Source organism: Thalia democratica, chromosome 3 (assembly GCF_965202585.1).
Source record: "Thalia democratica chromosome 3, ktThaDemo2.hap1.1, whole genome shotgun sequence".
NCBI classification, from domain to species: Eukaryota; Metazoa; Chordata; class Thaliacea; order Salpida; family Salpidae; genus Thalia; species Thalia democratica.
This window is the reverse complement of record NC_139167.1, coordinates 48753315-48825403: the sequence shown is the minus strand read 5'-3', so window position 1 is coordinate 48825403 and position 72089 is coordinate 48753315. Positions and strand designations below refer to the sequence as shown.

At 25.4% G+C, this 72089-nt stretch overlaps 4 protein-coding genes across 5 annotated transcripts in view; 2 read left to right on the top strand and 2 right to left on the bottom strand.

Annotated features, from left to right (window-relative positions):
• Nucleotides 1–8438, top strand: part of LOC145832343 (meprin A subunit alpha-like) — a 9214-nt gene extending 776 nt beyond the window's left edge. Inside the window, exons 2-13 of the mRNA XM_082939660.1 lie at nt 201–280; nt 612–734; nt 2355–2464; nt 2719–2894; nt 3204–3306; nt 4322–4437; nt 4825–4999; nt 5531–5674; nt 5769–5926; nt 6533–6708; nt 6935–7150; nt 8313–8438. Coding sequence (XP_082795786.1) covers nt 201–280; nt 612–734; nt 2355–2464; nt 2719–2894; nt 3204–3306; nt 4322–4437; nt 4825–4999; nt 5531–5674; nt 5769–5926; nt 6533–6708; nt 6935–7150; nt 8313–8438 — 1703 coding nt within the window. The remainder of the gene's footprint in view (nt 1–200; nt 281–611; nt 735–2354; nt 2465–2718; nt 2895–3203; nt 3307–4321; nt 4438–4824; nt 5000–5530; nt 5675–5768; nt 5927–6532; nt 6709–6934; nt 7151–8312) is intronic.
• An 11568-nt stretch (nt 8439–20006) lies between these two features.
• On the bottom strand, nt 20007–36178 carry LOC145832025 (prestin-like). Of its 2 annotated transcripts, none has more exons than XM_082939393.1 (16): nt 36032–36178; nt 35323–35444; nt 35144–35254; nt 34918–35070; nt 34343–34467; nt 33531–33701; nt 33043–33281; nt 31845–31998; nt 26423–26522; nt 26030–26217; nt 25448–25722; nt 25162–25213; nt 24064–24151; nt 23614–23757; nt 22732–22927; nt 20007–20461 (listed from the first exon to the last, which is right to left on the bottom strand). In XM_082939393.1, exons 1-15 carry the CDS (start codon nt 36172–36174, stop codon nt 22734–22736), a joined length of 2259 nt encoding a protein of 752 aa, XP_082795519.1. In that variant the 5' UTR covers nt 36175–36178; the 3' UTR covers nt 20007–20461; nt 22732–22733. The 2 variants fall into 2 exon arrangements, with proteins under 2 accessions (XP_082795519.1, XP_082795518.1); XM_082939392.1 differs by having other exon boundaries at nt 20008–20461; nt 23614–23760.
• Nucleotides 36179–40580: 4402 nt separating this feature from the next.
• Nucleotides 40581–57338, top strand: LOC145831239 (pendrin-like). Its single transcript, XM_082938395.1, has 16 exons — nt 40581–40740; nt 41353–41501; nt 42444–42565; nt 42621–42731; nt 42897–43013; nt 47403–47482; nt 47542–47712; nt 49288–49538; nt 49663–49813; nt 50958–51057; nt 52294–52481; nt 52596–52870; nt 54410–54449; nt 54723–54762; nt 54840–54983; nt 57031–57338. The coding sequence occupies exons 1-16, from the start codon at nt 40732–40734 to the stop codon at nt 57210–57212; spliced, it is 2130 nt and encodes a 709-aa protein (XP_082794521.1). The 5' UTR covers nt 40581–40731; the 3' UTR covers nt 57213–57338.
• A 1282-nt stretch (nt 57339–58620) lies between these two features.
• LOC145832341 (contactin-3-like) lies at nt 58621–71318 on the bottom strand. Its single transcript, XM_082939659.1, has 19 exons — nt 71195–71318; nt 69572–69667; nt 68161–68391; nt 67887–67989; nt 67427–67608; nt 66915–67208; nt 66376–66529; nt 66108–66232; nt 65274–65458; nt 64120–64213; nt 63618–63935; nt 62602–62672; nt 60613–60750; nt 60403–60514; nt 60190–60299; nt 59862–60015; nt 59513–59676; nt 58898–59068; nt 58621–58659 (listed from the first exon to the last, which is right to left on the bottom strand). Exons 1-19 carry the CDS (start codon nt 71316–71318, stop codon nt 58621–58623), a joined length of 2865 nt encoding a protein of 954 aa, XP_082795785.1.
• Between the last annotated feature and the right edge of the window lie 771 nt (nt 71319–72089).

The window sequence follows — 72089 nt, the reverse complement described above, 5'->3', positions numbered from 1 at the left end:
CTTGAAAGTTATTGTTTTTTTGAAGCTTTCACACTTTAATTTGAAGTGGTCTTAATGAAGTTTAAACTTAATCGAATTTAATTCTATAAATTTGTAAAAAAAATATATATGTTATTAGATATTAACTACGTTGTATCACATCTTTGTGAAAACAGTTTTTGTTTTTTTCGCTGATCAATAACTATACTTTTTAAATTCAGCTGTATTGTCCAAAAAAGCAAATATTGGAAAAGAATTTTTTGATGAAGATATTTTCGAGATTAATGAAAGTAAGAAAACAGTTTTATTATGTGTTTTCAATTTAAAAATTCTAATGATTAAAATTAAAATATAGATTATAAAACATAGGTAGTCATGCTAACTTTCACAATTAATTTACAAGTGTTTTGAACTTTTAAAATTAAGTAAGTTTTTAGGTTCGTCTTTATACTCACATAGCTTTAAAAGTTTCAAAAATAAAATAAATGTATATTTTAACATAATTTGTAGTTTCAGATTTTCGATTAATTAATTGCAATTTTATTTGCATAAGTGTAAAAATATGCTTTAAAAGCTTTTTAATACTATAAATTGAAATGAATTTAGCTTTATTTTTAAATTCTGCAGGAGAGAAACTGAATCTAATTGATGGTGATATCAAAAACGATGCGAAAGAGCGAAACACAATCACAGATGAATCACTGTGGTGGGGTTACACTGTACCCGTGCAATATGCACCATCTTTACCATTACTGGTATGATACTAAGTTTCAATTTTTATGTAAAATGTAAATATTGCATTGAATAGTTTTATTTATGTATCTGAGAGGTCTCAGAAATAGGAGATTGATGTAAAAAAGTTAAATAAAGAGTTTATTCACGAAAGTTTGTTGTTCTAGTTGGCTTATACAGTAGTAAAAAACAACGTAATAATTGACATAATCCCGTATTAGGTATTATAACTCAATAAGAGCTATCCTAATTTTGTTATTTGTCTAGCATAGACTTATCATGTCTTAAATCAAGCCTATTTTAGTTACTTATATCATTATCATGGTCATTATTGTTCTAAACTTTTTGAAGTTAGGAAAATTTAATGATATATACAAGTTTTACATATTTAGTGAAATTAATCTGGTACTAGCAAATACATACAAAATTCATACTTTTATTAATTTCCTAAAGTTAAAGTGGTCATTTTTAGTACATGTAATTTTTTTTTCAGTTTAAAATTTTAAGGAACAAAATTGGTGGTTATGTCCATTAGATATTTTACTTTTAAAAGTTTTAATAATAAAGGCCTGTGAAGAATAGTTTCTTTTTTTAACCATATGAAGCTAGACTAGTATTTAGTTAACTATAAAAAAAATTAGATGTTTAATATAAGTTTCATTGATTGTAAATTATCAAAAAACATATCTAACAAACTTAAACTATCAAAAAACTGTGTGTGCTGTTTAAATACTCAAATAAACCTTGAAATAAAGTTACTTTTGGAACGAAAGTTTAAAATTAAAAACAATATAGATAACGTCCATTTATAAAAAATACAAAACCAAAGCAATGTATAATAAATCTTAAGTTGTTTTTAATTTACGTATTCTTTTCTAAGAAGCCGTTGTAATTATAGGAAGATTAAACTTTTATGCTTTCAATATCGTGTGACTGCGGTTTTTATATCATACTTGTTTTGAGAAAAAATTTGAATTTAAAGAAACCAATTGTACACCAGACCGTTGTTGTATGTTCTTAGTTGTTTGATACCAACACTCTAATCGAGATGTTAGCACACTTAAATCGTGTTATATAACTAAGTTAAATATTTATTTAAACTTTACAATTAATGTAAACATTTAGGGTTTAAAACTCAGTCTTTCCAGTATTGTTTATTTTCACAATTTTTACTTTATATAAAGGTATTGATTTAAAATAAATTTATAGTGAATTTACTATTAGCACTATAAAAGTAGATATGTGATTTTTTGAGTGTGCACCTTTACAATTTAATCTAAAAGTTAGTTTATAAAAAAATTAAAACTATTGTTATAAGGTACCGATGCAGTTTGATCGTTTTATAAAAAAGGTTAAAAAATTTCAGTGTTAAACTCAACATACCATTAAAATAAATAATTTTCTGATTAGTTCTTCAAAACCATAAAATTTATGATGTAAATTTTTGTATGCGTTGTACATCATAAAGATTTTTTTTATTTAAAAAGTTTACAAACTGTAATTTTAAGAAAACTCCAAGTGTAGATTGTAACAATGGCTCTAAAAATTTTTAGTAAAGAGTAAGTATTGATTTTAGTAACTGTGAAACAACAACTATACTCAACTACTGAAAAGCTATAATTTAAGAAACAAAATATTGTTAGGCAAGAGCGGGAATTGACGAAGCTCGATTGGAGTATGAGATGAGATCTTGTGTCAGTTTTCCGGACAGAACCACCGAAGACGACTTTATTTATTACCAACCTCTTAGCGGGTATGTTAATACTATAGATGTTTAAAAGAACTTTTCTGAGTAACTTCATTAAGTCTAAACCGAGGGCTAAATAGTTTGCTTTAAAAAGCGTTTTTACCTTTTTCAAGTTTAAGACACTTAGAATAACTTAAACTTTTGTCTTTTTGCTGTAAAAGTAAAACAAAAGCTCTTAAAAGCTTTTAAAAAATATAATCAACATTCATTTATATGCTTGCGAAACTATCAAAACAAACTGTTGCCGTTTTCATATACAGTTGTTTTTCTTCCGTGGGAAAGATGGGGGGCTTGCAGCAGATTTCCATTGGAAGCGGGTGCGAGAAGCGAGGAACGATCCAGCACGAAATGTTGCACGCACTTGGCGTCTATCACCAGCAGTCGAGGACCGATCGAGACGACTACATCATGGTGATGACACAGAATATGGACGAAGGTTAATAGTGAAACTAACTATATTTTTCAGCTCTAAAACTATAAAAAATACTTTGTATGATTAATGTCTACTTCTTCTTGATTTAAGCTACTTTATGTTACATTTTTTTTGTTTATAAAGGAAAAAGGTTACAAGAAAAAAAAATATTTATGACTATTTGTTTTTGTCAAAAGTTGCCGATCATAAAACGGCAAGGAAATTTTGTTTACAAAATAAAACTCATTTTTTAACTAAGAACCAATCTAAATATTTTCGATATTTTAAGACAAAACTTCTTGCGAAAAACTAATAAATTTTATAAAATTCTAGATAAGGTGCACAATTTTAATACATATGATTATAACAAGATAGACGAAAGAAGAGTACCTTACGACTACAATTCTGTGATGCATTACTCTGATAGTGGTTTCAGGTATGTCTTCTATGTAACTAGTCTCAACTTTTGTTTAATCTGAATGAGTAATTTTACTGTATCGTTTTCTTTCTAGACATTTTTTTTTCGTATTTTGAACAATAGCTTGATAAAACTATTTTACTAGTATAATATTAAGGTCTTTCTATACACCAGTTCCTATGACCGAAACATATGGCGTTAATTTTTTTTATCGTGTTGAATAAACTAATAATAACAAATCATAATTTAAGATATCTTATAGTGCATTTGAAAATGACTGTACTGTTTTTGTATTTATTTTTCGAAAAGCTTACGACGTGTAAAACAATCTGAATAAGAAAATTTACATTTTTTTTGTTAGTATCAAAAGAACACAGCAATAAGCAGTATAGTTGTTTTATGTAAGTTTTATTAGCATGACTATTTTATATTTTAATAAACAATGAACTTTACCGCAAGATCAACAACAACAGCATCCGAGACAATCCTACAGCCGGTTTCGTCCTTATTAGGACTCATTACTCTCGCGACTATTCATGCCTGATGAGTCTTAATAAGGACGAAACCGGTCGTAGGATTGTCTCGGATGCTGTTGTTGTTGATCTTGCGGTAAAGTTCATTGTTTATTATCGATTGCATAAAACATCTCAACTTCGTTGATGATGGCCGAAATAAACACTGGCTATTTTATATTTTATAATGATTTTAACATATTTGCTAAAAATTTCAACTAACAATCGTTCTTTAGTTCTATTCGACTTTAGCTAGTAACGTAATGACATTAGTTATATAAGTAGAAAAAGTTTTAACTACTGTACTTTTAAGATACTTGATTTAATAACTGTACACCTTGTTAATCAAAAGTTCTCTTATTCAACTTAAAGCAGCTTTTGAAAGATTTTTGTTTCTAAGTTTAACCATACTGGTTTATAGTACAACATCTTTAATTCTAAGTTTACTTTTTGTTAATTTTTACTTGTAACTTTCCGTAACCTGATTCGGAACTATAATTTTTAACACTTAAAATAAACAGTAACAATGGAGAAAAGACAATAGTGACCAGAGATCCGAAGTTCCAAGATGTCATAGGACAAAGACGAGATTTTTCAGATGGAGACATTAGTATGCTGAACAAAATGTATCCTTGCAGTATGTTTGGTTGTATAATTAAGTTTTGAGTAAAACTACAAAAGTGATTTTTGAGTTTTATATTAAGAATGTTAGTTTAAGCTAACTGTTACAGTAATGGATGTGTTGAAATTTGTCGTTGTTTTAAAATAATATTTAATTGGGGTAATTTATAGTAAAACAAATAGTATAACGCATTAAAAAGAAAATGAAATTAAGACAAACTTGCAATTATACTTGTAAAATACTTTATAGAAAAAAGTATGTACAAAAAACAGCTATAAACAATAAAAATTAAGTTAAATATATTTTATGTTTATATACAAGATAAAGTTAGTATGTTGGGTTATAGGATTTTTTAATGTTAATTTTTTGTAGCAATGACCCAACTTCAACTTTTTTTCACAGGCGATCCGATAAGAATTTCATATTCTTGTGGATTCGAGGAGGCAAACGCTTGTGGATATGTGCAAGATGACAAAGATGACACAGACTTCGTTTTGAAACACACAAAAGACGTTACTAGCTCCCTTGATATGGCTCCCTCCACCGACGGAACTTTTGGTGTCAAGGGTCAAGGCAAGTAGTTTAAAGAATAAGTTTAATAATACTATTTCAAAAGTTGTAATGTTTCGGTATTTTTCGAGCTGTACACCATAAGTCTCATACAATGCTAGTAGTTATTACTTAAAATATCACGAAAATTAATTACAAAGTTTAAATATTTGTCCATATTTTATTGATACGAATGAAGTTTTATTAGGTTAAATTCTGAGATAAGAAATTGTTTTAAAATTTATTTACTAGTTTTGAATCAAAAAGCTTATTTGTTTCAAGTTTATGAAGACTTAGTTAAAAATACTGCATAATTTTTAAACTTGTGTATGAAATAATATTATTTATAATATAAGGAAAAATGTTATAAGTTTTTACTTTTAATTTTCAAGTTAGACAACTTAAATTAATGCTTTTAGGTGCTAATTAAATGTTAAATTAATTTTTAAATATATAACCTCTTTAGATAAATTTGTTTACTCGTTAGTTAAAAGTTTAAACATTAAGTTTTACAGTTTTACACTAAGTTGATTTAAGTTTTTAATATTTCTATAGGTAGTTACATGTTGTTCAATAGTACATTTGCTGCTGCAAAACAGCAAACTAGAATGAGGAGCATGCGCCTTAAAACAAACACTGACACCCAGTGTTTAGAATTTTCATATTTTATGGATTTAAATGAGCGAAGCTCGGCTATACTAAAGTAAATCTACTTTTAAATGCATTATAAAGTTTTTAAGTATTAAACTTTTGATAACCAAGCCTTAACCTTTACTTTAAGTTTTATGTTTTTTTAGTGTCTACTTGGCCCAAATAGACCACGTGACAGGAGCTGTTATGAGCACAGAGCTTTTGACCAAATTATCAGGTGACATGGGCTCATATTGGAACTTAGAAAGATTCACTTTTAAGTCGAAAGATTCTGTTTACAAGCTAATGTTTGAAGTTGAGTCAGGTAAATGTAAAACGTTTTTACTACATTTAAGTTTTTTCAATAGCTTTGATATATTAAAAATATCAATTTGAAATAACACTAGCTACTTAAAAAAAAATTACTCTATTTTTTGAAATTTTAAAGAACATCTTTAAACTAATAGTAGGTTTAGATTCTTTTATAATATATAAAGTCTTTTAATGGCTATACTTTATAGTTTTAGTGTTGAATAGATTTATAATAGTTAGTACTTTTTACTAGTTTTGTGTACTTAACTTTATATGTAATTAAGGTTTATTTATTATGACTACTACTAATACTATATAAGTTCAATTTTTTTAAGTATCCACTGACAAAAATAGCAAGAAATGTGTTTGCCTTATTGCATTAAGTATTTCTTTCGTTTATACTGTTTAAAAATCAACTTGACTTTAAATGTTTGAATCGTTAATAAAAAGTTATCATGTCAAATTGAAATTCAAAAGTACCTACATAAGAAATGTTCCTAAGTTTATACTCTAAATCAAATTTAAGCTTATAAGTTTTTAGTATTCTTTTACGAGAGTTTTTGAAAACGGATTTCATAATTTTTTTTTTTTCATATACTTCAACTTAAAAGTATTACAGGTGGATATACAGACGATGTTATTGCAGTTGACAACATACAAATTCAGGACAAGCCTTGCGAAACTAATTACTTTAAAATACAAGATTTTAGCAATTTACTTTCCAAAACTGCTGTTGGAGAAAAAGTGTATGGACCGATTCTGTACGACGATGAAGGATATGCATTTAGAGTTTTCGTAAGTTTTTCAGCAATAATTTTTCTTCAAGTTTTAATTACAGAAGCTTATACTACTACTTATTATTTTAAGCTTATTGAAATATTCATCGTAAAATATTATCTTTGTTAAAGTATTTATGATAAACATAATTAGCTAATTAGTTTTGAAAAAAAAAAATTAGTTCTTAAAAAATTCTACAAAAGTCAACTGTATAACTAGACATTTATGGCACTTTATTTTTTAGTTTTATCCAAATGGAAAAGACGAGGATTATAAAGACTATATGGCAATGTACTTTGCACAAGTAACTGGCGAAAACGATGCTTCGTTAACATGGCCGTACAGTGATCGTGTCATAAAGATTTCCCTCATCGATCAAGGACCGGAAAAAGTGAGGAGCATGAGTCAGTTTTCACAGTACATCACCACTGATGAAGATATTTGGGACAAACCTACCTCTGTAAGTGCTTATTTTAAGATATGTATGCACTATATTCCACCGCACGATAATCGCTAAAATCCATGTGACATTTTATGACCTGTTTCGTCGTCAATAGAACTCTTGAAACAAACATAGTCACGAAGACGACATACTGTTGTATAACATGAATGTGTTTAACTATTTTCGCTCTAAAGCATTCGTTTGTGGGTACAGTCAAAAATAAGACTTGCATTTGAAAACTTGTACTGTAAATATTTTATAACTTTTCATTTACCTCACTGTATTCAGAAGTTACTATTAATTGACTAAAACATTTTATTTTCTTATAATGAGTAAGTTTTAATCCTTTAAGTATTTAGAATATTTATCTAAAAATAACTGATCATTAATTAATTTTAATAAACCGTGTTTACAATATTCACAGTTTCAGTTGTCTGAAATTAAATTGTTGCGTTTGAGTAGTTTTTTTATAAATTAACAATTATACATAATAAATAATATAATAGTTTACTTTAAAATATATATCTTTAAATAATTATTACTTTTAAATTTTTCAAGATCTGTTTTGGGTAGTTTTAATAGATATTTATCTGCTGGAAAAGTAGTTAAACTTATTATATTTCATTGGGTTTACTTAGTTTAGTAAGTAATAAGAGTTTTCATTATTATTATTTTCATATTTTTTATTGTACAATATTGGGCTCCGGCATCAAAACCTAAGTCACTTTAACAAAACACACAAGAAGAAAACTATAAACTAAGTTTTAAAATCTATATTCAACATTTTAATGTAAAAAAACATTAAAAAATAAAATAAAGATAAACTTTAAAGAACTAAATAATAAGTTTAAATTTATTTGTTTAATATATTTAGCGATAACTTAGTACATACAAAAAAGAAATAGTAAACGCACATTCATAAGTAAGTACAACCAAATAAATGAACTTCTAGAAGCACTGTTTTTAAGACATAACATATTTGTACAAAGTTAATAAGTAAAATAATAGTCTTTTAGGGGGGAGGCGTAAAGCAAAAAAAAAATTATTAATAGAAAAGTAGAGAACTACTTATGTAAGTAAAAATTGCGTAAAATAATATGATTTCAAATATTTAACGTATAATAAATCAAACGAGTAAATTGATACAAAATTTTGGAAACTAATTTTCAATATTTTTTAGGAAACAGGCACTGGGTGGGGATGGTCCAAATTCATGCCCCTGAGTGACATACTCAACACCAGAGACTTTGTTAAAAACGATGCTGTGATAATTTCGATCAACGTTAGAAGTATGTCATTGGTTTAAAAGTGCTTTTAAAGTTTAATATGATAGAAAACTAACTAAACTGTATGTTTCTATTTAATTGTAAAATTTAAAAGTTTAAGTAAGTTATTTTTGTCTATTACGGATAACACAGTTTTGTTTTTAGAAAAATAATATTTTTTTACAACAATATTAAAGGTTGTATGTATAAAATTTAAAAAGCTTTTTAAATAACAATAAGTTTAGTTTGTTTACCAGGTGTTTTTTATAGTGACATTTTTCTATTTTTGTAAATTTAAAAAATTAGCTTGTTTAAAAACTAGAGTTTCAATATCTAACATCAGAAATATAATAAATCAACTTTTCAAAAACAAACTTTAACAAGTAAAGTGAATACTTCAATTGGTCTCACAACAGTCTTCCTTTTTTTAAATTATAAATCTTTTAAGAGTTTTACAAACAAAAAGAGCTAATTTACTAAAAATCTCAACAAAACTTCAATTTTATTATAGTTTATTATTTAGTTCTGATTTAGTTAATTGACCAACAAAATTTCATACCAGACATGCAAGGCGAGGGAGCTTCAAGCAAAGATTACTTTATGCCGAAAAAATCACGTGATGCTATTGCCTCGTCGAATCACCACGGCAACAATCACGAAACTAACCAACCAGAAACTGGCAATGACAACACTCAACCAATAGTAAACGTTGAAATAAACATGGTTCAGCCGAACGTGACATCGGAAGAAGCAACAGGCGACACTTCCAACACCATGTCGGTAGGTGGCGCCATCGGGCTAGCTGTGGCAAGCGTGTTCGTTACCATGGTTATCATGGTGGTCGTCATTATGTCGATCAACGACTCCCACAAGAAGGCCATCAAAGAAGTTGTGGAGCTTGCCCGAATGAAAAGTTCATCGTGAGTTAATACTTGTAAAACAGCTAAAATAAATTTTTACAGTCTTTTTCTGTTGGAAATAAAGCAATTTTGTCGAAAATACTACTTATCAAAGAAAATGTATAATTTACTAAGTTTATAACATTCATGTAATCGCTAGTTTGCTAATACATTTTTTAAACTAATAAAAGATGTTTATAAAAGTTACTTTTTAGGGTATCAAAAGAAGGAAACAATAACCTGAGTTATGTGCAACAAAAAGTTTGAACAACAACATTATGAATGTTTTCATGCATTTTATTTTTAAATTGTTACCTTTTTTTTCGCTTAATTATGTGTATTGTTTAAAAAATCCTTTCGAGTAATTAACATCTTAGCAAGTTAAACGCTTGAATTTATTTAAAAATAGCTTTAACAAAACGAAGCCAAATTGTTGTTCTGCTTTTTTTATAAAATAAAAAAACAGCTAAACACATCTAAGTAAGAGTAGTGTAGAATGATACATTAACAAACTTTGGTTCGAAAGTTTAAATAAAAAGCGTAAATACATTTGATAAAAAAGTTCAGGGTTCGTTCATTTCTAGTCTGCGTTTAATAAGCATTTAGATTATTTACCATTTGATCAATTCCCATCCGATAAATTTTTATTTGAATTACTTCTCATCTGATCAAGTTCTTACAATTAAAATCGAACCTGACCGATCAATTCGCACCCAAATAAATTATTATCTGTTTAATACTAAACCAGTTTATTTCAATAAAGCCACTTCTTTTCTCATTACAAATTAAAAATCAATTCGGATATAAGTAACTACTAAATTAATTCAAGATAAACTTATATATTTTCCTACTCTCGGGTAAAAAAAGGTTTTAATAAGGTATCGATTTTTTTATATTATCGTACAATACATTTTAGTATAATACTTATCTATGTCTACTAGATTAGACAAATTAAAATACAATTAATTTGTTTAACACGCTTATAAGATGAAATTCAAATAAGAATTTGTTTTAATTAGTTTATATCTTGGTTTCCAAAGTTAATTTTCATAATCTAAAGTTTCGCCTTATTTCAAAAATAATCGCCCTTTACTAGTTAATTACCTATTTACACTTTCACCTTATATTAAATTATAACCTTTTGATAGCTAAAATTGTATAAAGGACAAATATCGCCCACTTTGTGAATTTCTAGTTTAGATTATATTTAAAAAAACAACCTAAAGTTTTACAGCGTTTATAAAACTGGTGAAACTAAGGAATTTTTTAATCTTAACTTAATATTTAGAAAATAATGATGCTAATTTTCTACTTAAAATAAAATGTTTTTTGTTTCTATTCTAATATTTTTAAAGGTTATAAGATTTAATAAGAAAATATTGGATAGAAATGAAATTGGATTAGAACTGATTTGATATGTATTGAATATTTAGGAAACAATTTTGATGGAAAATTATCAGATGTAAACTGATTTAGAAAGCAATTGATCAATTTCGAATGTTCAACTTGTAATTTATGTGGAGGCAGTTTATGGTGTTTTATTAATTTATACTTAAATTAAAGATTATATCTATTTTACTGGCATGCAGCAAATAAGATAACTTAATGTTTAAAATAAAAAACACAAGATAAACGTTTTTGGCACAGTAGTATTTACGTTTTAATTTTTGTTTATCTTTTATTACCATTTTTGCTTTTGATCAATTTTAACTTTATGGTACTTGTTTTTGCCAGTTTATAAATAAACTTTATAATGGTTTCAAAGGCTAGCGAAACCTTTTTCTGTTGCTGATTTTTTTCTAAAAAATATTTGATTTTACGATGAAGTAGCTATAAATAACTCGCTTTTTTATTCTATGTTAGTGTTACTAATAAAAAATATACTTTTTCAACTTTAAAAGGAAATTTGGTCAGGTGCTCGTAATAAAAAATTTTTAAAAACTTACGAGAAACTTTTGGAAATTTTCTTTTTAAAAGAGATAGAGTTAAAAAACAATTCCAAATTAAATCGTTTATAATTAATCTTCAATAGTCAAAAATAGAGTGTTAAGGCTTTTTAACTTAAATTGCGGTCTAATTTTGCCTTTTACTTTTAAGTAAAATATTGTTACAAACTTATCAGACTTGTGGTTCTAGTCAGACTAACCAATGTTTTTTATGTAATTTGTTATTTTTATTTACTACTTCAAACATAGTGTATTTTTAAGCTGCTTTAGCAACTTTCTTACGTAAACCTTTCGCAACTTGTACATGTGTCATTTTAAATACTTTGGTAAGAAAAACTTTAGTTTAAAAGCATAATTATTGTTTATTGAACGACAAAAAATACGCTCAATGGTTTGGTCAAAGGACCTGGTGTACAAAAAACCTTTCGGTTATCAAGTCATAAACCAGAACAGTTTAACGTCATGCCCAGGACATAATACAAGTTTTAAGATGGTAATTACTTAAAAGTTCACAAACGAATCTTTTTCATATCTTTTTCATTATAAAACGTCGTTAATAACTAACATACCAAACACTATCTTAAAAATATTACTAATTAAAAAAAAAGTTTTTACTTAGCATGTATTACAGTCAAGGAACTAGATTTAACTGTCTAGATTTTCTAATTCAAAAACTTATTTTTAATTTTCATATCATAAATTCATTATATAACTTTATTAAAATTTAATCAACTATTGTCACTTTAGCTGACATTGTTTCTCCAAATAGGATCTTCAGAGCCTTTTAAGTGACAGTAAAGTAACTCTTAGCACATAAGTATATATAAGATTTAACTGTCTAGATTTTCTAATTCAAAAGACTTATTTTTAATTTTCATACATAAATTCATTATAAGACTTTATTAAAACTTAATCAACAATTGTGACTTTGATTGTAAGATTACAACGATTATAAGATCAAGTAATGAGAAAGAAATTAATAAGTCATTGTAATAATGTACATAAGTAAAAATAAGGGAAGTTAGTTTATTGTAAAATAAAAACTAATCAAAAACACTCGTCAAAATTAAATAAAGTAAAATTTAAGCTATATATATACTGTTAATGATAAATATAATAATAAATAAAAACTTATGATGGTATAATTAAAAAAAAGTTAGAACAATAAATAAAAGTTAGAAATAACTAGATCTGAAATCGGAGCAAATGGAAGTTAAATCTTTTCTATATTAAGTGCTTAATCCATGTCCGCTTCGGCAATAGCCATACTTTCTAGATTGCAAATATCTGCCTTCCTGGGTTAAAAAAGTTAGTTTTAAATAGCATTTGCCATTTAGTTTCGGAGAATTCGATATTATTTGATATAGTGAGTTTAGCCAAGGCAATTGTTTGTAATTTTTTAAGGATGATGTACTTGTGTTGTTGCCATCTTGTTTTAATAGAAGTTCCCGTTGAACCGATGTATTCCTTATCTCTGATTGTGTCTTTTTATTACCTTTTAAGAGGCATTCACCATTTAATGGGCAATTCATCTTGTTTCTGCAACTGGACGTTCTGTTCTTTTTGCTTGCATTCTTTGAAATCTTTTTACTGTGTGAGTTGATGATGTTTTTCATACTAGATTCAGCTGTACGAGATTTTGAATGTACTCATGTTAAAAATCTTGTGAAATTTATTGTTTTCGGGAAAATGTGGACGGACAAGATTCAAAAAAAATTTCCTATATCCAAAAAACAATAAATTTCACAATTTTTTTAACAGGAATACAATCAAATTCTCGTACAGTTGTTTGCCTAATAGTAAAAACATCATCATCATCTTTTAACTCTATTTAACGATTACTATTTAAAAATGAGATTATTGTCACACTTTATTTATTATAGTAAACGAAGTTAGGTAAATTTCAATAATTTTGCATGCTACATTTTTTTATTTAAAATAAACAACATATTTTCTATAAAAATTCATTTGTTTTAATTTTGCTTTTAGTATATACACATAAAGTTTAAGTGGTATATAATATTTAAAGTCAAATTTTTAGTTTAAATTTATTTTATTATCTGAGTTATTTTCCATATAATCAATGAATTTAAATTTATCAGACGAGAAACGTTTACGGACCGAAAACAGCTAGATTCTGTACTAAAGAAACTTGTTAATTTTGTAAAAAACAGAAAAGATTCAAGACTTATTTATAAAAATATAAAAAATTTTAAGCAATTCTTTGTTAAGCCCACAGAAAAAAATTGTCGTCCATCTTTTTAAGTCTTTTGTTAAAACATCAGTTATGTAAACGCGGATAAAGTATTTTAAGTATGTTATTTAATCATTATACTTATATATAACTACTAAAACTAATGTTAAAAATATTTAAAATATAAAAGTAAACAAATTAATTTATATAAAATTTCTTATTTTTATTTTTTTGGCATTTAACAATAAGTTGTTAAAAGTTATAAGACTAGTTCCTAGTTTTCGTTACAAAAGTACTATTTTAAAATTAAATATTTTTTGCTGATAACAAAAATAATTGCATGTTAAAGTTGTTCTTTTTTCAATAAGCTTGAACTTTTATTTTTAAAATGAAATACTTACCTCTTAACTAAGTCTACATAAATTTAGAAAATTGTATTTAACGATTTTGTTTTCATAAAAATTATATTTTCGCTTATTCAACTTTAAACTAAGTTTAAATATTCTATTTAAAATACATTTAAGTTTTCGATGAGCTTTTCAAGGTAAACTTAAAATCCGTATTATAAAAAATATTCTTTAAATGATATTTGCAAAAGTTAGTTTAGTTTTTAGCATTATAGTTACTATGCGAATTTTCATAAAATAATGAGAAACACTTTTGTTTAATTGTTTTACTTTATAAAATAAAACATTTGTAAAATTTAAAAAAACTAAATTTAACATAATCACTTATTAATAACTCTGATGTAAAATTTACTACGTCAAATTTTTTATCACAAACTGAGGGCTTTAAAAGTTTTAAGTCTTAATTTAGACTAAAAAATCGTTATGCTAATATGATAAAATTAAGTGATAAGCATAAAAAAGTTTCCAAGATGCGTAAAAATTGAAACATGGAAGTTTAAACAGCCTAAAAGTTTATTGAAACAAAACTTTTTTTTTAATAACTGTTTTTTTTCAATTTTTTTTATAAAATATTTGCTTAATTTCTAAGCTTTTTAACTTAATTAGTCTTTTTTAGATTTTACATTTTGTATAACTTATATTTTAAACTTATGTTCTACAATCTGGAATAAATATGAATTTAGTATAAAAACTTACTTCATGGTTTTTTTTTGTATTTTCCATCAACAAATATTTTAATTTAAAGAGTTCCGCTATAAAAAAATGTTTCACTCTATTAGAAATCTTCATTTACAATTTAATTTTTGTTTTACTAACTTGGTTGAAATAAGTGTATTATTTACTTTTTACAAAAAAAAATTGAATGTAATAGAGAAAACTTTAATAGTTTGTTTTTATACATTTTTTTGAACATAGATCAACTATAAAAAATTAAAGCTGTTTATCAAGTAAGTAAATAAAACAGTACATTTTTCATATATACATTTACCGCGCAATTGATCGACTACCTCGTATTTGTTTTTGTGGTTATATTTATTTTTATTAAGTATATAGACTGTGCTAGTGGTTTTTATTGATAAAAAGTTGAATACAGGCTAAATAGCTTTTTGGAATTAACAAAATATCTGCAGTACAGTATTATTTTTACAGTAATAAATTAACGAGGTTAATCTTAAAGTTTGTACATTAGTATTGGTAAAATCAAAAAATAAAAGTGAAAAATTCTCGAGATTTAAAGTCTAAGCATTCATGAAATGAGGCAGTGCTTAAAATTCGTTAAAAAACGTTTTTATCATAATAACTGTATCATCCGACAACAAGCTCTCTGTAGACTCCTATCATAACTGTTTAAATTTTAATCAAAAACCAATGTTTAAATATAAATTAAAGAAGTTAACGTAAAGGTTTGGTCATATACTCCGATCGTAAGACCACAAACTTTCGGTAAACTAAGACCTGGTTTTCGTTCTCATTAAAACTTATTATTTAGTCCGACCGAAAAACCTTAAGTCGTCAATCTAAAAACTGTTTATGTTATTTTACCATGAAGTTACTGTTTGCCAGGAAGATAAGTAACGTCAGCTTCTTCCCATTGCCGTGCAACGTTTAATACATTATATACTAGGCAAGGCAGATGGTACGCTCGTTTTGAAGAAGATCAAAAAAACATCAGCGAAAATCTAACAGAGCCTAAGCCTGGACTTTTGTATGCCGTGAGACAATCACAAGTTAACATAAAGGTCTAATCTTTGGTCATCAGACCACAACTTTCGGTAGACCCGGGTTTCGTGGTAAAACATGATAAACTGTTAGTAGATTGACTTCTTCAGGTTTTTCGGTTGCAACTGACTGATGAGTTTTAACACGAAAAAACCGGTCTTAGTATACCGAAAGCTTGTGGTGTGATGATCGAAGTGGTATGATCATATTTTTATATTAACTCGTGGTTGTCTCGCGGCATATGTAAGTCAAGGATTAGACTCTGTTAGACTTTTGCCGATGTTTTCTTTGGTATATTCAATAACTATTAAAGAACAAAAGATAAAGCTTAGTATGTAGATCAAGGATAATAATAGGAAAAAATAAAAGCTTTAAAACTACTGTTCTGGAGAACTAGTCGTTTATACATCTTGATAAACGTAATAGGTATAACAATTAAAGAATATTTTGTTTGCTTTATTTAAACAGATCATTAATACTTATTTTAAGTGAGTAGAATATGTTTTCAAGAAGTGTATTGAAACCATAAGAATCAACTCAGTGATGTACCATAAAAATAAAATTATGTTTGTACACAGTGCTTCATAGCTACTTTCAACGCATTTATATGTAAATATGGTTAGATTAAGTGGTGTGTTTTTCTTTAAGAGTTAAAAATTAGTTTTATATAAAAAAATACGTTTAGAACTCTAGCTTTCAAAACAAAACTCTAAAACAATTTTAAGAAGTATAAAAATGTATAAGTAGCTTTGGTTGATATTTAAAGCTGTAAATAAAGTGTTGTAGTTGTCTACAGAGTTTCTCATAGTCCTCTTACAAGTTATTAAAATTCACAAAAAGTAGTTTAAGGTTTTTTTAAGTAAAAAATATATTTTTATATAGTTCAATTACTATAAATAGCATTTTTTTAGCTACTACGAAAGATGAAATACTAAAAACAGTACTTTCATTACGACAATTTCCATAACTAGAATAAGTGACCGAGTTTAGCAACAACCACTTTTTCATAGTTTAAAGACTGCTATTTTTTTTAATTTTTATGCTGATCAATATTTTTGGGTCCTTCACATATAATAAAATCTATAAACAAAGCTTATTTGACAATGTGTAGAAAATTATGAGTTGTACAAGTTGTTTTATAAAAATAATTGAATTAAAAGTAGTTTTTGTTTTATTTAATTTTTACCTACTAACTCATTGGTCGGCAAACTACAGCCCGTGGGTTAAAAGCGGTCCAGAAAACATAAATAGTGGCCCGCGTGCATTTTTCGCTAGGAATATAGTATTTCAAAACAATAAAAAAGTAAAAACTCATTGTAAGACTTTTAATTTAACAAGTAACAATTACTATACTTTTTTATTGCTTATTTTTTCACATTTTTTCATTAAAATAGCATTTTTTATTTATAACTACAGTTATTTTAAAGAACTGCAGCCCTCACATGAAATTTTTTTTATAATGCGAGCAGCCTTTTCTTTGATAACTTGACTCGTTACTAACAAACGTCTGCCGAATTTTATTCTAACTGCTTTATTTTAGTTTGAAATTATTTTTTTAAATAATTAAATTTTTAAGGAGTCAGAATCAAAAACTTTTCATGAAATATATTCTCTTTTTTAAAGCTAAAATCAAAGGATGTTAATTAAAAACAAGCTTATTTTATTATAAACACGAAATAAAAGATAGTATTTATACGAACAGAAACAAGTGATAATTTCAATCACCCCAGGCTGTCAATAACTAAACGTTTAATTAACTTGAGTAAAGCATGCGTCTAGTTAACTTTTTTAAGATACTCATGTAATTTTTAAAGGTTTAACATTTTTTCTCTACTGTAAATCTAAAAAGTTTGCTTTCTCATTTATTTGAAAATACCACTGTTTTACCAAAAGTATTTGTGATTTATTGTTTCTAAATATCGTGACCTTGAGTTTACATAAGCAAACTATATAAATGATAACGAATAAGACCACTCCTAGTACTTGTATTTAAATTATTTATCGTCTTCAAGTAAAACTTTGTGGGACACCACCAAAGTTTTCACATTGAGTTAAACATTTAAACTTTTCCTGTAAACAGTGTTTTAAGTAGTTTAATCCTAGGTGCTAATGTTTACAATAAACTTTATTGTGGATTGTTACGTAATTTTCTCATAATTAAAAACAAGTATTGGAATTGCTAGGTACTACAATAACCTTACAAAATAGTCTAAATTTTTTTTTAATATACTAATCTCGTTATTTAATCACTCTTCAGAAATAATAAATGATAATATCCTTCAGAAAATTCAATTTGTGCTACGCTTAATAATTATAGTCAATAAAAATGTACTTATCGTTTTTAATGCGTTTGTAACTTATATTTATCTAATTGGAAAAAAAAAATTATAAAATGTTGGACTGTATTCATATAAAAAATATGTAAAAAAAATTTGAAAGTTAAGTTAAATTAAATTACTTGATTCGTTCTTGTTGCATTACACTATCACTACAGACAGCAAGTAATCGTATGCTGAGTAGAAACATTTTTATATTAACTTTAAGTCAGTATGTATGTAAAACGTTTTGTAAAAAAAAAAAGTTTTATTAAATTGATAAGACTAATTATTTTAAACTTTATTACAATAAAATGTTTCTACTTTTAAGAAACTTACTTAATTTAATAAAAAAGATTACAAATGACAATCCCGATAGGCTAAAAAATTTATTGTTGTAAACTTTTAAGTAATCAACTTAGTATATATGTATATCTTTTGTGAAATATCAAATTGAGAACTTTAATTGTTTTAGTTAATAATAAAAGTGTTTAAACTAACATGTGAGTTATTTTTAAGTTGTAACATCGATCACTGAACTTTGCACTTTGTGCAAAAAAGTTCTATAGCCGCTTTCAGCCTTTTTGACTTAAAGTAAAAATAATGTACAAATGTTCTGTATGGGTTTTATAAGTTAACCGGTTTCAACTCAAAACATTTTTTTAATAAAGCTTAAAAAACAAAAGCGATAGATGAATTGAAAATAAGGGATAAAATTATTGATAAAACAGAAAAAATAAAACTGTTTAGTATTAACAGCTTTGTTATTATTGCTATTGAAACAATAGATGTATTAAACTATTAATGTAAAAAATTAGTTACAGTACTTTTAATGTATTTCGTAGTTGTAACTTTAAAAAAAAAACATCTTATAGTTTTTTTTTTCCACTGTAACTGTTGGTTTTTTGTCTTTCCAACATCAATAAAATTGTTGATAACAGCAATATTTTACTTTATAATTTTTGTAGTATTTACATTGACATTAACTAACTTTTTCTACCTTTCGTTTATTGTTTTAATATTCAAGTTCTTTATTTTTTAATCCGTTTTGCGATGAAAATGTTTAACTAATAAAGCTCATAGAGATTATTTGTATTTTATTCGTTTTCGAATAAATAATTATCTCTCTTAAAATTTTTTAGCCTATTTTGTATAACATCAAAAACTACACAATTGGTTTTAATTACTTATAGTATTAATGTTTACAACTGTATAACAGTAGAGCCAGATATATGTACAAAAAATAAATACATAGTGTTTTAGAAACTATCTAGAACTAAATTTAAAATGTTATGATGATCAAGTACTAATAAAAAACTATATTTTTATTTATACTGTAATAGAACATATTTAAAGTTTATTTTTCATATGTTTATAACACATTTTAAGGTCAGTAATAAATGTCAGTTATGTCATTTAGACCAATTATAATACTTGAATATATATATCTTACTGTATTAACTATAAAAGTAGCATAACTGTTTGTTTTGACATTCAGTATGTGAAAAAAAATAATACTTTTTTTAAAATATCCTAAACTATGTATCTCTTATTACAAATAAAATAAAAATCTTAGTGTCTCTAATAAAGTCTTTAAAAAAGTGTGCTACGTAAGACAAAGAATTATTATAGTGAAGTAAAATATATTTACTTATTTAGATTAAGACAAATAGTAAACTATGTTACTCAATAAACGATAACAAATAATTATTAAAATAATAAATAATTATTTCAATTTTTTTTAATTTTAAAGAATACAATACTTTATTTAGTTGTAAATAACCAGTTTTACCTAAGTTTTAAACTAGTACAATGCCGGCTGAGTTTTTAGAGAAAAGTCAAACTAGTCTGAATAAGCTCGAGGGATGAATTAGCTCTAACATCATAATAAAAATAAAAATCGGAAAAAAAACACGATTTAAACGTAATTTATTAACACCTACAATGATCACATTTACATAATAGACAATACATAAGTCAAAGAAACAGCTTTTATAGTTTGTGTAACTATTAAGTACTAAAGGCTCTTAAAAATAATAAGGCTAATAAAGAATAAAATATTCAAACTGCTTTTCAATTAGTTCTAAAAAACCTAACTTTCATTAAAATAAAAAAACAAGTACTGCCATTTTTAATGACCGTTTTTTTTTTCATTAGTAAAATATTTAAAGAATATTAAAACTAAATGTGCAAAATACTAAGATAACTTAATGATTAAAAGTTTTTGTCAGTTTTTAAATTAAAGAATACAAATATATATATAAATGTGTATTTTTTTTTAATTTCAAGAGCATTTTGCAATGACAAAAAATTGAAACTATTTGATATTAATAAATAGTTTTATGTAAAATTGTACTACAAATAAAAGTGGAACAAAGTTAAAATGTACACAAAAATAAAACATGTTATAGATTAATCTTAAACTGCAAAGAATATTTTTTGTAAAAAAGGCTGTAATGCACATACAAAAAGCTGTTTAAAATATAACTATAATATAAAAGTGGTATTTGATTAGAGTACTAATAATAAAGTTTTCTATAAGAGCGAGAGAAAATTGTTTAATATTTGCATTCTTCTTCTTTCCCTGAAAAATAATGAATTATTATCAGATATAATTCTTTTTTAAACATATATAGTTTTAAAATATCCATGTACGTTAGACTTTTTAAATCAACTTACTCGTTTATTGTAACTTTAGTGATTTATTGACAGAATAAGACTATAAAAAATACGTTTTTTGACCTTAACAATAAAAATTTGTAAGCTACTAATACTCTTATATTATATCAAAAGTTATTTTAATTTGTCCAAAATATTATCTATCTTGAGTGTATACTTTTAAGCTAAGTGTTATAAAGTTGTCATAAATAATATACCGATATTCTAATAGGATTAAAAGTTTACTTATAACAGTGGTTTAGATATAACATACTATTTATAAAAATAGTGATTGACTGTTATTAATAAATAGAAAACCAAATTATTGTGGATAGAATAAAGTATAGACACGTATTTTTTAATATATTACAGGGTGTTTTTACAGAATGGTTTTACACAGTGTTTTTTTTCTGTTCTTTTTGAAAATCTATTGATCTGTAGCTACAGGCTACTAAAGTATGAATAAATTAGTGTATTCAAATGATTTTGCGGTTACTAACAATATAAATCATTAAACCTCAAACATAAATCATATAACCATTAAAGTTGTTTTCAGATTATCCATATAAATACGCTAGAAAACCGCTCTTATTAAAACATCACGTTAATGCGTTACCTTCAACCGCGAGGAAGAAGCAATTCATCAACTAAACCACATGTTATTGCCACATTTTGTACAAAATTTGTGCTGAGTCTACTACTTTTACTTACTTATGAAACCAAAAAACACGTAACAACATTTGGCACACGTCATTTGCTCTTTTGTAAATACGCGATTTTGAGGTGAGAGCAAACTCCGATGCACTAAAGACTTGTTTTGTAAACATCCTATACTTTTTTCAGCGGAACAAAATAGCTTTTAAAGAAAATTAAAAGTGTTGAATTGTAGTTTAAGTTAAATTTTAATTACGTAACAAAAAAATATTCTAAGAGATATATTGTACAGTACAGTTTCTAACTTTTTTAGAAAATCTTATCAATAAATAATATCAAGAACACGAAGTATTTTTTGATTATTTTTAAAATATTGGTGTTAATAATTTGTTTTAAACTTCGTCAAACAAATGAATGTATATAAATAACATAGTACAAACTAGCCCTTAAGTGTGTACAGTGTGAAGTTAAAAACCAATTCACAGTCCAGAAATGTTTGTTGAAGCTTTGCAAAGTATTCTATTCTTAACGTTAATACTTTTAAAAAAATCATGTTTATTAAACCATTGATTTCTGCTTGTTTTCAAATGAACAAGTACTTTTAATGAGAAAAAAAATTAACTAAGTTTAAAAATTTAAAACAAAACATATAATTGACCTAAAACTAAAATAAAATCAGAATGACTTCAATTATATGAGGTAATCTTAACTATTTTTATTTTTCTCAGCAATTGTAAAAATTAATCACTTATATTTTACTTAATAATAGTTAAATTTACCACTACATAATAATTTGCTGCAAAAAATGATACAGTAAATTAATTTATAATATTGTGGACCCAATAATTGTACACCTTTAATGCTATATTTTTAGTATTGAAGTTCATACTTACTTTCATTTCATTTTATACTTATTTCTATATATTTTATAAAGGCTGCGTCTACCGTGATTATTGCTTTGTTTGTTTTCTAAACTAAACCAATAAAGAGCTAAGTTAACTAACTACCTTATCTTTAATAACTCTTCTTTTTTCATTATAAGTATTTCTTAACTTAAAAAAGTCTTGCAAAAGTGTATTGTGAATTGTATTATAGATAAAAATTTTTTTATTAAATACAGAGATGCGTTGTTCTCATGTTAATCAAGATATTTCCACATAGGGTAATGAGATAGTTAATGTATGTTTACAATAAATTTTTTTAAACACTATTTAGATTAAGAAACAACTTCAACCAACAAAATATTATATGATATTTAATTTTAGTTTTTTTTACACCTTTAAGGTAAAAAAAAATACTCATATACATTGAAAAAGCTTTGTGTAAAAATAAATTGGACTGTTTTAAGTTTTTCGTAAAACTTTGAAAATTAATTTTTGCAGATTATTAAGAACAATACAATGTTTCACTCCTACATATAACTATAAGATATTTTCACTTTTATATAAGTCTTATTAAAATAGAATTGTGGAGAACTTTCTATTAGTCAATTTAAAGCAAGTTACAATATGTAAAATTTCCAATACAAAATCTCAATCTTACTTTTACAATGCGAGCGAGTCGAATCCAGGGTACCCAGGTCGGGATTCCATGGAATCGGGAGTGTCAGGGTTGGCGAAGTTTCCACGTACTAATCGTTCACAAGTTAAAACGCAATCGTGCAAGGTGATAAACACGTGACCCTTCTTCACACCACTTTCGAACAATTTCATGTTGTCCATTGTGCGCAGTATTGAAGCTTTTTGAAGTTGAAAGATTTTTTTTAGTAATAAGACTATTTTTATAACATTTACTTATGTTTATATATAAATTTATATTTGTTAAGTTGAAAATTAATTTCAAAAGTTGTTATTCAATAACAAACTAAAGTTTATTGTAAAAAACTTTGTTTAATGTAGAAGTTACTTATCATTATATTCAACTAACTTTTGATAATTGCAAGAACAAAAGTAAACAAATAACGACATTACTGACAACCGCTAAACTAATAAAAATCTAACTATTCAAAGTTTACAGAAAATTCTAAGTTTCCAGTAAACATTGTTAACAAACAATCCATAAAGTAATTCGAAAAACTGCTAAATAAAAACAGTTTAATGACATCAAACTGTAATGCTTAGTCAAAATAAAGTAGTATAGAATTTCATTTAAGAGTTCGTAATTAATTAAAAACAGTTGTAATCATTTTATAATAATTTTAAAACTACTAAATAATTTAAATTGGTTTTCTTCATCTAATTTTTAAAATAAAATTTAAATTTTCGACAAAACTTTATTTCTAATTTACACATACATCACCTTAAATAAATATTTGATTTTTGATTTTTCAAACTTAAAAGTTCAGTAAAGTCTACTTATGCATAAAAATACAGCTTTAATATAAATTTTAACAAAACCGCCTCAAGTAACAGATCATCAACTAACGCGACATTCCGGCAAACATGACAGTCACGTTGAGCTTGTTGAATCTTTTAACGATGCTGATGATCTCCTTGCAAGCCGTAGTGTCCACAAAACTCCACATAGTAGCATCTATCACCAGATACTTGAAGCCCAAGTTGGCAGTTGCTGCTGATGGTGAGAATTAAAAACAGCATAAACATTAATTTGTTTTTTTATCTAAATAGTTGTCCAACTACTTAAAACTTATTTAAACAGTTTATTAATATTCATTTCTTTTAAAAAATTATAGTATTTAATACAATAATAGTTTTGTTTATTGATTTTAAAAGTGTTGCATAAATATTTCGAGTGCTAAACATAATTGAAACTCTTAATAATTTGGTTTTTATTGACATTTTTTGTATGGCTAATTATTTTTTTAAATATGAAAAATTAAATAGCCAACGAAAGCACTCCAAAAAAACTACTAACTTGTTTTGGAAACGTTGCGATTTCTAAGATTAGCCTCTTGAGTGCGAGGCATCATCAAAGATGTTTCTTCTGAAATTGAATCGAGTGTCTGAAATTATGATGAGTTACGTGACAAGTAGTTTCATTACAGTGATTTGATAACTGAAAATTCCTGATAAGTATAAGACTAAAGTTTTATGAATTAAAAAAACTTTTATACACTTATAAAAATAATTTTATAAATGATACAACATAGCCTTATTTTTTATGCTTATTTACATTTGTTATATATTATTAAAAAAGATTAAATACGTTATATTTTTCTTTTGGCCATTTATAATAGTTTCAAAAAGTAAAATAACAACTTAAATTATTGATGTGTGCACAATACCATTGTAGTTTAAATATTACATAAAGTTAGTTATAGAAATACTTATCTGGTCTTTTATATTAAAGATTGTTTACGTAGCATTAAAGGTAGATTTCTGATTATACAAAAAATAGTTATTTTAAAATGTCGAGTCCGAAAAAAAGTTTTAGCTGAAAACCGCTAAAAATAATTAAAATTTTATATTAAAGATTCTTAGACTTCTTAACAAAATAATTGTTTTAATTGAAAATATTACTTTAATTTAAAAATTTTATTTGAAACTTTATCAATAAACTAAAAATTTGTTTTTACTTACAAATTTAGCAGTAAAAACATGATGTTTGTATTAAATAGTATAAAAAAAAACAAACTTTAAAACGTATAAAAACTACCCATTAATTTTTCAGCCACCTTAATAACAATGTTTATAACATTATATAGTATAGTATAAGGTTTAGTCTCTCTTACGAATCAAAGGCAAACTATTGAGGTTTAAATTTTATTTCTTCTATCTAGTTTCAATTAAAATCGCTTCAAAGGCAATTGAAAAATCTCTTTGTTTAAATACATTTTTCCTACCAAAGTATCTTACACGATACATGTATAAAATTGTGAAAGATTTAAATACGAAAGTTGCGAAAGTCGCTTGAAATATAATTTGTTTGAAACAGTAAATAAAGATGACATATTACATAATAAAAATCAGTTAGTCTGACTATAAAACCACAAGTACATGGCACAAAACAAACCTTGCTCCTATTGAACTTGTCGGGATTTTGAAGAACTTTGCTCGGATTTAATCTGTTTACATTAACAAGCGATGTAAAAATCTATAGCTTGAAAAAATAAATATTTAAAGCAGGCAAAGAGATCTTACGTACTACAACTTTTCAAAATTTAAGTAAAACATCTGTTTTTAAAAGCATATTTGTATCTTTAAAACTAAGTACTTTGTACTAAAAAACTATGTACTAGATAGGACAAATGACAATATATATTTTTAAAACTAAAAATATACAGAATCAAATTACAAACCCGACTGCCTGGTAAAGCTTCTTCCTGAACGCATCCTTGTTCGTGTACGAGATCGAATCGGCGAAGTGGAAGATTTTGATCATCATCAGCTGCGTTGCATCCGGGTACTTTTTCACGTTGGCGTACAAATCAGTGTTGGTGATTCTGCCCAGCAAGCCGTGCTTGGGGTGCTGCAGGCGGTAGAGGAGGACGGCAATGGCGAAGAACATGCCGATGAAGAGGCCGTTGTCCACACCCACGATCACCACGGCGCTACAGGTCACTATCCACACCACCTTTGATGGTTTGGTAAATTTTAAATACTTTTTTGGTAGAAATGTATTATCAAATTAATATCGAAAAAGGTTTAAAAAAAAAAAATTTAATATTTTTTTATGTTATTAAAGTTCTTAAATCAAAAGGACTTTTATCACTAACTTTTAAAACTATGTTTATTTTACAATAGTATTCTTAAAAGCGAGCAAAATTTATAACTTTTAGAATATTTAATATATATAACTTTATAACTAGCTAGACTGATATAACACTACCTTCATTAAAAATTATTATTGCAGTTTTTTACACAAATATACATAAACTTACAAAGTCGGTTTTGCAAACTCGGTAAAGATTAGGAAGAAGGGAAAACTGCATAAAGAAACTTTTGAGAGCAGCAATGATGATACAAGCGAGCACTGATTTAGGAACGGGCTCGAACAACTTACCCATGAAAAGCAAAACACACAGCATTATTGTAGACGATAGAATGCTGACAAGTTGTGTTTTTCCGCCTGTTTTTTATTAAGTGTATACTATACTTTTTTCAACCGCTACTTTTTTTAAATATCCATTTAAAATAAAACATGGTAAAACAAATGAGCACCAATTATGCTAAAAGTATTCAAAGTTATACATAAGTGCACTTATAAAGTATCTACAAACTACTTTCAAGATTGGTAGTAAAATGTTTAATCTTAACAGCAATTTACCACTAACCGGCAGATTCTTGAATAGCAGTTCTTGATAAAGAGGCAGCAACTGCAAACGATCCAACAAAACTAGAAACTGTGTTTGAAAATCCTAGAGAAAATATTTCCTGAAAAAAATATTTATAACAAAAAAGGGTTTTAACATTTCAAAAATATATTTATTTGTCTTAACTAAAAAAAGTTACTTAATTTATTGAAATTTAAAGAGCTTATTTAAATAATAATGTTCAAATTGAATAGTTAAAAAACGTATAGCAACACAAAAGTTAAAAACCCTTATCAACGAAATGTCTTCCATAGGTTTTAAATTAACATTTGACATTGGCAACACTAACACAGAATTTCTTGACGTCTCGCTGGACCTATCCCTAAACACCTACTGTCCTTATCGTTAACCTAATTACAAAACTAACTACATAAGCAACAACTCAAACCATCCTAAAAAAACGTAACAATATACCAAAAATGATTTTAAAAAGTTTATTTAAATTATCTAAAAATAAAGGAGTTTCAACAACATCTAAGGCTTATACCAAAATGCATTAAACAAAAGTAATTTCATAACCTAAAAACAACTTAATAGTACCAACTTTTACAAAAATATAAAAAGAAATTGCATTTATTAAACCCCCCCCCTTTTTTTGTAAATCTGTTAAGACCAAAATTGGCAAGCGTTTTCAAAATTAATAAATAAAAAATTTAAGAAAGACAGCATTTACTACAAAATAATTAACATAAATTGCATAAAAATATCATATTGCTGCACACCAAACGTTATGGCCCTGATAGATATACACAATAAAAAGCTTATGAAGAAATCAACTAAAAAAGATAAAAACGAAAACTTTGCAATTGTAGATCAATAACAAATTGCCCCGTGGATAACAAGTGTTGCCTAAATAACGTCATATATCAAGCTAAGGTTTCCAAGTCCGAAAATGACCACGAAATTTACATAGGTTCAACCAAAAGAACATTCAAATCTATATATAATGAACACAATGCCTCTTTCCCTAAACCCTCTAAAAGCTAACCCAAAAATTTTACCTAACTTGCAAACAACCTATGGAATTTAAAAAGTAACAATATAAAATACTCAATATAAACATGTGCCCTTATGTAACTTAGAAAAACTCCATATAGCCCTAGCAGACAAAAGAAAACCATAAACAAGAGAAACGAACTGATAAAGCAATGCCCGCATTACTTGAACAAATATTTATAGATTATAACTTAAATAGGGAAAAAACTTTGTTAAGATATTATATAATATGTGCATGCATCATAATATTCCTATTTTCGGTTTTAAGTTGTTATACTTTTTTTTATTAAGTTAGATTGATAATAGATTATATTTTGTTAAGATATCAAATAATTTATGCATGCATTATAATATACCCACTTTCAGTTTTAAATTATTATAGTTTTTTTATTAAGTTAGATTATTAGTAGATTATATTCTCTAGGGCTATTTCTTGATTAAAAAATATATATATATATAAAATAAGGTTGTTATTCAAGCTTGAACACCTTCTATAGAGCCCACTTGAAGGGCTTTAAATAATTTATAGAATAAGTACGATTTTAAAAACACTGGTACAAATATTTCATAAAGCTTAACGCTTTAATCATCAGCCAGTTAAATTTAAAATAAAAAGCACTTTACTTAATATAGATGCAAAATTTATGCAAAAAGAAAAAAAACAGTATGACGTAATATTGTGCATTACAAAAATTTAGTACAAAAATCGATCTTCCATCCAACTAATCGAACAACTAAAATTCACAAAGACAACAGTTAATGACTATAAATACTTTATAATTAACTGTATTTTAAGAGGAGCTTTTTCATATGTCGACAAGACGATATGAATTCAATCCTCTTATTTAGACAACCTTCCTTTTTTAACGCATACATAACGGCTGTTGGTTCTTTTAAGCACAGCCTACAAACAGGGTTATTACCATCTGATATTGGCTGCGCTCTTTTCATCACCTCCCAAGTTAATTTATAATCAATGTTTTTGCGCTTGAGGCCGCAAACATACTTCGAAAGCTCAGTCTCATTTTCGTATACACCACCTTTAAAAGATTTTTTATGGTTAGCATACCGAAATCTGAACTGAGTGGAGCATAAGCCGATGTGGAACTTCTTTTCAAGGTCAGAGTTAACTGTTGCCTTGTAAATAATGTTCTCTGAACGGCAATTGCCCCCTTTCAAATCATATTTACAGCCACCAGCGCAATTACACTGATTTTTGATTTAATTATTTTTTTTTTAAATCCTTAGATTCTGTAACTTAATTAATCTCTCCAAATTCGCCATACATGAATAACTGATTCACATATTATGTTTGTTAAATATCTTTAATAATGGGTTATTTTTGTTGAAATGTTTTTTTACTAGATTTATAAATTCTCTGCCGATATTTGTTTTGAATGAAGTACAGAATGGGGGATTATACCAAGTTATATTTCACTTTATTTTATTTTTCGTTTTGTTTTTTTGCTCTGTTGTTTCAAAATTAAGTTTATCATTGTAACCGCATTTTTTCATTACTAATTCGTAATCTTGCTTTGTCTTTAAAAAATTTTCTTCGTTGCTTAATCTTTTATTTAAACGTTGATTAATTATTTTTGGCATTTGTTATATTTTTTGGTATTATATATATATATAGATTCGTTTTAATAAATTCAATATTCTAAATCTAAGCCTCATTTTATATTTTGCTTAACAAACATTTTTTCAAAAAAAGCCATTTTATTCTATTTCATAATATAACTGTGGTAACAGCAACAATAATGCTTTCAAAAAAAATGTTAGTGTTTACACCTTTTTTTTTTCTTTTAAACATTATTACATTATAAATTAACCAAAGAAGCAATGTGTTTAATATTGATTTCCAGCTCTATAATTTCTAACTTTATAAAGTTTTGTTTTAACAAATCCATTAGATATGAATATACCTCACTATATACCGTGGTTCAATTGTTTGTGTTTACACATTATAATTTAATAATTTTTATATTAAAGGTTTTTTAATATTAATATTTTTCTGATTGTCTTTTTTCATTATTTAAATTTTAATTTACTCAACAAAAACTTACTTCAAACAAATTTTAAATAGTTTGTTATTTTTACCATTACTATTTTATAACAGATCCACAATTAGAAAAGTCCGCTTTGCGGTGAAACACTGTAATTGTTATTCTTTAAAGTAATAAATAATAAAGCCATACACAATACAACAATTTATAGCAAACCAAATGACAAAAACTACATCCAGTACAAACAAGCAACTGAACTTTCAAAACTAAAACGCAAACTAAAAAATGAAAACAAGAACTACAAATTGACTTGGAAAATACTAAAATAGGCAAAAAAATTTAACTAGGAACAATAACATGCAGGTTGTGCTTAAAAGAAGCTTTATTAATACTTGAATTGGATACAAATTGCATCAACAAAAGAACAAAATTAATAAACTCATGAAGGCACAAACACAAACTTTTATTAATAAACTGGAAAGCAGATAAAACTTAAATAAGAATATGGTACTAGTACAAAATATGTTTTTGACTTTTCATTGAGCTTTGTTAATACTTGGTACAAAATACAATTTTTAGATAGTTCTTAATTCAATTTAGATCAATTTTTAGAAATCTTTATACAGTTCTTAAATAAACTTAAATTTTGACTGATATGTTTTGAATTTTTCAGTGATTCTGAGCCTTTTTAATGTTTTTTTGGTACTTGGTTCAAATTCCAATTTCGGATAATTTTTAATTCCATTTAGATAAACTTCTAGGTATTATTATTTTTACTGTTTGTATATATTTTTTTACTTTTTTTTTAAGTTCTTAATTCTTTTTTTTCCCTTTTTTTGACTCATTACATTTATTTATAAATTTGTTTTAAAATTAGTACTAATTTTACCCAATTATAAGCTTTAATTTTTGATTATGCAACATTTTTGTTTTTGTTTTGATTATCATGCATGAATAAGTTTTTAAATAACATTATAGATAAGCAACATTTTTATGTACAGTTTACTTTTTTGTTATCCTTACGTCCTAAATTTTTTTGCCACCCAAACCTGGAGGTAAACAAATATTTAATTTGCACATTATTATTTAACATTTCAAGATAAAATAAATTATTTATACATATACAATGATTAAAACTAGATTTGATTAATTTGTGTTATTTAAGTTTTTGTAAGTTTTGAGTACTCATTTATCTATCATCTACTCATAATATTTGTATACTAATGATTTTAGAAACACTTTTTTTTTTAATAGAATTAATGCATTTATAAAACATGAACATATTTTAGATTAAAGATACGAACTTTTTAATGTGTCAACACATTAGAAGTTTTTTACTTAAAAACCTAAAAAAATACACTAAATATTTTTCTTTACTTCTTTAATTCTCGATATCCTATATTTTTGTAATCTTTAATACTACATCATAATACTTAGTCTAATGGCGTATATTTTTCTAAATAGTTTTAGTCCTGTACGTCGTATAGTTAGCCCATTATTTTCATAATAGTTACTAACACCGTTTATTATTGCCGTGAATTGTAAATACATTGTCCACTACAATGCTGCTGACACACTCGTTTGTAATAAAATCAAAATGAAAATATCAGCTAAAATCTTTAGAGCCAAAGACTAGACTTTTATGTGCCGTGAGACAAACTCAGAACTTAATTACACTAATAAAAAAAACATATAAAAATAACAAAATTATTAGTATTAGTTGTTACTTACAAAAAAAACGGAAAATTTAGTAGTAAAATAGACTTTCAGATAAAAAAGTATTATAATGAGATTGATTAACTAAAACTCTAAAAAAGTTTGACACGAGTCTTAAAAATAGGTTAAATTTAATTATAAAACATATTTAAAAATATCTGATATAACCAGAGTTTGTCCGACTAGCCTGGTTAGTAACCACACTATATTGTTCAATATAATACGGTGACCACTATTTTTTTAGAAACTTCTTCTAGGTTTTCTGAATTTCTCATAAGTTTTTAAAAATACTCATCTTTTGTATTTTTTTAGTTAAAAATGTTTTAAATAGTATAACAATATAGAAAAGATACTGTAAAGCTACTTTAAATGTGTTTTTTTAATTAAAAAAATGTTTGATTATGACAACTTTGTTTATTGGTATGATAGATCTTTTATGTCAAACTGAAATTTTACTACTTCACATGTAAAATTTTTTTCAAGTTCCAGGTTTTTTCAGGTTTTTTAGTGATTTTTGTTCAAAATTCCAGGTTTTTTCATAATTTCTCATATTCCAGGTTTTTTGAGGTTTTTTAGCCTAAATCATCAAATTCCAGGATTAGCGGCCACCCTGTTATTAGCTAAAACTTTTTTGTTTTATAATTAATAGTAAACTTAGTTATTACTTGATTTGCATCAGTATCGTAGTCGTGTTTGTCAGAATAAATCTTAGTGAGAGAAAGTGAGACAGCTACACTGATAAGTGCCATGACAACGCAATCCTTGAAAATTTCACTTGCCTTGTCCATGTACTTTGGATATTTGAATAAGTATTCAAACCTAAAAGGTTAAGTATGTGAAAACTTGTTAACAACCAGTGTGTTAAAATTTCATTATTTTTAGAATAAACGCTTTTACAACCTCTAAACAACTAAAGGTAAAATAAACTAACAAATCAGTAGTAGTTCTTCAAACTTTATAAATTATTTACAGTTAGTCAATAGAATAACAATAGTGAAAAAGTTATCAACTAGAAAAATTTTACTTCTTGAACTCAAAAGTTTATAAAAGTTGCTAAAAATATAATAGTTCCCAAAAAATAAAGATGTCAATTATATCTAATTTAATAACCAAATAACTGGAAATTTTTTTTTTTTTAAGTTACTCTTATGAATATAATATTCTTTTTGCATTAGGAGGCATATATTTTATTTTTTTAATTCAAATTTTACTTAAACTTTTATTTCCTTTCATCTTATCTTTTACAACTAAGTAAAAATGTTGTTATTTTATTTTAAACAAAATTGAAATTACTAAGAGCACAAAATAATAGAATTACTTATTGTTGTATTATCAAGTTACTTTTGCGAGAAGTTTTTTTAAGAATATCTGAAAAATTACAATTAAACTATATGTCTTGCAAAATTTTATTAGATAAAACTATGCAGCAAACATGCGTGTTGCGTTAAAAAATGTTTCATGCATAGATAAAAATAACTTGTAGTACCCTAAATAAAAAGCTTGCGCTTAAAACACTACATTTCTAATAATTTAAAAGCTTCTCAAAGCTTTATTTTTTCAACAAAGTTTAAAAAAGTGTAAAACAATAACTTATAGAAGCAAAGAACAGTAAACAAAAAAAAGATAAATAAAGATTAGTTTATAACACTAATTAACTAAGATATTTATTTTACCAAAACAATTTATAGAAAAAATATGTTAAACAAAAGTAAGTTTAAAAAATGTAACATAATTCACACTGGTCAATTTAAAACTTTTCACTAAATAGTAAGCAACTAATACGACTTCAATAAATTTTAACTTTGTATTTTTTACTAAAATAAAGCTCTAAAAGTTCTTTGGTTGGAAAATAAAAAAACAAACCCAAGAGGTACTTCATTTACTATAGCAACTGTATCTTTTTGTTTAAATTTCAAAAAATATGACAACGTGGTTGCAATAACGATTAGAAAAAATTCTATAGGTATCGGGACATTTCGTAGTTGTTTTTTGTACTTCTGATTAATGTGTTTAAATATCAACAACGTAGGCAAAGAAAACAGGCTAATAATGAGATCAACTATATTAGTTTTCCACAAGTTGTTGATAATCTTTCCTGATGTCTGAAATTTTTTTTTTTCTAATTTATTTTAACCAAGTCTAAAGTTATTACTAAAGGTAAAACAGCATAAATTTGCGTTTAATTTTATAGCAAACATACAAAGTATTAAAATTGGCTTTAGTATTACTTAATAAATTTAAAGGGCTAAATACTTTTGTGGTTCGTCCAATACAACCAATAAATAAATAAACCTATAAAATGAATGCAAAATATATGTTTATATCTTATAAGCATAAGCAAATTGACTAACAACAAACAGTTCACCAAATCCAGGTTTCCTTTTGACAACGTTGCTTAAACCAAACAAGTACTTAGCTTGAGACATAGCAACGTGAAATGATGCTCCTGTGGTGAACCCTTGAATAACAGGATCGGGAAGAAGTGTAGTGAGAAAGCCAAGTCGAAAACAAAACATAATTAGCTGTAGATATGATAAAATTTTTATGATACATATGAAATATGTGAAAAGTATATGTATTTGTATATGAACATATTAAGTAACAAAATAAATCAAAATCAAAAACTATTTTTAATTCTATTGTGACTAAAAACTAGTAACTTAATAACTAAATTCTATAAAACTTTAAAAAGTGTTTTTAGTAAAACAAAAACAAAGTATTCATGACTCAAAAATTAAATGTTATACAAAATTATGAAAGTATTTTTAAAATTATTTCTATTTTTATATCTAAGAAGAATACTAAAAAAGAATAAAGTATTAAAAGTTAATGATGACTTCTAATTTTCTTATACATAGTTTTCCAGCTTCTTTACACTAGCTACAAAGTTTTAGTAAAAAGTATAACTTAGAGTAATTATATTTATACTTATAAAATTGTAATTTTGTTATTCTGTAGCTATATAATTAATAATTCAATTTTATTTTAATTAATAAACTTCATTATAAAGTAATAATGAGATTCTATTTTAAAATAAGTAAAATTTGTTTTTGATTTACACAGTTTTTCTATTGTCTAGGAAAAAGTAGTATATGTGCAAACTTGGTCTAAAAATTATATTTTTTTTAAATGTTCAAATTTTTTAAAACTTTTTTTTTAATACCTGTATTATTCCAACAATAAAAGAAGCTGACATAGCCAATGCTACTGCATTTGTATTAAATTCCTTTTTAAGATCAGAGCTAAAATTTGCGCTTAATTTCGTGTCAAAATAAGTGCCATTTGAGTCTAAAAATTAAGGTTGTGTTTCCATTGAAATAAATGATTACTAAATTAAACTTAAATCTCTATAAAAGTTTTTTTTTTCTCTAGTATAAATAACAAAATATAAATTAAAAAAAGCATTTAATATTAAAATACAACAAATACACGAGTAAAACATTCATAAACCGTTCTCATAGGCTTATAAAAAACGTTTCAAACTAAGTGAGCTCTTTACAGCTTCTTTTTAACTTTTTTTTCAAATATCATTTACTGAGAAAACATTTTTAAATTGTTTGTTTAAAAAATTCCACAAAAAAAGATTAGTTTTTAAATCCTACTTACTGTGGTAAATTACACTTTTTTAAAGTTAATTAACACAAACAAAAATTAGAACTAAAATCAATTTTATATAGTGAATTACCCAGGTATCAACTAGTTAAAAAAAAATTTATGACAATTTATTCAAATATTTACCTGTTATTAAGTATTTACTAGGTAAGGCAGAAATATTTTGTTGAACGCCATCTATTGTAATATTTGTAGATGAATTAACTGTAATAACTCCAGGATCATCAAAATATTTACCAATTAAATTAGAAAGCATCAAACATATGACTCCATTTGTTCCTAAATTCAACTAATTTTAATTTGTTTAGCTATAAAAAAATACAAAAACTTTAAGGCTTTAAAAATTACCTACCAACAGATGTATGTTTTGAAGTTGAAAAGAAAAACCAAAGTATTACAGGAAAGAAGCAACTGTATAAACCATAAACAGGTGGAACTGATGCAAGCAAAGCATACGCCATACCTTCAAATTTAATTCTTATAAATTATTTTATAACTTAAAGTAAGAAAAATAAACTATTCAAATAATACCTTGTGGAACTCTAACAACGCCAACAGTAGCAGCAGCAATAATATCTCCAAACCAATAATCCTTTTTGTATTTTGGAAGCCATTTTAGTACTGGTAAGCGATTTGAAATAAAGTCAAGCAAGCTGTTATTTTAATCAACACATTAATATAAACTTTTATGCGTTTATTTACTATTGCTATAATTGTCTGAACTTTCATTTCAACAAAAATTTCAAAACATAAACATTTTTTGTATAATTGACTATAGTTTGCCAATAATAGATGATAAATTGGAATCTATTTTGAAATTACAATAAAAATAAAAGTTAATTTAAACTTCAAACAGTAGTGACTTTATGGATAGAAGAGTAACACAAATAATCCTAAATACAATTATGTTCTATATCTAAAAATTCAATATTATAACACTTAATGTCAAAATTTTCCAAAAAACTTCAATTTTTTTATTTTAATTTAAAAAAGAAAATAACAAAAGAATATTTTTTGTCTAGGGTTTTCAATGTTTCATAATAATCTAAATTTAATATTTCTATAAAATATATTACTAATTGTTGTAAAACTTTTCATTGTAATTTATTTAAAGTTTTAAGACGTATTGTAAAAAAATTCTTACTTCAGTTTTTTTTTTCTTTTAGTTATGTTATATGTATAAGTTATGTGAAAGTTGTTAACAAAAAAGATCATAATTGATTGACAACTTAAAACTTACCTTCTGCTGTTGCAGTGAAAATTGTGTCTCCATTGTCTAAACTTAGTTCTTATTGACCTATCTTTTTTTTTAGACTCATAGTATTGATCAAAGTTGTCATAACTAAATGTTGGTCTCTGTACTGCTAAAGACTCTATAGTCATTATACTATCTAAAATAATTAATATATTGAATACATTCATATTTATGTAAAAAATAAAATAATAAAACAAATTTTAGCTAACACTTCTAACTGTATACATAAATTACAACTATACGTTTATTTACACAGCTTGATAGGCTTTGAAATTTACTTTAACTTTTGAATAACTTAAACTGTTTTTTTAAACTATCTAAATTTTTAAACTATGAGTTAAGTATTTAAGGAATTGTAAAAAATATTATGAGCTTAATACTTTTTTTACCTAAAAAGAAATATATTATTAAAGACTTTATTTATAAAAATTATTAGTAATTAAAAGATTAAAGTAAATTAATACTTGAAATTTTTTATTACATTTTATTTTGTGCAGGTCATTGATTTAATTGTGACTTAAAAACAAGCTTATATTAAAATTATCATTTTTCAATTCATCATTTAGCCTTCAAATACACTGAAAGTTTCAGTTAATTTCAAACTTAATAAGATGTTTTTAAATCAAACAAAATTTATTTTTTAATTAGAAATCAGTTCTATTTAAGTGTTATTTAAAAATAGTGTATGGGTTTCATATATAATTTTTTTTTAATAAATCAGGTCTAAACACCTGGAGTTCATCTTTGTTATAATACATTAACTATTAAAAAACATCATTCTAATTTTCTTAGCAGGTAATTGTAATACCACTGTTTCATTTTAAACTAATTGTATCCAAGTGTCAACAAAACAAAACATTTAGTTGAAACTTTAAATTAGTTCTTTAACTCTGAAAAATAAGGAAACTATAAATAAAAATGCTCAAAATACTATTCTTTTGAAGTTCTTAAAAATGCAAACTATCTATACCAGTATTGTAAATAGTTAATTCATTGAACAAACGAAAAAAACAAAAAGTACTCAAAAATTTGTGGTCCAGGGACCTGGGTACACAAAAAGACCTCTCCATCATCAAGTTGTATACCCAACTTTAATAAAAAATAGTATGAGCTAAAACATATAAAAAAAGTTTAGCAGTTAAAATTAGACTCTAAAATGATAAAAATCTATGAAAAATGAGACTATTAAACTTTACAAACTTAAATATTTTCCTTAATAAAAATATCCAAAAAAATTGTAAATAATTTCATATAATAGTATCGAACATTAAGCACACATAAAATATATATTGACTCTACGTTAGAAGGTAAAGTTTTTATCTGAATTTTTTTTTAATTTAAAATTTATCAATAACTTTAGCGAATGATTTAACCTTATATACATTTTATATGATCAAAAATAAATTTCAAGTTCTGTACTTAAAAGTATGTTTAAGAATTTGGATTTTACCATGAACTTATTGTAACTTATCAAAAAATAAGTAATTATAAAATAAAGCTATAACATTTAAAAAACAACAAAAAACAAAATAAAGCTTCAATTTTTAAAAAAATACATAGTAAAATAAAGCTTTATCCTAAAAAACTATGCTTAAACTAAATAATAAGAAAAATATAAATATACCCATTGACAAATTTGAATAAATATCTAAATATAAAAGTTTAACCAATCCAAAATAATACTAAAAACAAGCACGAAAAACACTTAAAATAGTAAATAAGTTTTCTTGGTAAAAAATAAAACAAAAAACAACAATAATCATAAAAAAGTCAACCTATTACTAATTTCAAATGTTATCAGTACTTTCAGCTTATGATTTTGATATTTTACCAATATTTTGACAAAATATTTATAGAGGTTAATAAGCTTATTTACACAGATATAATGTAGACTATTTAATAAAATAGTTTACTAATACACTAACATAGTATAAACAAAAAAATACCTATTACAACTTTCTACAAACTAGACTGGACCAATGCTGTTAAAACCCAATTAATATACTCAAATAGACAAAATATCTCAAAGCAAATAGTAATCAATCTTATATTTGATTGATATTTTATAATAATAGTTTTATAAATAGACTTTTTTTTAATTAGATTGTTATCATCATCATGAAATAACTTAAAATTGTTATGTGATTTTTTAAATTTTTATATAAACAAGTGGTTATGAAAGTCTAATTTTTAACTAATCTATTTAGTTTTTACTTTTCAAGATATAACATTTAAAAAATAATTTTAAGGTGTTTAAATTTCTTTTGTGCAAAACATAATATTAAATTAAAGAAACAACCTTTTGAGAGGTAGAAAACCATCAACCTCATTCTTATACAACAACATACATTTTTTAAATCAACAAACTAAACTACATCACATCTTAATCTACCTGGCTCTTAAACAGTAAACATTAAATGTTGTAAATTAACTTTAGTTAAATTGTATATACTCTGTGTTTCCAAAATTTCAACTTAAGTACAAATAAAATTCTTATAAACTCGTACATTGTTTTGTTTGTTTTGCTTGTAAGCTCAGTAATAAATGGTATCAGTGTAGTCTAGATCTCAATAGCACATAGTACACATAGCTTCTAAGTTGCCTATGATTATCTCTTACTGTAGCATGTCATTTTAATCTCCGATTGGGTATTCACCTTTTTCAAAACATAATTTACAGAGTAAAGTCGTATTAGCGTTAAACTAATAGTGTACAAACTATTTTATCGTAATAAAAAAAATCTACACTTTTTACTATTTTGTTCTTTTTAATTATTTTTCATGAAAATTCATATACAACTAGAAACATAACAACAACTAATAACAAATTGATTACTAAATGCTACATAGTGTACTTTTGTATTTGATAATACAAAAAAGTTATAAATACTAAATTTAAAAAATATATAATTTTTTATAACAGCAAACTTAAATTTTAATTAGTTCTAATATATTTTTGTACAAGCTTCATAAAAATGTAATAGAATTTTAAATTAGTACTAAAGTTTTTAAAAAATATCCTATCCTATACTTTTCTAATTTATGTACCTATATTCTGCTTGTTAAAGCACTTTTGAGCCAAAATCTTAGGTTTTATGAAACCTAGTATCTTTTTAATTACACCTAATAAAAGCACAACTTATTTTATTCTAATGAAACTACCACGTTTTTTTAGTTAAGTTTTCTTGTCTTTTTAAGCAATAAACAAAAATAAAGATATAAATAATACTTTTGCACCAAGTTTTAAGAAAAGTGTGACTTGTTAGCTTAAGGGTTTTAATGACGAACTTGAAATCTCTTTAAGTTGTACGTTCAATATTGAAAGCTAGTCATCAACTTATATATAAAAATAAATTACAAACAGTGATATTTATCGTTTAATACTAGATACATATTTGTATTAATTAATAGAACAATTTTTATATTAACATTCTACAAAACATAAACTCAACTTTTTCAAGCCTAACTTGGATTAAAATGCTGATATAATTTTACTGCTCACTTTATTTAAAGAAAGTTTTAGTTTAAGAATAAACTTGAAATTGCATAAATTTGTACTTTACTTATATTCTTAAATTATAAATTATCTTTACAGTATAAATATCAGCTTAGTTTTTAAACACAGATAATTACCTTTAACAACTTTTTGTTATCATTTAACAAAATACTCAAAAAAATAAACTTTGCAGTAAGTCTCAAATCTTGTTTAATTAAAAAAACGGTTTAAACCACAGTTTTTTTATTAATAATTGTTGACTCTAATTATATAATAAATTTTATAGTTCATCGTTTAAACTATAAATATTATATATATAAATAGTATTTACACAAATTTAAAAATTAACAAGAATTTTAAGTAAATTTATAGATATATTGAAATATGTATAGATGTTATTAAACAAAACATTTTAGAACATCAATAATTAAGTATGTATTTTATTTTAAACATCCTACTAAACTAGAACACTTTATATTTATTACTGATTAGTTTTTTTAATAAAATTCAAAATAAAAAAGTAATAAATCAATTAGAAAAAAACATAGTTTATCTGGTTTAAAGTTTTATATTTAAAGTTGAAATCGCAAGAAAATAACATTTTCATATTTTATATTTTAATAAGCTATTTAAATCATAAATTGGACTATACATTCTACGTAAAAATTTATTAAAACTTTCCGTGCTTTTAGTAACTTTTTCCAGGTCTAACTTTTAGTTTTGCATTTAAGCTAGTGATGAAATCACTCTATTCGCCTATCATATGCTGCCTGAGGTGCAAAATTGTGTTGCTCACGTTAGTATTGTCGAGATTTGATTAAAAATTAATCATTTGTTTACTTGGAATAAAAATATGTAGAAAAACAAGTTGACCATTTAACCGCATCTACGAACATTTCGCCGGAAGTAAACCTGTTTAACTTATTGAAATATAAGATTGTGTTTGTTTTCAAGTGTGGCCAGTGTAGTGACGTATTAAACAGTATAAACTATTTCGACAACAAATATAGTTTCTAATTGAAACGTATAAAACGAAAACATGTAAAAAATACAATGTTTTGCACTTTCCACTAGAACCTTAATTCTTTCTTTTACTATTCTCTCATTTTTAATAGTAATTTAAAGTCTTTGGTTTTAACCATTTCCAAATACACTACGATAAACAGAGGCGATACCAGTTCAGACTGAAAATGGTTTCGGTAAGTTGCTTTTTTTTTTGTTTTACAAAGTATTTTTACAAAGTCTTATTCTTTGCTCACAAACTCTTGAACAGATTTTATTTAAAAATGATGTAAAACTAAAAATAAACATTATTAAATAAAGCTTCAAGAATAATTATTTTCATTTTTAAAGATACTTTTTAAATTTTTTAACTAGTACTCTAAAAATAACTAATACTATTTTACTTTATTATTTTCTGTTTACTATTTAACTCTCTTTTGATAACCTTTGCAACTTAAGATACTGCACTTTACAAATTTTAGAAATTTATCTATGTCGGTTAATTAAAAGATTTTAATGCAAATAACGTTGCTGTTTCTATTCATCGATATTTCTTTAGATTGTAATTTACATGAAAAAGTACAAAACTTTAGTTCTAATGCTAGATTAGAAAAATATAAAAACTTCTTTAATTTTAGGTCTAAAACTTAATTAACTTTCTTTATTTAACTTTATTCTTTTGCGTTGATACATAGTTTTTGTTAACAAATTTTGCAATTAATTTTTTTAGTCAGTATAAAATGACACAACATACGAATTAATACTTTATAAACAGTATTTATAAAAATTAAACATACCTGAATTTACAGCACACCGCTTTAATTAAAGGAAAGCTCAATGTTAAACGAAAAGTATACAACCGGTTTAAATTTGACCAAAAGTACAGAACAAACAGCGATGAAAGCTCTCTACAATTACTGGTTCTTTCTATCTTGAGTAATTTAAGGAGTTTTAATCAGTTAGTTAGTAGAACTTAGATATCTATTTTAATTTATTAAACTAGATTTCTTTTAATCATTTGTGTACTTTAGCACTACTTATTTTACTTACTAATTTATTATTTTTTGTAACATTAAAAACATAAGTCTACTATAGTTTTAACCTATATAAACAAAAATCAATGTTTTTTTTTTAAAGTTTCAATATACTTTCACTGCAAATCATCAGAAACTTACTGCAGACATTTAAAGTAAAACAATAGCTTTTTAACTAAAAACAATAAACTTTAGAAAACTTATTAAGTATTTAGATTGCTGTAAAAAACCAATCAACAAAAAGCAATTAATGTTAAATAGTAATAAAGCAAAAGACAAGCATTTTAAATTACAAAACAAAACAAAATGTTTAACACAAACAAAGACACTTTTAAGTAAATAAAATAACCAAGGAAACTTTTAAACAAATTAACCAATGACATTTTTTAACAAATAAGGAAACCTTATAGTCAAACTCTTTCTGCTTACACAATTCTGGCTTATTTAAAAATGTTGAGATTACATAAGTAGCTTTCATAATTTTATTGTTTTTAGATTATTAGTTTATTGTTTTTAGAAGTCTATTGCATTACTTCAAATGTCTGCAGAAAATTTATGATGAGTTGCAGTGAAAGTGTATTAAAACTATTATTGAAAAACATTGATTGTTATTTATATAGGTAAAAACTATTATTTTGTTTAAAAAATACTTTTTCCAAAATCGCTTTTACTTAGAAGTAACAATTTAAAACAATTTTAAACTATAAAAATACTTTAACTATTCATTTATTCTATTACAAACTAAAAACTAAAAATTTCAAAATAAAGTAAATTAAAACTTTAACGTGTTTTAAAAGTTATCGATTGTTTTTATCTCTGTTTATTTTTGATTTCCTAACATTTTTTAATGATCCATTTTTTTTTAGAATATGGATTTTTACTAAAAAATACGTACCAATTTTGAACTGGATAACTAAATACAAGCTGAATTATTTAAAGGGAGATTTGTTCTCAGGAACTATAACCGGATTAATAAGGTGCCACGAAGGTATGTTACATAAACGAAGTTTCGAATTATGAACATTAATGATTTTATATAACAGCATTGGCGTGCGCGCTGCTGGTTGGAATAAGCTTCAACAACGGTTTGTATTCCTGTTTGTTTCCGGTTCTTTTTTGGATCGTTTTTTCTAGCTCTAAGCACTCGTCTATTGGTAAGTCGTAGAAAAATAAACTTTTTTATTTAATTGATTTAGCAACAAAATTTTCAGTTGCATCAGTCATAAGTTAATTTTGAATATAATGAAATTTAGATTTTTTAGTATCAGCTTTGAACAGTTGTACTATTGCATTAAAATATCAAACGTATGATTTTTAAGGTACAAATGTTATCATTTGCTTTATGCTGCATTCGTTAGCTTCAGATTATGCCGGGTCATCTTTTGAAAGTAAAAGTGTCTTTTCTAAAAGGTCTGCAACTGTAGAAGTAGATACAGGTATTTATCATTAACTTGTTTCAATTTTGACACATTGAAAACGTATACATATTTTCTAGTTATCTTCAATTCTTTTCTTATAAATAATAAAATAAAGTTTATAGATTTTTAGATATTTAAAATACTTGTTGACTTTTTAGAGGAAGAAGTAAATCAAACATAATATTTGTTAACCTATAAAATTAACTAAAAAGTACTAAGGCTAAAAAGTAAAACTATAACATTAGTTTTATATTAAGTAAGATATCAATACAAAATTGGTTATTATGAGTTTAATTTTTAAATACTTTATTTGTTACGAAGTCTCAACATAAAGACAAGTTTTCAAACAGTTGAGCTGCAAAAATAAAACAACTAAATTTATCGAGTAAGAGAAATAAATTACAAAACGTCAAAACAAAAAACTTTTGAGGTTTAAATAAATTAATAAATAGAAATAATAAAAAAAATAATAAAATATTCAATAATACTGGCTAAAAGTGATATAAACTGATAAAAATCAGGTTTATAAATCTACACATATATATTACATAAAATTTTTATGTACTCCCTTAGAAACACAAACTTTTTTTTACTTGAAGTAATCAATTTAAAAAAACTAAAACCAAATTAATCATTCTAAAATAAGTATAAAAATCACATTTAGTATGGATTAGTCCAGGGGTTCCCAACCAGGGGTGCTCGCACCCCTTGGGGGTGCGAGGCAGCATTACAGGGGGTGCGAGATGGCTTTCCATTTTTGTATGATAAAGAAAGAGATTTTCACTCTCTGATAAAGTTTATAAAGTTAAAAAGTACAATTTGTTATAAAAAGAAGGTGGCGCTAATTTTCTAAATAAATTAATTTTGTTAATACGTCATAGAGCAAGAGCGCTTTTCTAAAAGTAAATTCATTTTACTATTTTTATTAATAGCTGTTAGTTTATAATTAAAATTTCAGTAAAGCTTTCTTAGAGTTTTACACCTTTAATTTTAATCATTTATTCTTTAAATATTTTATTTTCTTAACTGGCCATTAATTGTTTAAAACAGTTTATGAGCTAGCATTCATAAATGCATAAATGCATTAGATATCATTTCTAATGTAATCTTTGTTTAAGCTTAGTTGTACAGAAAGTGGTGCTTAAAAATTTCACATCAGTAAATTATAAATTCTCAGCAATTACTGTTGTTATACCATTTAATAAAACTTGTTTTTAGCTTTAGTGAAACCAATTTTTATAAATCAGCAAAAGTTATCAACTTTATTTCTGTTCATTCCTTTTTTGAACTTAAACCGTTTACCTTTTTCAATCTACTTTTTTCTATTTATGTTGTAAGCATACAAACTTTTTTTGTATTTGCTTTTATACATATCTTTTGACAACTTAAGACTAAACATCTTTTAATTTTTTAAAATCTTAACTTAAACCTTTATTATTTTAAAACCTCCTAGCTGCTAATAGTTTTGAAAATAAAAGATTACATAAGCTTAACTTAGAACAGCTGATTTTTATTTTTTAAGTACATATATTCATAACAAAATGTATAAAAAGTTTAGTTTTAAGTTTAAGCCTAATATTTATTACTTTTCTAGTGCTTTTTCCTCACTTCTAATACTTTTTCAAATCTTAAAAAACTAAATGACGAAGTCATAAGATGAAGCATTGTTTTTGTATAAACTTTATGAAAAAAAAATTCATAGTAATTAACTTTTTTATTTTTCTTAGAATACAGTTTATTTAATTAGTACTTAATCATGTCAAAGATAAGGAAGTGAATGATAGTTAATTAATAAATAGTTATAGCATATAGTGTTAGGGTGCGAGATCAAATTAACAGACTTTAGGGGTGCGGGGCATCAAAAAGGTTGGGAACCACTGGATTAGTCATTAAAATATGCAAGTTATTAACAATTTTAGCTAAAAATTGGGTTTTTTAATAACTATAGACAAACAAAGTATTACAACATAATTAAAACGACGCACAACGTTTTTGTAAAAAAGTATAGCGGAATAAGCACTCCTTCAAATAATGCCGGCACTGTGTAGTAAGTTTTTTCTCCTAATCCGATTTAAATTCTTATTTGCACTATAAAAAGCAATTTATATTATATTTTTATTTTGAACATCTTTTGAGTTGTTAGTAAGTAAACTATATCTAAAAAAAGTAAAAAAAGAAGATTTTTTATAGTCCACAATATTGCAAACCACTTCAAAATAAAAATTGGGAAATTGCTATTAGACAAGCATTTACAAAAGTTTTACTAAAGTCATAACATGATAATAATTTGGGTCATATTGAATTACTCCCAACTCTAGGGTCCTTATAAACGGAAACAACATATAGTGAAATACCCATACTATTATAAAACTAGGAATAGCTGTGTAGTCGATAATAAATATTGCCACTAAAATGTGGTTTATGAGGCAAGTATCTTAACATCAAAAAGGACTATAAAAGTAGACTCCAATTTGTAAGAAAATATCTAATTACTTTTGGTATTTAAAACGGTCGAGTATTCTATTAAACTGAAAGCTATAGATGCTGTGAAAAACAATCGTAATCAGATTATAATCTACTTCTAATGCAAATTCGCAAGACTTTACATCGGAATGGCAAACAAAAGAAACATAAATGAAATAGACAAAGTTATTACACAGTGCCCATTTTGTTAAAAAGAGTTCTTACAAGCTTTATCTATTCTGCAACTTTTATTTACAAAATTATTTTTGCACTGTTTTAGTTACATTGTTATAATTTTGTTCGTCTATATTAGGGGTGGGCAACGTTTTTTATTCAAGGGGCCGGATCAAGAAAAATTAAGTTTTTTGCGGGCCGGAACATTTTGAATTAGTGATTTAAGAGATCCAGTATCCAGCCGAAAAATTATTTGTTAAATCCGAATCTGACTGGATACTAATTTTAAGGCCAGATCCGGACCCGGTCGGATTCTAATTTAAATAAAAGTTTCGGATCCGGCAGGAATCTAATCTTATGGATACAGTTGATCACTTTTTTTAATCTTTAAAACTCACAAAAGCTTCACAAGTCTGACAACTTAAGATGTAGATTGAGACGTGTCAGATGTTTAAATAATGTCTATGAACAGAAACGACATTGTAATTGACAAAGGTACGTATGTAAAATATCGTTCTTAGAAAAACACTTTGCTTGGGGTAATTTGACAAAAAGATATTCAAACTAAGTTAAAACAAGACAAAATATTACGACAAAATGGGGTATTTATTAGTACACATTAATTTATAAAGTCATTTTTTAGCATCTTTTTTAAATTCATAAAAAAATTGTAATTATGACCCGTAGCGGGCCTGTCACTTCACTTGTCACTTCGGGGGCCGGTAATTTTCATTTGCGAGCCGGATCCTATTAGAGTTTAACAAACGGTCGGGGGCCGGTCATTTTCTCTCTGCGGGCCGGATTCGGCCCACGGGCCGTGCGCTGCCCACCCCTAGTCTATATTCTATAACCACCGTATATTTTAGCTAAACTTGTTATAACTTGCATAGTTAAATACATAAAAAATGTGCTTTGTCTACTTTATTTTGAAACTACTCATTCTTATATTATTTTACTTTAACCGCCTATCTCGTATAAAAGTAGTTTTAAATATAGTTTTAGAATATAAATAAAATTTAAGCGTAGTTTGTAAACCTATTTTTTAAGTCAATTTGAGCAATTTTTAGTAAATATTTGTTATTAATTTTTTTTTTAATATTACTTTTAGATATGAAAATTTATGACAAAGTGCAAAATGTTATTGTTTAAAGCTTTTTTTTTATTCGATATTACAGTTTTTTTCACAGCTTTACTGCTTGAAATTCTGCTATTGAGATGAAAAACTATAAAAAGTTAAGATTTTTTTTAATTATTTATTGTTGTATTTTTTTAATGATTTTTAACTTATTTACCCAATGCTTTTGATATTGTCACTAATTTTTATCTGATAGAATATATAATTTACTTATTCAAAAATTTATTGATATGAACTGTTGAATACAGTGAAACACTGTAAATATTGATTAAAAAATTTTTGAAACAGTTATTTAATCTCTTATTTTAGTAACAGTTGAGATTGTTAATTTTCGTTGAGATTATTGTTGGTATAGAGTCTTTTGAAAATATTGATACATCTTTGAGTTGTATTTAGACAAAAAGTATTTTATCTACTTTTCTTTAATGGTATTTTTTATAGTTTTTTACAAGTATGTATCCTAATTCGCAAATGATTTTTTATAGTTGTCCTAAAGGGCATTTCGTATTTAATATTTTTTTATAAATAAAGTCTAGTAAAGTATAATAATTAGACAACTTCTATTGATTTATTAATCATACTAGCTTTATTTAACCTCCACTTGATATTAAAATATCATACTTTTTACTTCTCAGAAACTGTCACAGAACCAACAGAAACTTTAGAAAGATCAAGCTTGATTTTGACGTCCTCTTTTTACGTTGCAATTATTCAAGTAAGTTGGAACAATCTTTATAACTTAATTCAATTATTAAATTTCCTCAACAAATTCAGATGCTGATATCAATGGGTTTTTGCCGTTTTATACTGAATCTTATTTCTGTTCCATTAATAAAAGGTTTCCAAAGTGGAGTTGTGCTTTTGATATTTCTTTCTCAATTAAAGTTCTTGGTGGCATCAAAGGAAGTTGTTACAGAATATAGCAGTTGTATCAGCTTTATTCAGGCAAGTATATGTAATGAAAACTAATTAGTTGATTGATCTTTTTTATTAAGATTAAAATTAAACTTTTATTAAAGTTACAGCACTTTTGACAATTTTATCTTAGTATTAAAATTACTAACAATTTTTGGTTTTATAAAACGACTCTAATACATATTTTGTTTCAATTTTTCCTTTTTGATTATATATTTAGCCGATGACTTTTAACGGTTTTTATTAGGTAGCTATGTTGTTTTTATTTAAATGTTAAAGGAAAACTAGATAATATAAATATTTTCAATAAATATAAAAACTTAAATAGTTCTAAGGGACGAGCTAAAATTATAGTTTTCACTGGTTTTACTTATTAGTTATTATTTAAAAGGAAAATGAGATCTAAGTGCAAGTTTTTTAAACTTTTTAAAAAAGTTCATTAAAGTTTTTATTTAGTTTTTTTAAAAGTTCGATTTTCATTAAATGCGAAATGTTGTATTTTTGTTATGGAGCAAGTTTTCTTAAGTGACCTTATTCTGTATTCGCAAAAATCACTGCATAGATTAAAATATTTGATCAAGATAAAAAAAAGTTGATTGAGTTTTTTCTTGTAATACAGTACAATACGACCTTTTTTTAAAAAAATATATATAAACTAGTAAAAAGTTTTTGAAACTTATAGATTATTTATTTGTAGAATTTTACTCTTTTATCTACAGCAGGGTTTCCCAAAGTAGGCAGTATCATCTCTTAAGCTTAAGGGTTGTTTTTGGCTATTAGGGGGCGTAAATTAGTAAGGTAGAAAGAAAGTAAATGGATAATTAACTAGTTAAATTTGATAGCTAATAAATGAAGGCGATTGTTTTTTTTAATTTCTGCCAATGGGGCGTTTATGAAAATGAGTTTGGGAAAGCCTGATCTACAGTTACTAAAATGAGTATAGAATCTTTGTCGATATCATTTAAAAGTATAAATTATTATATTATCAAAACTAAAGTTTTTTATTATTTAAAAAAACTAGATTTTAACCCATTTGCAGGTTCATTTTTTCATTTCGTTTAAGCTGTGTTAAGTTATATTTTAGTTTATTTTAATTAAGAAATCGTTAAAACTCTTATTAATTAAACAAAGTCACATAAAAAAGACAAGTTGCTCTTGTAAGAAGTTTTTTATATCTATGAATAGAAAGTACTAGTTTGGTTATTTTTTACAATGATATAAACTTTAAACTAATCAGAGTAGCTCATGATAAAAATAAAATGTCACACATATCTGTATTTCTTAAATGTTAAAAGAAATGTTTTTTTTTACTTAAGCTTATAATTTAAGTTGTAATGTTAGTCTAAGTTTAACAAATAATAATATTCTTCTTTGAATTTCATTTGTTTTAAGTTTTAGTCATATAATTTAGTTCATCAGACCAGACAAAGGTTTTTAAGCTTTCGATAATTATAAGATTACTACCAATATATTCATAAGTTTTGCATAAAAGCTAATAACTGGTTTTTTGTTCAAAAAATGAGTTTCTAAAACTTTTATCAACAATAAAGACTTTATTCTTTAGTTACAAAAAACTTATAGTTATTATAATAATTTTTTTTCTAGGAATTGAGTGGTGGAATATTTTCTTGGCCTGAACTCACTATAAATTTAAACAACATAATTATAAGTATGATTGTGCTTGTTGTTATTGTGCTTAACTACATGGCAAGGCGGATGCTTATGAAAAATAGCAATTATCAGTTGCATTTTGTGTTGTTTCCAATTGAGTTTGTTTTGATAGCTTGCATTGCTCTAATCGTTCATTATTGCGGTCTGAGTTCAAGTATACAAACTGTTGGTATCATAAAACAAGAGTAAGTATTTTTCATTTTCGTGTTGTTCTAAACACAATTATAATATAAACAATTTCATTAAAATGAGTTCAAAGTTAAACTTATAAATAAAATAAATTCGATACTAGTTAGTAACTAAATTTAGACTCCAAAACTGGGAAGCACCAAAATACTTATTGACAGTTGGAAAAATGTTGTTTTCTTTAATTCCTATTGCTTTAGTTAGTACTATAATGACATCAAATGTTACTGAAAAAACGGCTGATAAAGGAACTTATTATACCAATCTACAACAGGTTATTCTATTTTGTTAAACGTGAAATTAAAAATAATAATAATTGTTTTTGTAAGAATAAGTTTAACTTTTAAAATGTCATATATTTCAAAAAATTTAAAAAGCTTCAAAGTGTTTACAAAACCCCTGAACTCTAACTTTTGTTAATTATTTTTAAATAGGCAATGTAGTAGATACGTTTTGTTTAGAATCTAAAAAAATATTACGGTAACCTGTTTACATAAATACAATATATGTATATTAGAATATATAACATATATATATATATATATATATAAAATAAGGTTAATGTTTAAACGTAAACATTTTCAACTGAGCCCACTTGAAGGGCTTTTAAATAATTTATTCAAATGGCGATTTTTAAAATTCTGGAACATATGTTTCACAAAGCTTTAATAAAGTTTAATTAGTTAGAAGGTAGATCGATTTTTGTACTGAATATTTGTAATGTACAATATTACGTCATACTGTTTTTTGTTTTTTTGCATAACTTTTGTATCTTTGTTTAGTACAGTGCTTTGTATTTTGAATTTAACTGGCTGATGATCAAAGCTTTATGAAAAATTAAAGCTTTGTGAAACATATGTTCCAGAATTTTTAAAATCGCCATTTGAATAAATTATATATATATATATATATATATACATGTTGAGTTTAAAAGATAAATACCAAACTAGTTTTTTTTTTTACTGTTTATCATTTTTGCTAATACAATTACCCATAATCGTACTTTAAACATTTGAACACGACTTATCAATATTCGATTTATTTTCTGCCAGACAAATTAAATCAACTTCAAATAAGAACTAAGTTGCAGATTATAAGTATAAAACTATGGCTAAATGTTGAAAACCTAACTTAAAACATTGATTATGTGTAATTTAAAAATTTGTTCCTTGTTTTTTTATTTCTTTTTTATAAATACCATTTAAATCATTTTGAGCCAAACTACATAAATCTGTTTTTTCTAAAACTACTTTAGTCTAGTCTAGACTTATGTTTAAATTATAACTTAACAGCCTTTTTTACAAAAACTAGTTGACATTAGCAACTTTAACTAAGAAATGTTAAGGTAAGAACAACTCAAAAAATATCTAAAATATAACTGTTGTGTCTTAACACTTAATTAAACTTTTATTGAACAGGAAGAATTTGTAGTTGGAATGAGCAATATAATTTCTTCATTTTTCGGTTGTTTTTATGTCACACCGACTGTAAGTAGATCTGTTTTACAAAAAGAAGCAGGTTTGATTTTTTTTTTTAAACTAAGTTTCTTTAAAGTACTCACAAAAAAATTTAGTAATTAATATACTAAAACATTCAAAGAAAGTTCCTTGAATTATTTTTCTTAAAAGACCGCTGAACCTCAAAACCTCTAATAAAAAATTTTTTTAGCTATAAGCCGTAACCTTTTAAACCCTTAAACTAAAAATAATAGTTCGCAATATCTATTTAGACATTTACTTTTATACGCTTTCAAAATACATATGTGCTATCACTTAAAATTAATGTATATATAAATATAATATATTAACGTAAAAGTATAAGATAGTCTAGTTGTATGGGTAGCATGTATCTAGTTTAAAAGATTTAGTTTAGAAACGTTTCACAAGTTTTAATATAATTAAACTGCTTCTTCAAACTAAATATTTGTAAATTTAATACGTAAACAATTCTAACTAGCCTGGTTTATTTTTATGAATCTTGTTTTAACATTAACCGAATAGAATTTCTTCAAATAAATAAAACCAGTACAAGTTTACCGTATCAATTACATACAAACATTTATATTTTTTCAAATTAAATAATAAAAGACTGCTGATATATTTTTTTGATAGTTTTGCCGTATTTTAAAATCACATAATTTCTATTTAAGTTACAATACTTTTTGATAAAAATTGTAGCAATTTATGTATGTAGAAACAATAAGTTGTATATAAGAGTTTAATGATATATAATGTGAATTTTAAAATCTTATAGTACAAAGTATAGTACATGAGACTACTTTCTATTTTTACAATGTACTTAAAATAAACTAATAAAATTAATTTGAAGATCAAATCGAAAATTCTACTTGATATACTTATAGATTCAATATAATTCATATTTAAAAACTTTAAATTGTGTATTTACTTAAAAGTTTTTTATTCAAAACTATCGTTCTATTAGTTCATGAAATTTTAGATAAAAGCTTATTTGTAAATATATGTCAGTTAAATAAAAAAACATAAAAATTTTATAAAATACAAGTTAAATTTATACTTATACAAATCAAAAGTCATAAACTTAGCTTTTTTGTAATACGTAAACATAGAATTACTATGATACTAGTTCTAAATCTAAGTCGTAGTTAAAAGTTGTAATTACATATTTACTAAAGTAATAGTGAGCTAAAAAATAAAAGAATATCAATACTTGAATTTAACTATATTTAATTACCACTTTATTGTTTTGCTTTAGAAACCAGTATAATTGTTTAAGGTGGAAAAACTCAAATGTCTTCACTGTTTTCGTCGGTAGTAGTTCTTCTTATGATTTTTGTGGTATCACCTTACTTCAAACTTCTCCCGTTGTCATTGCTTTCATGTTTTCTGATAAGTTACTCATTGGTGTACTTTACGAGTTGGTCTTATATACAAAAAATTAGAAAGACGTCGTCACAAGACTTTGTTAGTACTTTCATGCATTTTTATCAGAAATTTTATGATTCATTTACAAGCTGAACTTGATTTTTTAAATAACAATCTCACAACAAAATAATAACGTAGAGTTTATATTTTTAGACAGTTTGGTTGGTCACTCTTTTACTTGTTTTTCTCTTTGGGGCAACCTACGGTTTTTACGGAGGTGTACTGGTTTCAATTACAACGTTCGTATATCAAATGAACAGCACAAGTTACAAAACGCTTGGAAATTTGAAAAACACTGAACTTTACGTAGATAGTTGGAAGTACTCGGGAGCCAATGAAGTTCCAAACATAAAAATTTTCAAGTTCTACGATTCGGTTTCATACATAAATAAGGATGCTTTCCGAAAAGGTCTCTTTAAGTCTATTGGGTTGGTTTTAAAGTAAAAATTTTACAGCCGTTTGTAGTAAACTAAACTAACAGGGTCTTTATAAAGTCTATACTTATTTTGGAGCTATTCTTCCTTTAAGTCGTAAGATATATTTTAGCATTGCGAAATATTGTACTAGCAAAAGTATATTTAGAACCGCTTAAAACATAAATCTATATATTAAGATTTTCTCTAAACAACCTTTTTATTCAAAATTTTCTAATGTGTAGTTTAAAAAGACTTAAAAATAAAACAAATTACTACTAGTTCAAAATTCAAAAAAAAAATGAAGCGGCAATAAAAACTTACTCTATGTTTACACAAATTTTTTAAGTTTTCACGTAAATTTTACATACAAACAGCTCATTATTAGAATTTACACATTAATATTCACTTAGTTTTTGGGTTATAAACTCAGTTTTTTTTCAATATTTGATACATTTATAAAAGGTTTAGCATAAAACATATATTGTATTTAATACTATTTAATTTATATGCATTAAAATAAAGAAATTTTTAAAGTTATGTTTATAGTTTGTAGATAATTTTAAGATTAAGTTAAATGCTCAAATTTTATGTCAATAAACTAAACTAATAATGAAAAGTAATTTTAACAAAAGTAACGACCTGAAACCTTAAACAATTTGTAATCATGGCTAATAAATTTGAAAACCTAAAAAACAATTATTTAAAAATAAGACTTGTAGGTAGCATATTTTTTAAAAAGTATGAACATTTATTTTTAAAATACTTTTAAGCCTAATGTCTACATACATGTTCGTTTTAATTTTTTATAATAGTTCAATACACGGCAATACATTGCTTTTATAACAAATTATTTGAACTATTGAATTTAAATACTTCTTAGCTATATTTTTAAACTACTTAACCAAATTTTAACAAAAAAGATAATATAAACACTTTTTTAAGTTTTTGAAAAATTAGTCTGAATAACTATTTTTGGTAGAAGTGATACGTTTTCCTACCTACGAAAGCTACATTCATTAATCTGATAAAAAATAATTTAAAAAATTTAAATTTCACAGAAAATTATTGCACTACTTTTAATAGGTTGCCAACTCCTGATTTAAACTATGAAAATAAAATAAAGTATGCATGTTATTTTTTTTATACGATCAAAGAAAATATCGGCTTAAGTCTAAAGAGAACCTAATCCTGGACTTACATATGTCGTGAGATAAGCTTAACTTAACATAAGGGTTTGATCATACCACTTCGACCATCAGACTACAAGCTTTATGTAAACTGACTATGGTAGATTGACAATTGTAGGCTTTTTGGTTGTGACTGACTGACAAGATTTAATAGAAACAAATCCCGTGTTTCTGTCTACCGAAAGCTTGTGGTCTGATGATCGAAGTTGTTTGGTCAAACCATTATGTTATTCTAACTATATTTATTTAAAATACATTATTTTAGGTATTTGTATAGTAAGGTTTTGTACATTAATTCTAAACCTTTATATTATTTATGAATTTGTTTTAAGTATGTTCTTTTACAAAATAGTTTGTTTTAAAGGTTAGAAGTAGACGACGATGTTATTGATGAAAAAGGCAATGTATGTTTATTTTTGATTATATGCTTTCTGATGTAATAAAAAAATTATAGCTTTTACAAAGTTGTATTTTATCAGTATTATATTAAAAAACATATTATAGTAACTTAAATCAAACTTCATAGTAGAAATTGTATCTTAAGCTTTATTCTTTTTATATGTGGACAATTACTGTATTTTTGTTTGCTTTTATGGTTTAAGATACTGTTTTTAAACTTTATAACAAATTCATACTATATTTCCAACTCATTTATTAAATTTCTATTTTTTTAATAGGAATTTGCAAAAAAACACCAAATTATAGAGAACAATAAAGGTTAGTGTTTCGACACATTAAAAATAAACTAGATAGACTTAAGAACATACATAATTTCATCAAAAAAAAATTTCTAGGATCAAAATCATTAGGGTTTGCATACTTGATATTAGACGCAACAATGTGGAGCTTCATAGACTCAACTTCGGCTCGTGAATTCATTCTTATATCAAATAAGCTCGACAAATACTCAGTGAAAATTGTTCTCGCTGGTGCTAGCAGTAAGTAAAAACTTTTCTACAAAATTTTTAACTATTCTTTACTGTTAACAAAGTCAAGTATAAGAAAAAAAATGTACTTAATTACATTAAAGTTAATAGTGATTTTATATTTGATTAACCTTTTATTTTAACACCATCTATTTGTACAGTCTTTTATTAAACAATATGTTTTTTTTTCATCACATAAAGTTTTCAAAAGTCTGCGATGTACAAATTATTAGTTGTATCTACTTATACTTAGATTTATTGTTGAGTAAGACGTTAGAAATGATTTAGTTTTAACGTTAACTTAATTAAGACTGATTTAGTATTATCTGAAATTTACTTTAGTTTTTGATGAACGAAAGTTTTCTAATACTTTCAACATAAAGTATATAAAATACAAAAACTCAACTACAACCGTTGTTTTTCACTTTAAAAGTTACTAAAAACTTTTAGACTTTACGATGAGAACAGTTCTTATCTTTACCTTATAATAATTTATAAAAAATAAATTCTTAAACGTTCGACTATTCAATAAATACACAAAGTAAAACGTTAACTATAAAGATACTATTATAAACTAGTAATCAACCTAAGTAATATCAAACATCTTGTGTTACTACTTTGTAGATAAATATCATATATTTAAAAAAATCATGGTTAAATACATTTGAAAAGTATTCTGTAAATTTCAACAAATAACTTTTTTTTTAAGTTTTGAAGAAAAAACATAAATTAAATCAGAAAATATCTATAATTTTTGAAAATAAGTAGTATACTTTCTAATTAAGAACACGACTTAAGGTTGAAGTATTTTTAATAATATTCTATTCAAACGAGTTTTTTTAATTAAAATAGCCTAAGTTTATTACTAATATTTAATTAATTTTAATATTTTTACATATTCATAAAAAATTGACTTTTTATTAGTTTTTATTTTGAAAAGAAAACTGATCTAACAGATTTATCAGTACAGTATACTACCGCTTAAGTACGCACTTTTTTTGGTACGCATCACGCCTTAAGTACGCACTTATCCAGAAAGACAAAGTAAAAGATGTTATACTAGAACTTCAAGAAATTCCAGTTTTTTTGCCTAAATTTTCAATCATCAAGTTTTTCCAGATTATTTTATGTTTCCAGGTAGAATGGCCAACCTGCTGAGTTAGCCTGATACTTTCACAACTTTTAAACTAGGGTGAGTAATCCTGAGTAGGCTAAGTAGCCTGAGATTGAGACAGTCTTGTTATTAAATGTTAACAAACTAAATACTTATGTAGTGGTTGCAGAAAAGTAAAAAGAATAATGATATTTGAGCTGTAATGCTATAAAATAAATAAATCTAGATGACAAAGTTAAAAAAACCTACATATACAAAATAGTTAAGTCATAATTTAATTTAAATGTACATACATTGATGTTTTAAAAATGTTTGGTAAACACAAAGTAGTTTGGTACTTTCCCTCTAACAAAACAAAATGTAGCTTAATATTTTTTTTTTAATCATTGACTGACATTGACTTTCTATATTAAATGTATGTATTAATTATGTAGAAGCTTTTTATAGAAAAAATAAATCATTTTAAAATCTATCAAAAATATTTGCAAATTAGAATTATGTTTTAAATGTTATTTAAAATAAATGACTTGTTTATTTGGCTTAATTATTTGGTGGCTAGTTGTAAGAAAGAAAACAAACAACTAAATTTCATATTATACTATATCGTCAAAAAGTACGCACTACCCGTGCTAAGTACGCACTTATTGGTCGGGTTCAATTTGCGTACTTAAGCGGTAGTGTACTGTACTTTCAACATTATGTTTAAATATTTTAGTAATTTTTAGTGCAGTTTAATGCAATCTCTCATTCTTAATCCTTATAACTCCATATCAAAGAATGCTTGTATATGATTTGTTATGGAGTTTAAGTAAGTGTTTTTACAAAATTATCTTATACTATATGATTGTTTACGCGAAATTAATTTATAAAGGTTTTAGCTTAAGCTAAAACAAAAAGTTTAAGCATAAAACTCAACCAATAAATATTTAAACTATACAAATTAAGGTTCTGTGTTAGAGACAATGGAGGGGTGTAAAGTTTTTTCAGAACTTATAAGCAAAGATCTTGTATACCTTACTGTTCATGACGCCGTCATTTCACTACAATTCACACCAAAAGATGTTGTCATATCTTTAGAAAGTAACCGTTCAGATAGTTTGTATATTAAAGATACAAAAAAAGTATAATATTAACTTTAAAGGACTGTAATTATATTTAAGTGTACTAGAATAAAACTCGTCTTCATTTTATCGCTTTCTTACCTATTGTGTTTCGCAGTATAATCGTTTAAATAAAAGATGTAATTTTTTTAATTTACTCTGATGTTATTAATAAAAATACGTACTAAACAAAAAGTAAGCTTCATTTTGTAAAAACAGTTTGATAAATCGTTGAATTAATCATTTTTATTGATTAAAGTTTTTCTATTAGCGTAAACTTTAAATTCCATCTACTTATTTCTTTTTTCACTTATGTAAAATGTTGTACATGTTATTGTGACATACTCTTATGACAAGTACAACATCTAACTTATTCATTTTTTAGCGACACAAGCAATTAGTTAACAGAACTTTAAAGCAATAATGCAACAGGTTTTTGTAGTAAAAATTAAAATTAATAGTATACTTAAAAGTATTGTTTAGTCAAAATTCACCTTGAGTTAAAAAACAATACTGTAAAGTACTGTCTCAACTTTAGTAATTTTAGTGAATTGCTTAAAAAAAAAAGTATACCAGATAAATTTCAGCAACAATAAAATTTTAAATTTATTTAGCTTAAATACAGCTAAAGAAAAATATATAAAATTATGTATAAAAGATGACACGGATAAATAAAAAAAAACAAATTTAAGGTTTTTAAATATAAGTTAATAATTGAAAGACATAGCTGTTATCTCAACAATATTTTATTATTAAGTACACGAAAACACTTAATAAAAGCAAACAAACTACAAAGTAAATATATAAACAAAACTTTTAAAACAAAATAATAAAACCTAAATGTAAACGAAAACTTATTTTGGTTACCTAAAACAAAAATAAAACTGAGGAAGATGCTATTTGAAGTATTAAAGATTTTAATTAATGAGACTAAATTAAACAAAAGAACATATTATGGTTTAACTAATTTTTGAACAATAATTTTGACAAAATGAAAACATGTTTAATTTTTAGAATTATAAACAAATAAGAAATGTGTTCCAATCTAGTTACAAATGCATAAAAATCATTTTGTGTCTTAGATGTTTTATTTTAAAAACAATAACTTCATACTATAGAGTTGTTATAACTTTGATTTACAAACATTTTAAAAAATTTCGGTTGTAGCAATTTATATGAGCTTAAACGTTTATTCTTTGTTAATATTAATCATCTACATCGAAAATATATTTCATAGGATACATTACGCGAGGCAAACATTTAAGTATAAATATTACCCGAGTGTTAGCATGACATGAATATATTTACTTTTCAACCAATTGTAACTCTTTTTTTTTCTCAGCTTATTTAAATAAGTTCATACTAACTTAATGTGCAAAAATACTTAATAAAGATGAAAGCAGTAATGAAATAAAAAAAATTATTTCGTTTGATTTCATTGTACCGCTACCTCCCGTTTGGCCGCTTGCTGTGCCTGTCATACATTTAAAATAAACTAAATTTATTTTTTCAAGTTTTTTCTAATAAGATTCTTTTTAACAAAATCTAAAAACTTTTGAAGCAATAAAACCATAAGTAACGTGTTTTATTAAGATTTTTTTTTTCTATACTTAACTAGTCTAAACTTAAAATTTTAGATATTGTCAACTTTTTTAGTGTAACAGCTATTAAAACAAAGATTTTAAAACAATTATATCTGATTACTAACCAACATCAGTTGAAAAACGTTCAACATTAGAGTAAGGGCCTTCTCCCCCCGTGCTAAAAGCACATATTGCTAAATTGTATGCTGTTTTTTCAGGGAGGGTAAAAGTTATATCGTTAGTTGTAGATGGCAGAACTTGAGCATCTTCGAACGTTTGCCCACGTTTCCAGTATTTAATCTTGAGTATTTTAAAGTATTTAATTTAAGTTTTATTATAAACTTTTCAAATGTAAGTTCTGACACTTCTAATTATAATTATAAAATACTTTATACTTTAATAGTTTCTATTGGAGCTATCAATATGATTTTTTACATTTTAATTTCTATTCTTATCTTTGTTAGTTGAATCTTTTTTTTCAAGTGAATTATTTTAATTAAGACGTAGTTCTTTAAAAATGTTTTTCAAAAATTGAACTGCAGAGGTTTAACTTTTTTTATTTATTTTATTTGTAGTACATTGTCGTAAAATCTAAATTGGGCTGTAATATAATCACCTTTTAGCTGATTATGGCACGTTTAAGCAAAAAACATATAACTGGCTTAAAAATACTTAATGTAAGTTTAAACTTTAAGTTGTAAGCTAATTTCAAGTTAGGCTGATTTAAATACATAAACGACCTACATAATAACCCCTTATATTTTCTTCAACAACTTTCTTGTAAACTTTTTTCCACGAAACGTGAACTGTCTGTTCGTCAACTTTTATATCAATGTTCAAAGGTTTTCCACTAGGTGGCCTTTTTTTTGTTTTTACCGGGCCAATCCAGCTGGTGTATGGACCAAGGCCTAGCAAAAAATCAGTTTATACAAAAACTTGAGTTTACATATTTTAAACCATATTAGCTGTTGCTTTTTTATTTATTCATTGAATTATATAAAAAATAGGTGAAAGATGTATAATTACATACTAATAAAAAACATTCATCAAAATATGTTATATTAAAAAACAAAAGTTGAGGTTATTAACACACCTGCAGAGTTAAAAGGTGCGATTCTGTACATATATGGCATGTGGTGAGTCAAATTTGTAGCAACTATCATAGGTTTTTCATCGAATGTAGTGTAGTTTAGCCATGTTTCGGGATGCTCTAAGTTTACGTCATCCAAGTAATTCACAACTGAAACCTTTTAAAATAGTTTTAATGTATAGAGCTTTCATAAAAAAACTAAGCTATAAAAACTTTTATTTTTTCAATCGTTAGCATTACTTTATAACTTTTTATAGTTTTCAATAACAAGTGTTTCTAAGGTTGATTGTTTTGATTAATATTTTAATATTTTTTCATGAAAATCACTTACTTGGTACCCTTTTGTATATCCATTAATGTTTTCTGCTGGATTCCATTTGATATTCAAGGAAAATGCCCGACTTTTCCACACTTTTGGATCGGAAACATTTTTCTCCGGTACTAAAATTAAGACAACTTTGTTAGTAAAACTAAACACATACAAAAATCAATTAAACATTGTAATAAACTGTACTGCAAAGAAAAAATCTAAATTGTATCTTACGAATTTCTCCAGAGTAGACAAAGCTAGGAGCACTCCAGTCAGTTTTGAATCCTTTTGAGTTTTGAGCTTGTATTTGTGCATAATAAGGTTGATATATTTCGTCTACGTCGGTCTGTATTTATTATTTACTTACTCAAATAGCAAGGTAACAGTTTTCGATTGGTGAACTTGAATTTGAAGTAATAGTATCTAATTATAAAAAGAACTTACTTCAAAAATAATTTGATTTTCTTCTGGATTTGCTATAAAATTAATTCTTGCATCATCTTGAGTTTCTGAAGAGTTAAACTTCCAAACTTTTACAGTGTAAGTTATTGATTCTGCTCCATACTTACTAGGCTCTAATGGCTAAGTGAAAAATTTATAGATAGTTAATATTTGATAGTTTTTACTGACTAGGCAGACATCTACTTGCAAGTATAACTACGTTAAGTTAACATTCTGAAATTTGTTACAACTAAAATCAACTTATTTCATAGTTTAAAAACTTTGTCACATTATTTTAAACCATACTTTAAGTTATTCATTTGAATTGTCGATAATTGTTTTACTTTAATATAAGCTAGCAAGTTATTCTCTAAATTTTTTGTTAACAAATTAAAAACAAAGAGATACTAATGTAATTGTTTTCAATCTCCACATGTTTAATTAAACTAGTTTTTAGAGAAGGGTTTCCTAAACATTTTAAAAAAAGACCCCTTTAAAGAAATTAAAAAAGCTATGGCCACTCCAACAAGATTTCTCAAAAAACTACTATTAAAAATGCCAAAGTGTTTTTTTTTGTCTTCATCATCAACTCCAGAATATCTAATGCAAGTTTCAAATTATGGCCTTGTGGCCTTTTACAATTATGGCCTTTTACAGCTTGTGGCCCCCTAAATTTAATTTTTTTCATAATATCTAGTATAAGTTTCAAAACTACCAATAAAAACGCCTAAGATCTTTTTTTTGCTCATCAACATCAATTTTAGAATATCTAGTGTAACTTTCAAATTATGACCTCATGGCCCCCCTGTGACCCCTTTACTGCTCATGCCCCACCCTCTTTGGCCCTTTTGCTGCTAATAGCCAAAACCCTGTTTTAGAAAAAAATATAAAATAATTAAAGTGGTCTACTTTTCAAATAAATAAAAAACCTTATTGATTCACAGTTAGCTTAATATAGTCTAACTATATCACAATATAAAAAAAGTTTTACCGTTATGAGAATGACTTAGGTAATTTTTCTTTTATTTAACTGTCAGGTTTAAATTTAGATTCGAGTTAAAACTTAATACTTAAATTTTGGTAAGTTTATTTTTATAATATTTCACTGATTTTTTCTAAAGAAAAGTATTTAGATAAATAAAAATTTGTATACTAGATGGCAGAGTTGCCGAAATGGTGTGCACGACTATTTAAATCCCGACAGTTTTATTTTTTATAATTATGTGTTATTTTCCATATCTTTTAATTAGTGTAAAAAAAAATCTATTTTTTTACATTGTAATCTTATTAGTCATATCTTTATGCGAATTTTGTTTTTTTAATATGTACTGCAAAATGTATAAAATATTATACCTAGAAAAAATCAAAAAGATTTTATTTTATACTCATTATATCGAGTATTTTATATTAAATATAATAAGTGTATATAATTTTTTTTTGAAGTATAATAACATATATATTTAGCAACTTATATAAAGATAAAAAAAATAACAAAGGATAATTGACATACTTAACGGACGATTTGAGAAACTTGTATATTCTAACATTGTTACTCTAGAAATTTATATTCATTTTTGAGATATGGTTAAAATATGCTTTAAAATAAAGTAATTTTTAATAAATATGAAAAAAAAATTTCATTCTTTTTTTTTTCTATCATAATTTCAAAATAGACCTACAATGAGTTTTTTTCTCAAATATGTGTGTTACTTTTTTTTATGTGGCCGCTTAAAAGTATTTTGAACATATGAATTGTTCGAACTCGAATTTTCATCTAACCGCAAAAATTCTAATGTTGCTAAGCTAAACAAATAATTGTTTTAACTTGTGTGGTTTTCAAATTATTAAAATTTGGCAACTATGCTAGAAAGTTCTAGGCAAAAAAATCAAACCGAATTGAAATACAGCATAAAACCTTCAAACTCTTTATTAGCTAGGACAATTAATAAACTCAGTATAGATTTTTTTAGTTAAAACATTAACAATTAATACCTCCCACTGAACGACTAGTTCGCCTGGTTTCCCTCCCCCTCCACGTAGAAGCTTTGCATTTTCTAATGGCTCTGTGTTTTTTTAATTTTATATTTTTTGCTTACATGTAGATCATGATGCTTTGTTTTTTTGGTTTAAGTCAAAATCAAACGGTTTTATTTATTTCTATTGCTAGGTATTATTAAATATAAGTTAATCTAAGTAAGCTTGAAACGATAAACTAGGTGTAGTTAAAAAATTGATGTATCAATTACTTGACTTTGTTTCTAAAGTACTTTAAAAAGTTATCTATTTGAATAAGATTTTTTTATTAAGTAATGATCTCTTTTTTTGAATGAAACACTGATTTGAAAATAAAATCTTAGAATGTTTGAAGTTTTATTTCACGTATATAAATATAACTTTTAGAAGAATAGTAATAAATTTTTATCGCAAAAAAATGCTACAACCTTTTATAAAAAGTTTTTGCATTAATATACTTAAATAATATTTGTATTAAAATGTTTTTGTGTTTTTACCATTTATAATACGTAATAGTTGACCTAAGTTACTTTGTTATACTTGTTTTTAACTTTGAATTTTAATTTTTTTCCGGTTTATTTCTTTTCAATTTCTTGTTTGTTTTGTAAAATTTGAATATTTTTTAATATAAAACAAAACAATAATTTTCATTGAAATTAAATCGCAGGAAAAATTTAAGAAAATTATAAGTTTAAAAATAGTTTGTTAATTTTTTAGTTTAACGTTGATTTTAGTAGGTATTTCATAAAGTTTAATTTTTAAATTTTTTTTTTTCTTTTAGTAAATTTTTAAAATTACAGTGGCTTACCAAAAACTTTTTTTTTTTTAATCAACCCAATTATTATAAAAACTAGCGGTCCCTGGATGTAAGATGTAGTTTATATTCTTGATATTTCAAGTTGTAAGTTTATAACATTGATTAATAGTTAGTTTTCTTTTATTTTAAGCATACAAAATCTTATAATAAATTGTGTCTTCAACTATTGAAAACTCACTGCCTTCTTGCGTTCTTTCAGGCTCGCTCGCTTCGCTAAACCTACCCTGCCCCATTATATTTGAAGCCCTCACGCGAAATTCATAATAAGTAAAAGAATGCAAGTTTCCAACAAGTGCCCCGCTTTCGTCAGTTATCTCGGGTGGGCTGGTTGTTGCCTTGAACCAGCGACCAGGAGTCTCGTCTTTGTTTACGATTCTTGCATATACAACCTGTTTTGTCACTGGAAGGTTACTGCGACCCAATAACTCCCATTTAACTAACATGGCGCTTCCCGATTGACTGATAGCTTCAACATTTTCAGGCGCACTTGGTACATCTAGAAGTTTTTTTTATGTATATTGTGTTCTTTTTTAAGTTCTTTTTTTTTTTGAAAAATGCTACTCTAATAAACAAGATGAAAATTAAACACTCAAGACATTCTCGATAATTCATTTTTTTAAGTTTTTAAACTTTTATATGCAATTTCAATAAGTGTAGAAAATTTCCAGTGTAAGGTAAACCTTGTACATTGACGGTGAAAGTAGCAGAATCGGATGAGACTATTGTGCTTGCTTCGCATTTGTACTCACCGCTTCTAACTCCACTGGCAAGAATCTGTTAAAAGCAGTTGATGATATTTGACTTTCTATAAGATAACAAAAAAATCTAAAGTAAATTACAGCCTATCAAAGCTTGTACAAACAAATAATTTTAAATAAAATGTTCTTGTTATGTTACTCTAACGAACGAGTTTTTACTTTGAAAAACTAAGATGAAAATGTTTTAAATTTCTAAAGCATAAAGCTTAATTCCACTTATATCTACCGTTTATATTTCATATTTAATTTTTTTTTTTACAAACAAAAATCGAAGTCATATATAGCTCAATAAATGTTTAGTTTTTTAAATGTTTGATTGCGCTTTTTGTTTTAATCAATTTATACAGTTTAATTTAGTTACTATTGGCTTTTTTTGATTAATTAAAACTATAGTTAAAAATTAATAGTTCATTACAGTTTACACAACATATGTTTAACATCACTATAGTTTAATCACTTTATCCAAGAGAATATTTATAGTTTGTATTTATTTGTTTGTTTTAACTCAACTTTCTTGGTTGTAATACTGTCTTAATGATCATCTGTTAATTAACTTGTTTTTAGTTTACTAATACTAAACTTATTTATCTTTAGTCACAAAATTTGAATTAATAAAATATTTTTAACTATATTTATAGCTCTAATTTTTACACAAAAGTAAATTTAATTAAAGTTTTTCTAATTAATATTTAAAATTATTTAAGAAAATTTGCTAATGGGCAATGATAGAGTAAAATAAAACCATTTTGAAGGATTATTTAATTACTTTCTTATGTTTTTTAATTTTATTACTGTAAAAACTTTTCACGGCCTTCTCTTTAAACTCGTAACTAAGTTTTCTTAAACCACAAAATACAGCTTCTATTTACATAGGTCAAAATTAAAAGTTGTTAAAAATAAGTGTATGAGCAAAAGACTTAGCAATAGTCAGAAACTATTAAAGTCTCTGTTTTATTAAGAAGCTCAACTAAACAGTTTAATTATGGCTAATAAGCTAATCAATAAACAAATTATCGTACAAGTTTGTGATAAGTTATTGTTTGTTGTAGCAGATAACAATATTTATAAATACAAACTTCTAATCTTTCTCCAACTATATCGAAACCGGCATCGACAAACGGTCTTATACGCTCGCCGTCAAAGAACCATTGCCAGGTGATGTCCAAATTTGTGTCATAACTAGCGTTGCACCAAAGAAATAACCAATCGCCTGCTATGTAGACGTCTTCAGTGGCCGAAGTGCCTTCAACTTTAGTCGTTTCTATAAAAAATCAATATATAAAAAAAATGTAAGGTGAGCTTTTTTCGCACTGTTATTGCATTTTTCAGTATAACAAGTAAGTTTTGATTTAGTTCTGAAAAATGTCTATTTACAAATCTGTAATAATAGTTTTTCCTAATTTATAAAAAGATGTAGTTATATAGCAAACATAAGCCGCCTTACGCAAATAAAAGTTGTGAAAACTTATGTGACTGTTTGTATAATAAAAACTGTGCAAACATTTTTTATTTCTCTTCAGTATCTTATTTCATAGATATGAATAATTTTGTTAGTAAAATCATAAAGTTTTTTAACTTTTTATTTTAATTTTTAGAATGTTTTTGTTCTAAAATAGTTTTCTGTGTATGTCGGTGATTAAAAACATTTTGCTAAATAATTAATAATACAAAATATATGTTTTTAGTATACATTAAAAGTTTACACTTACTTTTTTTTTTAACGACAAGCAACTAGTCTTTAAATTTCAGTTTTAAATCTTATACTTTTACATAAAAAATGTATACTTACAAAATTAATTTTCATTTTCACTTTGAAGTAAAAGCTTTTATTTGCGTAAAATACATGTAATAACATAAAGGGCAAAATGTTAATTCTTAACAAAAACACATAAACAAATTATTTTACCAACCATAAACTTCTACTTTAAATGTTGCATTGGCAGACCCCATCATATTAGATGCTGAACAGCCCCATATTCCCACATCTGAAGCATCAACATAATCAATGCTCAATGTTCCTTCTTCAACGTAAAACCTGTTGTTTTTGTAAATATTTTGACTATAAATATTACTTTTTTATTAAATACCCTGTTAGTAAAACAAGTAATTATTAAAAAACTATAATCAATTAGTTCTGCCTAAAAGCGTTTACTCGTTTTAAGTATAATTAAGCAAAACCTTGATGATTCAAAAATTCTTAGTTCCTTGTTATCTTTAAACCATCTTAAACTCGCTGCAGGAGCTGCTTCAGTCTTGCATCTCAGCGTGACACGATCTCCAACTGCAGCTTGTACTAAATCTTGCATGCTATCCACGAATTTCGGTTTCATTTCTGTTTTTTAGCAAAATTAAACAACATAGGAAACTAAATATTATAAAAGTTATAAATAATTCCTTTTTTTTAAACAAAATTCAGTATTTTTTTGTATCTATGTGAACAATGTATAACAAAAAAAAACTAACAGACACTCTACTTGCGTAAAAGACTACTTATTAGTAATTTAATTGAACTTATGTTCTTTTGAAAACCATTAATTTTGTATAATCCTTTCTTGAGTGCCTAATGTATTAGTACAAAAAAAATCAAAAACTATAAAAATCAACAAAATAAATTCATACTGACTTTTTCTAAACAACAAAGTGATCTTAATTAAAGCTCAGACGATTTTGATCGTAAAAAAAATTTCAACACAAAAATGTTGTCTCAAGCTACTTACTGTGAATACTTAGTTTAGAACTTGATATGATTGAGCCGATGCTGTTTTTAGAAACACACTGGTAGACACCAACATCATCGTCGGAAAAGTCGTAGATGTACAAATCTTTTTTACCGCTTTTTGAGTTTGCGACGGGTAAAAACTTAATTTTGTACTCATCGGCTACCAGTCTAACTCCGTCTCGTGTCCAAAATGTTTCAGGGGGTGGGTTTCCTGATGCTTCGCAGTTTGCTATCGCGGTGGTTGTCACGTCGACTTTCATTGAGTCTGGTTCCGTTATCCAATAAGGCTTGGCTAAAGGTGACAGATTTATTCAAATTGACTTTTATAATAGGTTTTTTTTAAGTTTTGATACATACCTGTATTTACTTACATACTTGAACAACTTTCTGCATTATCTTTGTAAAAATTTTTCATCATCATGTAAAAATATATAGTAATGTTAATTACACTACATCTTTAATAGACTCAAAAAATAAAATATTAAAGTAATCTTAGTACTATAAACTTACACTCAAGTTTGATCTTTATTTCATCAGTTATAGTACCAAGTGAGTTTGAAGAGGTGCAAACATAAACTCCTTCGTCGTTTTCAGTCAAGTTTTTTATCAAGATTCCTCCATTTCCTAATTTAAACGAGTTTGTAGAAATCTCCCTTCCATCTTTTCTACTCCAGACGTTCGATGGTGTTGGTCTATTTATAATAGAATTTTCTATTTCTTATTAAATTTGGAAATATTAAATAAAATCTATAGAGACGCTTTACTTTTTACATTATTATACGGCATTAACTAAAACTGTTAGTATATTATTGATGATGATTTTTATTTTAATAACTAATCTGTACTATTTACAACTAACAATGTATTACAAAAATTAATAATTGGTGCTTGAGTAAACAGTTCTTTAGTACAATTTATAAATTGAGATTTATGTTTTAACTTTTTAAAGCTTAAAACATTTTCAACTAACATTCCTGCAGTAAAACATTCAAGCAAAACAGATTTTCCATACTTCGGTGCTTGTTCTAAACTAGGTCTCAACATACTTCTAGGTGCATAATTGTAAGTAGAACCTGTTAGTAGATTAGGAAAATTTTGATTTCATCATGACATTTAAAACTAAAAAAAATCAAAAATTAATTAATAGATAAAATTGAAAAATTTTTTTGGAAATTGAGAATATTTTTTAATTATTGGTTGATTTTTGTTTAATACTGGTTTATGAAAAAACTCCTTATTTAAACCTTCATTAACTTGAAGCGTAGTCGACCCGCTTGTATAAATTTTCGATCTGTCTATTCTCAGATCTTTGGTACATACGTAGCTTGCACTATCCGACAGTACAACATTGGCAAAGTAAAGAGTACCAGTTTTTCCTGACAAATACCGTCTATCATTTTTGGATTTAGGAAATATGTAATCTTGGTCAAGTTGCTTTCCATTATCGACTTTCCATGAGTAAGAAATTAAGTTGTCTGCAATGATATAAATTTATTCTATTCGTTGAACTTAAATTTCAACACTACCATTCATATTTTGTAAGTATAGTTACTTGTTTTTATATTCAACATAACAAGGTTTTGTTTACTGCAGTATCATTGATACAAATTAAACTCCTATCGCTTCATCAGAAGCGAATAAGCAGCTATGTTTTAAGTTATTTATTAGCAGCATAAAGCAAATTTTATCGACAAGTTATTTTAGTATATACAGTAACTTTTCTACATTACTGGCATTAAGTTTTAGCTATTTTTTTTTCATAGAAGCGTTAACTTTCATAGAAGTACAAAAAACTAGTTTTTAAAGTATGTTAAAATATACGATTGAACTGCTTTTAAGGTATGTTTATTACTCATTTAAAGATTCTATATAAAGTAAAACAGTTTACATTTAAAAAAAACTTCTAAGCAAAATATTTTAACACATTTCCGCGCACATTTAAAAAAAAAAGGTATAAGCCATTTTTATATTTATATTTTAATTTTTATATCAATAAGTACAAACATTTATGATAGTTAAACGCCATAAACTACTAAATTGTTTTATACGGAAACTAAATGACTCAAACTACAATTTATCACCTGAAACACTTTGAATAACAAAAACCCTACCAAGTGATAAATATATGTGCAAGTTAAACAGCTTGGAGAAATTTAAATTCAACTAATATAAATATAAATATATTTTGTAAATAAGATATAGAGAGGTAATAACATAACTAAGGTATATATTTCACGAAAATCAAGTACAACTTGATTTATTTCAAATAAAAAATTTTAGGTAAAAAAAAGCTACTGAAAAAGTAAATATAAAACTAAATTTTAAGAAAACTAGTTTGTATCTTTGTTACAACCAAAAACACTTTATTATCATTTTTTATAATAATTAGTTTACTTATTCTAAAAGCTGAGAAAGTGGCAAAACTTAGGTGAACGGTTAAAACTTATTTATTTAAGGTAAATATAAATAAATAAACATGTGTTCTTCGAAAAAAAAAGCTTATCAGGATTTCTAAGATTTAACGCCTTTTAACGTTACATTTTATAAAGTCAAAGTATTAAGTTGGTTAGAGATATTTTAATTTTCTACCAAAAGTTCTGGACTTGTTTTTTATTAAAATAAAATTTAATTAAAGGTTAAATTAAAATAACTCACTTGGCATACCAATACCCTGACCTTCACATTTTATTTGAAAACCTGAGCCTATCGAAGGTAGTAATTTTGTTTCTGTTTTGACAAAATCTTCTAAATCTGTAAAAATATATTTTGTTATAACTACCAAAGATTTGAAACTTAAAAAAGTTTACATTAAGACGTATTTTATCTTTTGAAAGATTTAAGAATTGTTTCTAAACATTAATTTACACATTGGTAATAAGGGACGAAAAATATTAAGTTTCGTTTAGTTTCAAACGTTAAAAGTATTTCAATTTCTAAATCAAGAAAGTTAATGGAAGTAATGAAGACAAAAACTTAAATTGTAATAAAAGTTCTACAAGACAGAAATACACTTAGCATTTTAAACTTATTTTCAAATAAGTAAAACAATAACTTGCACTTTATTCGCTTATTTTTATTGCAATTGATTCTAAATTAATTTATCTCACTTTAGAAATTTTCTTAAAGCCGCGAACAGATTTTTTTTATAGTTATGAGTTTTTTATTTCTACTCTTTTAAAACAGTTACAATTTTGTATAACACATGCATATTTTTTACAACTGAAAATGGTATTAAAGAAAAAAAAAAAAGGTTTTTATACTCTTTAGGTTTTATTTTCTTATTTGGACATGCCAGTTTAGGTAGGTCATGTTTTTTTTTGTTAAACAGTAAAAAAAAAATTAAAGACCTTATAATATTTCTTACTAACATAGCAGTTCACTTTTCGAGACCGTAAGTAGTTGTTGAATGGTATTTACATTTATTAGCTTTATTTCTCGTGCTTAAATTGAATTTATTTTGTATTTTCTTTTATTTGAAATGTAAATATATCCAAACGAACCAGATCAGTCAAAAAAGTGTCTCAGTTTTATAAATAGGAAAATTATGAATTTTATTACTTAAAACGAAGCATTTTAATGCTCAATAAGATTAAGTAGCCGTATAAAATCTTGAAGCTGTTCACTAATATTTAACGATAAAAATCTTCAGTCAAAGTAAAGTTTTATGTACTACATATTAATTTAAAAGTAGTAAAAAATGATAAAATGATAAAAATAATAAAAGACAACACGACCGAATCACGCTTAATATTTTTTTCATAGTGTTTTATAATATTGTTTCCGATAAACAAATTTCTACAACTTTCTGATAAACTAATATATTATTTTTCTTTCATTTTCACTAAAAGTATATCAAATTTGGTATTTTTATAATCATGTAAGTTTAAAAAAATAATTAATATATTGTTTTTATTTTAAACGTAATACAATTAATTTAAGATTGTAAAAACCTAGTTGTGTAACATATTGATTGTACCCTGTTTAAGTTAAGATGAAGTAGTGATCTTTTTTAGATACAAATTTTATCATTTTCAGTATAAAGTTTTTTTTAAACTTATCTTAACTGGTTCTTAAGTATCAAAAAATGTATATATATATCTTTAGGTAAAACATTTATAAAGTTTGAATGTTTTTGTTTTGCGTTCTGCTATTTAAATTTAAAGCTGCTTAGATATTCTACTAACACTTAGATTAAGAGTGTATGTAACGAATAGTTTATTACTAAAAAGAAAGGCTAGCACTTGAATTTATTATTTAAACGGTCAATAAACAACTTACAAGCAAACTCAAGTTTTCCTGCGTTGCTAGCAACCGAAGATCCGTCATCCAACGTCACAATGCACCGGTAATCCCCCTCGTCAGACCTCGCAAGATCGTGCACGATCAACGTTCCTCCAAACATTTCGTATTTTTCTGTTTAGTATTAAACTATTTAGTTTTCACGTAAAATAAACGTAATTTAGATAAAGTTGATTTTTTTATTTCAGTAAGTTTCATATGAAGTTTTAAAATGGCATTTCCGAAAAAGTGAAAACCTATAAACAGCGATTAAACAAACTTAAGTTGATAAGATTTTTTTATTAATATGTACTAAGCTTAATTTTAGCCAGAATTGGGTAATTTTATTTTGTCTGAAGTTGTTAATTTTTGTAGAAATAAAACGAAAATAATATCGATATACAAAGGATATACAAAAGCACGAAAAATCGTAAATAATAGTTCCAAATATACCTTATAATCAACATTCTAATTAAACTTTACTTTAGTTAAGCTTTAATTGTTTTTTTGTTTATAAACTCTTTTCTAATTTTTTTTATTTGTAAAATAGTTAATGCTTTTATTAAACAGAAATTGCATGCTGTTTTCCCCGTAACTTACTTTTTTATTGAAAGTTCTATGATTTTAATCAATGTATTTTTAAGTTTTTAGTTTTTTGGACTATGTTTAAAAATTAAGGAATTTTAGACCCCTGTTATGCTTCCTTTTTTCTGATATTTACTTGTCACTTATTGAAAAGAAGCTGTTTTTTATCTGTAATAACCAATCATAAAACCATGTAAAACTTTACTTTTTGTATAATTTTTTATAAATTCATTTAGATACCTTAATCAGTTGTTTGATACAGTAGTTTTGTAGTTATAATTATTACACAACTTTAGCTTAATGTTTTGAT

Coding starts and splice junctions, on each gene's coding strand:
- LOC145832025 (XM_082939392.1), bottom strand. CDS start 36,174: ATGACTATAGAGTCTTTAGCAGTACAGAGACCAACATTTAGTTATGAC. Junction 35,255..35,322: donor CGTTGTTAGAGTTCCACAAG/GTATTATTTGAA, acceptor TTAAATTTGAAG/GTATGGCGTATGCTTTGCTT. Junction 24,152..25,161: donor ACAAGTTCAATAGGAGCAAG/GTTTGTTTTGTG, acceptor TCATAATTTCAG/ACACTCGATTCAATTTCAGA.
- LOC145831239 (XM_082938395.1), top strand. Junction 54,763..54,839: donor AATTATAGAGAACAATAAAG/GTTAGTGTTTCG, acceptor AAAAATTTCTAG/GATCAAAATCATTAGGGTTT. Junction 54,984..57,030: donor TGTTCTCGCTGGTGCTAGCA/GTAAGTAAAAAC, acceptor ATACAAATTAAG/GTTCTGTGTTAGAGACAATG.
- LOC145832341 (XM_082939659.1), bottom strand. CDS start 71,318: ATGTTTGGAGGAACGTTGATCGTGCACGATCTTGCGAGGTCTGACGAG. Junction 67,990..68,160: donor TACGCTTCAAGTTAATGAAG/GTTTAAATAAGG, acceptor ATCTACTAACAG/GTTCTACTTACAATTATGCA. Junction 62,673..63,617: donor TGAAAGAACGCAAGAAGGCA/GTGAGTTTTCAA, acceptor AAAAAAACACAG/AGCCATTAGAAAATGCAAAG.